A 72,089-nucleotide genomic window follows, 5' to 3' on the forward strand; every position below is an offset into this window, starting at 1 on the left:
AAGGAAAAGTAGATAGAGGAGAGAAAATGATGAAAAGGAGGAGTAGGAGAGATGAGGAAGTGGGAAAGGAGAATGAGAAGGAGATGGAGGAGAATATAAAAGAGGAGGAGGAGAGGGAGAGGAGGAGGAAGATGAGAAGGAGAGAGATAAGAAAGAGGAGGAGAAGGAGGAGGAGATGGAGAAAGAGGACAAAAGGGAGAAAGAGCAGGAGGAGGAGGAGAAAGAGAAGGAGGAGGAGGAGAAGGAGGAGTAAGAGATGAAGAAGGAGGAGAGAAAAGAGATGAGCAGGAGAAGAAGAAGGAGCAGAAGGAAAAGGAGGAGATGTAGGAGGAGAAGAAAGCAGGAGGAGGAGGAGAAGGGGAAGGAGGATGATGAGAAGGAGGAGGAGATGAAGAAAAGATGATAATGAGGAGGAGGAGGAAGAGGGATGAGGAGAAAGTGGAGGATATGGAGGAGATGGAGATGGAAGAGGAGGAGGAGAGATGTTGAGCAAGAGGAGAAAGAAGAGGAGAGATGAGAAGGAGGAAGAGGAGAGAGACAGAAGGAGAAGGAGAAAATGGAGAGGGAGAAGGAGGAGATGGAGGAGGAGGAGATGCAGGAGGAAAAAAGGAAGGGTGGAGGAGGAAAAGAAGGAGAGAAAGGAGATGGAAGAGGAGATGGAGGAGGAGAAAGAGGAGATGGATGAGGGGAGAAGAAGAGAAAGGAGAAGGAAGAAAAGAAGCAGGAGTAGAAAAAGACAGAACATGGAGAAAGAGGAAGAGATGAAGGAAAAGGAGGAGGATGAGATAGAGGAGGAGGAAGAGGAGAATAGGGAGTAGAAGAAGGAGGAGATGAAGGAGGAGGAGGAGATGGAGAAGGAGGAGAAGGAGAAGAGAAAGAAGGAGAAATTGGAGGAGGAGAAAGAAGAGGAGGAGGAGAAATAAGAGGAGAAATAGAAGAAAAAAGGAGGAGAAATGATGAGGAGGATGAAAAGGAGAGATGGGGAGGCGGAAAAAGAGAGGGAGAAGAAGGAGGAGATGGAGGATAAGGACAAGGAGGTGGAGGAGGAGGAGAAGAAGTGTGAATGAGAGGAGGAGGAAAAGAAAGGGGAGGAGTAGGAGGACGAGAAGGAGGGGAAGGAGTAAGAGTAGGAAGAGGAGTAGAGATGAGGTGGAGGAGGAGAGATGATGAGAAGGAGAATATAAAGGAGGAGGAGGAGGAGATGGAGGGTAGGATGAGGAGGTAATGAGGAGGAGATGGAGGAGGAGAAGGAGATGGAGATGGAGGAGAAGGAGAAGGAGATGGAGGAGGAAGAGATGGAAAAGGAGGAGGAGATGGAAGATGAGGAGAGGAGATGAAAGAGGAGGAGAGGAAATGAAAGAGGAGGAGGAAGAGGAGAGAGATGAGCAGAAGAAGGACAAAGAAAAGGAGATGGAGGAGAAGGAGGAGGAGATTCAGGAAAGATGATGATGTTGAGGAGGAGGAGGAGGAGAAAGAGAAATGAGGAGGAGAAGAGAGAGAAGAAGGAGGAAGAGATGGAGGAGGAGGTGATGGAGGAGGAGCAGGAGAAACGGGGGAGGAGGAGAAGGAGAAAAGATGAGGAGGAGGAGGAGAAGGAGGGGAGGAGAAAAAGAAATGATGATGATAAGAAGGAGGAGAGATGAGGGGAAGGAGGAGAGATGAGGAGAATAGAATAGGAGAAGGAGGATAGGAAGGAGAAAGAGAAGGATATGGAGGAGGAGGAGCAGGAGGAAGAGGAGGAGAAGAAGGAGAAGATGATGATGAGGAGGAGATGAAAAAGGAGGAGACTGAAGAAGAGGAGAGGAGATGAAGAAGGAGGAGAAAGAGGAGAGAGATGAGGAGGAGGAGGACAAGGAGTAGGAGGAGAAGGAGGAGGAGATGGAGGAGGAGGAGAAGGAGGAGATTTAGAAAAGATGATGATGTTGATAATGAGGAGAAGAATGAGTAATGAAGAGGAGGAGAGAGAAGAAGAAGGAAGAGATGGAGGAGGTGATGAAGGAGGAGGAGAAAAAGGGGGAAGTTGAGAAGGAGAATAGAGGAGAAAGAAGAGGAGAGAAAGGAAAAGAGAAAAAGATGGATGAAAGTAGGAGATGAAGGAGGAGGAGAAGGACTGTGAGGGGGAGAAGAAGGAGAAGGAAGAGAAGGAGAAGGAGGAGGAGGAGAAGGAAGAGAAGGAGAAGGAGGAGGAGGAGAAGGAAGAGAAGGAGAAGGAGGAGGAGGAAAAGAAAAAGGAGGAGAAGAAGGAGGGGAGGAGGAGGTGGACAAAAAGAGGAAGAAAAGGAGGAGATGAAGGAGCAGGAAGAGGAGAGGGAGGAGGAGGCGAAGTGGGAGGAAGAGGGGGAAGAGGAGGAGGAGAAGAAGAGGGAGATGGAGAAAGAGATGGAAGAGAAGGAGGAGGATCAGGAGGAGAAAGAGGATGAGGAAGAGAAGGAGGAGGAGGAGGAGGAGGAGGAGATGGAGGAGAGAAGATGATGTTTATTATGAGGAGCAGGAGGAGAGATGAGAAGGAGGAGAAAGAGAATAGAGAGGAGATGAATGAGGAGGAGATGGTGGAGGAGGACGGAAAGTATATGAAGGAGGATGAGGAGGAGAAGGAGTAAGAGAAAGAAAAGATGAAGGAGGAGGAAAACAAGGAGGAAAAGAGACATAAGGAGGAGGAGGAGAAGAAGGAGGAGGGGGAGGAGGAAAAGAAGGAGGAGGAGGAAGAGATGAAGAAGGAGAAGAGAGATGAGGAGGAGAAGGAGGAGGAGGAGGAGAAGGAACAGGAGGAAGAGGAAAAAAAGAAGGAGGCAGAAAAGGAGATTGACTAGAGATGATGTTTTTAAGGAGGAGGATGAGGACAGGGTGAATCAGGAGGAGGAGATGGAGGAGAAGGAGATGAAGGTGGAGAAGGAGAAGAAAGAGCAGAAGGAGGAGGAGATGGAGGAGGAGGAGGGAGGTAAACAAGAGGAAGAGAAGAAGGAGCAGGAGGAGGAGAAATAAGAGGAGAAGGAGAAGGAGGACGAGGAGGAGTAGGAGGAGAGAGATGAGTAAAATGAAAAGAAGGAGGATCAGGAAGAGGAGGAGGAGAAGGATGATAGAAATGAGGAGATAGAGGAGAAGGAGGAGGTGAGATGAGCAGGAGGAGAAGAAGAAGGAAAAGGAGGAGGAAGAGATGTAGGATGATAATGAGGAGGAGATGGAGGAGAGATGAAGACGATGAGGAGGAGGGATGAGTCGGAGGAGGAGGAGAGGGAGGTAGAGTAGAAGGGAAAGGAAGAGGAGAAGGAGGAGCGAAAAGAAAAGGAGGAGGAGGAGGAGGAGGAGAGATGGAAGAGAAGAGGGAGAAGAAGAAAGAGAAAAAGAAGGAGGAGATAGAAGAGAAGGATGAGAGGAAGAAGGAGGAGAAGAATAGGGAGGAGTAGGAGATTGAGGGGGAGGAGAAGGAAGAGAAGATAATAATGAGGAGAATAATAATAATAATGAGGAGAAAATGAAGGAGATGGAGAAGAGATGATGATGATGTGTAGGAGGAGGAGAGATGAAATGAAGTAGGAAGAGGAGAGGGAGAAGAAGCAGGATGAAGAGGAGGCGATAGAGAAGGTGCAAGAGGAGAAAGAGTAGGAGGTGGAGGAGAAGGCAGAGACAGAGGAGAGATGATGATGAGGAGGAGAAAGGAGAGTTGAAGAGGAACGGGAGGAGAAAAAAGAAGATAGAGGAGGAGGAGAAGGAGGGAGAGGAGAAGAAAAAGAAAAAGGAGAGAGACGAGGAAGTGGAGGAGGAGAAGAGTGAGGAGAAGGAGGAGGAGAAGGCGAAGAAGAATACAGAGGAGGAGGAAGAGATGGATAAGGAGAAGGAGATGGAAGAGGAGGAGGAGAAGGAGCAGGAAGAGGAGGGGGCGATGGAGGAGGAGGATGAAGATGAAAAGGAAGAGATGGAAGAGAGATGATGGTGAGAGACGATGTGATGATAATGAGGAGAAGTTGGAGGTATAAGGAGTAGAAGCAAAGATTAGGAGGAGCAGGAGGATGAGGAAGAGGAGGAGGAAAGAAGAGAAGGAGGAAGATATTGAGGAGGATGACAAGGAGATAGAGGAGGAGAAGGCGGAGGAGGAGGAGATAAAGGAAGAGCAGGATATTGAGGAGAAGGAGGTGGAGTAGGTGGAGAACTAAGAGGAGGAGTACAGATGATGAAGATGATGATGAAGGGGAGGAGGAGAATTGAGAAGGAAGAAAAGAGATGATGCTGATGAGGAGGAGGAAGAGAAGAAATGAGCAAAAGGAGTGATTAGGAGGACCAGGAGGAGGAGGAGAGGGAGGAGAAGAAGGAGCAGATGGAGGAGAACAATGAAGAGATAGAGGAGGTGGAGGAGATGGAGGAGGAGAAGGTGGAGAAGGAGGAGTTGGAAGAGGAGGAGAGGAGATGATGAAGGAGGAGAAGGAGGAGGAGAAGAAGCAACAGGAGGAGATGGAGGAGGAGAAAAAGGAGAAGTACAGGAGATGGAGAAAAAGAGGGAGGAGGAGAGAGATGAGCAGGAGGAGTAGAAGATGAAACAGGAGGTGGAGAAGGAAGAGATGGAGGAGTAGAAGTAAGGGAAGAGACGGAGGAGGAGATAGAAGAGGAGGAGGTGGAGGAGAAAGAGATGGAGGAGGAGGAGAGATGATAATGACGATGATGATGATGATAAAAAGGAGGAGGAGGAGAGATGAGGAACAGTAGGAGAGATGTTGATGAGGAGGAGGAGAAGAAACAAGAGAAGAGATAAGAGGAGGAAGGAGAGAGGAGGAGGAGAAGGAGATGGAGCAGAAGGAAGAGGAGATGGAAAAGGAAGAGGAGAGGGAGGAGGAGGAGGAGGAGAGAGATGAGAAGGAGTAGGAGAAGCCGCATAAGTAGGAAGAGGAAAACGAAGTAGGCGTGACACTAGGGTGTTGAAGAACGAGGGGAGAAGGAGGGGGAAGAGGAGAAGAAAGAGTAGTAGAATAGGGAGAAGAAGAGGAGGAGATGGAGGAGGAGGAAGAAAAGATGGAAGGAGGAGGAGGAATGAGAAGAAGGAAAGTAGAGAAGGAAAAGGAGGAGAAGATAGAGGAGGAGGAGAGATGATGATGTTGATGAGAAGGAAGAGAGGAATGCATGAGAAGAAGGAGATGGAGAAGATGGAGGATGAGGAAGAATTGGAAGAGGAGAAGAGGAGATGAAAAAGGAGAAGAGGGAGGGGTAGGAGGAGGAGGAGAGAGAGAAAGAAAAAGTAGATGAAGGAGAAGTAGGAGAAGGAGGAGGAGGGGAGCCGGAGGAGGAGAAGATGCAGGAGGGAGGAGAAGATGCCGAAATAGGAGAAATATGAGATGGAGGATAAGGAGAAGAGGGAGGAAGAGGAGGAGGTTAGGAGGAGAATGAGTAGAAGATTGAGGAGAAGGTGAAGAAGAAGGAGGATTTGGAGGAGGAGGAGAGAGAGATTAGGAAAAGAAGGAGAAAAAGCCGGAGAAGAAGGAGGAGGAGATGGAGGAGAGATGATGATGTTGAAGAGGAGAAGGAGGAGGACAAGGAGAACGAGGAGGAAGAGATGGAAAAAAAAGGAGGTGAAAAAGGAGAAGTAGGAGGAAAAGGAGGGGAGAAGGAGAGTGAGGAGAAGGAGTGAGGAGAGGTAGGAAGAAAAGGAAGGGAGGGAGGGGAGGAGAATGGGAGGAGGAGGGATGATGATGAGAGGAAAAGGAGAAGGTGGAGGAAGAAGAGACGGAGGAGGAGGAGAGAGAGGATAAGAGAAGAAGATAAAGGACAAAAAAGAGGAGATGGAGGAGAAAGAGGAGAAGTAGTGGGAGAAGGAGAGAAGGAAGAGGGACGAAGAGGAGAAGGAGGAGGAGGAGGAGGAGAAGGAGGAGGAGGAGGAGATGGAGTAGAGATGATGATGTTGAATATGATGAGGGAGAAGAAGAGAAAGAGGAATTGGAGGAGATAGGGAGAAGAAGGAGGAGGGGATGGACAAGGAAGAGGAGGAAGAGGAGAAGAAGGAGAAGGAGGATCAGAAAATGAGGAGGTGGAGGAATAGGAGAGAGATGAGGAGGAGGAGAAGATGGAGGAGGAGAAGGTTGAGGAGGAGGATAACAATGAAAAGGAAGAGGAGAATTAGAAGCAGGAGAAGTAGGAGGAGAAGGAGCAGGAGGAGATGGAGGAGTAGGAAGAGGTGAGATATTTGGAGGAGGAGGTGAATGAGCAGCAGGAGGAGAAGATGATGTAGGAGGAGGAGGAGGAGGAGAAGGAGGATCAGGAGATGGAGGAGGTGGAGGAAGAGGAAAGAGATGATAATGATAAGGAGATGGAGGAGGAGAATTTGAGGAGGAGGATAACAAGGAAAAGGAAGAGGAGAAGTAGAAGCAGGAGGAGTAGGAGGAGAAGGAGCAGGAGGAGATGGAGGAGGAGGAAGAGGTGAGATATTCGGAGAAGGAAGTGAAGGAGCAGCAGGAGGAGGAGATGATGTAGGAGGAGGAGGAGGAGGAGAAGATGGAGGAGGAGAAGGGTGAGATGGAGAAGGAGGAGGAGGAGAAAGGAGGAGGAGGAGAGATGAAGATGATGATGAGGAGAAGAATGAGGAGAGGGCAGAGGGGGGAGGAGAAGGAGGAGGAGGAGGCGGAGGTAGAGAAGGAAGAAAAAAAGATGGAGGAGGAGGAGGAGAACGAGGCATATTAGCATGGCATGTTTGTTACAATCAATGAAGCATTACTAAATTTTGTCCATGAGTCACTCAGATTTCCTGAGTTCCACTGGTGTAGGATTCTGCTTAAAGACCACCCACCTCCATGAAGGTAGCATGTCCCCTTTGGCTCTTCATCATGACAGTGCCTAGACTTCCTCATCTTTGATGACCTTGATAGCTTTTAGGAGCACTGGTCAGTTATGCTATAGGATCTCCCTCTACTGGAATTTGTCTAAAATTTTTCTAATTATCATCCTGGGGTCACTGGTTTCTGGTAGAAGATGACAAAAATTAAAGAGAAATTTGTATCACACCATGGCAAGGGCACATGTCAACATGACCTGTCACTATTGACCTTGACCTTGATCAGCTGGACAAAAAAGAGTTTGTAAATTTTCTCCACTTTAAAGTTACCAGCATCAAATTTTTTTTTGGGGGGGGTACTGAAGATTAAACTCAGTGCATTCAACCACTGAGCCCCATTCCCAGGCCTATTTTGTATTTTAAGACAGGACCTCACTGAGTTGCTTAGCACCTCACTTTTGCTTGTAATATCCAAGCCTCATCCTTCCAAGTCAGTGGGATTACAGCAGAGCACCAGCATGTGTTTTTTTTTTGTTTGTTTGTTTCTTTCTTTATTTTTATAATTTTATTTATCTATTTGTTTCTTTTTTGTGCTTAGTGATTTGAACCTTCATGCCAGGAGAGCTCTAAATCACATTCCCAGCCCCCCAGCAGATATTTGAACTAATATTTTTTTTTTCTTTACTCTAGTAAAATGGTCTTCATGTTCATTGAAAAATAAAATAAAATGAAACCAAAAGAAATAGAGCTTCTTCTTTTCTTCTTCCTCCTCCTCCTCCTCCTCCTCCTCCTCCTCCTCCTCCTCCTCCTCCTCCTCCTCTTCCTCCTTCTTTTTTGAGACAATGTCTTGCTGAATTGCTTATGGCCTTCCTAAGTTACTGAGACTGGCCTCAACTTTGCTATCCTCCAGCCTCAGTCTCCCCATCCACTGGGATAACAGGTGTGTGCCACTGTGCCGTGCTTAGTAGCAGAGCATTGGAAAGCTTTCCCTCTGAATATCTGAGAAGAAAGCACTCTCCCCCTGAGAAGCACATCCCTGCTGGCTTTCTGGACCAGATCATTTCTGAAGCAGTATATGAAGGGATTCAGCAGGCGTGACACTAGGGTGTTGAAGAAAGCCACTCTTTTGTTGAGGGTCAGGTGCCCTGTTTGAATGGGCTTCAGGTACATGATTATGAAGCTCCCATAGCTGAGCGACACCACCAGCGTGTGGGAGGAGCAGGTAGAGAAGACCTTGCTGTGGCCCCCAGATACGGGCAGGTGCAGAACAGTGTGAATGATGCAGCAGTATGACAAAACCATCACAAGCACAGAGCTGACCAGGGTGCATATAGCCATCAGGAAGCTGACCAGCTGCAGAATCCTGGTGTCATCACACACCAGCTCCAGCAAGAGGATGCTGTCATAAAAGAAGTGGTTGAGGATGCGGGGACAGCAGAAGTGCAGGAAGAACATTCAGGCACACAGCACCCCAAGGACCAAGACGCTGGTGACCCAACAGGCCAGAACCAGCCAGCTGCACACCCGGGGCTTCATGAGAGTGGGATACTGCAGCAGGAGGCAGATGGCCAGGTACCGGTCACCAGACATAACAGCCTGTAGCAAGGACTCCACTGTGCCCAAGATGAAGTAGAGCCTTGTTTGCATAAAGCACCTGGCACGGGCAATGGTCCTGTGACCAGAGAGGAGGTGGGCCAGCATCTGTGGGGTGACCCTGGACGTGAACCTCACCTCCAGCAGGGAGAAATGGTGAAGGAAATAGTACATAGGAGTGTGCAGGCGGCGGTCTGCCAAGGTCAGGGTGATAATGAGCAGGTTGCCCAGGAGTGTTAGCATGTAATGACTAGGAGCACCGTGAAAAAAAGGAGCTGGAGCCCTCGCACATCTGTGACCCCTAAAAGCTCCAAATCCAGCACAGCAGTGAGGATGGGTTCATGAGGTGCCATTGCCCAGGCACCAGGCTGGGAGTGGCTGCTCTCCTAGCCTGGTCCCTGTTCTTGCTCCTGGCCTATCTTTAGTCTCTTGGTCTATGTGACTTTTTGGAAATGCAGAGACAGTCAGTGCCTATCCTGCTGCTCTGTGGAGACGAGACAAGTGACATTTATTACATTGCTGGTCATGGTGTGGACACCACAGGAAAGCTGGCTTATGTAGCTCACAATGACATCACTTCAGGTAGTAATACTTACATTCATCATGAGACTTAGCACCTGCTTTTTCCAAGAAGACTGTTCTCTGATGAGTAAAAAGTGGGTGTGGTGCACACCTGTCGTGCCAGGGACTCAGGAGGCTGAGGCAGGAGGTTCACCAGTTCAAAGTCAGCCTCAGCAAAAGCAAGGCAGTAAGCAACTCAGTGAGACCCTGTTTCTAAATAAAATACATAATAGGGTTGGGGATGGGGTTCAGTCGTTGAGTGCTCCTGAATTCAATCCACAGCAACCCCCTGCAAAAAGCAAAAAACAACAACCACAAAAATAAGAGAGATATAATGTGGGATACAAACAGGAGACACATATATACTTGAGCACTGTGTAGTAGTAACATTAAAAAAAAAAAAAAAGGAAAGCCAGGGTCTAGAGCAAACCGCTGTCATCCCAGGAACTTGGGAGGCTGAGGCAGGAGGATCACAAGTTTAAGGCCAGTCTCAGCAACTTAGCGAGACCCTGTCTCATAATAAAAATAAATTCATAAATAAATAAATAAAAATATTTAGAGGTGTAGCTCTGAAGGGCCTGGCTGCCTGCTTCCCGGTCTTGTGGCTACACATGTGCCCGGGATGGCTCCTGGTGATCAGCCAGGAGGAGGTGCTGTGGCCAGTGAAGGAAGAGGCGGACCACCTCCAGGATAGGTCCAGGACTCTCCCGCCCTCGTGGACAGCTTGTGCTTCCCTTACAGACTCTGGGGTGGGTGTACAAGTGAACTCACTCCACCCTAAGACCTTTATCTTGATTGGCTCCTGTGCAGTATATAAGCTGTGTGTACTTCCTGAATGAATGAGATCCTGCTTCAACTCATCTCCCTGGAGCATCTGATTGTCCTCCAGCGAGGAAGGGCTGGGTTCAAGCCACCAGTCGACCTTTACCTTTCTTGGCTTGTCTTGGTTGGGGCGTTCTTTCCCACTTCTCCCGCCAGTCAGGAGGAGATAGGGGACTAAAAACCCCAACATCTAGTGCTCGAACAGGAACACCGAACCCGGACACCAAACCCGGATGCCAAGGAAGTATCGGCGATCCAAGCCAAGGGAGTTTCAAGGTAAGGGTATCCCTGGAAAAGATGGGGCAATCTTATACTAAGTACAACGACCCTGACTGGGAAGCCATTGTTAAGGAGCCTCTTGGGTCACAGCGACTCAGTCCTCTCACTGCCCAGGAGGAGAAAGATTTAAAAGCTTCCTCTGACAATGGCCTCCTAGATCTTTTTGATCCCTGGCCTGGTCCTCTTGGTTCCACATCAAGTTCTCCTGTCCCAGAACACATGATAGAGAGATGGGATGGGGAGTGGCCTCCGCCATAATATCACCTCTCCCGCCATGGAAATTCTCCACCCTCTTGTGGAAACCTGGAAAAGCCGGGGAAGCTGCCATCTTGTATGGCTCTCCTGGTAAATGCTTATCCTGGGGGCCATAGACCAGCCTTATGAGAGGCCCAAGACTTGAAAGAACTCAAAAAGGCCATCTCAAAGTATGGACCTAATTCATCCTGGGCCAAAACCCTCCTATCCTATGGGACACAATGAAAGCAGTTTTAAGAGGGAAATTCATCACCTGGAGGTCATTCCTCAAAAAAAGAAAAAAAAAAACAAATAAATGAACTCACACTTCATCTCAACACCCTAGAAAAGGAAAAGCAAAAAAACAGCAAATGTAGTAGAACTCAAGAATTAATTAAAATCAGAGCAGAAAGCAACGAAATTGAAACAAAAAATAATTGAAAAAATTGATACAACTAAAAGATGGTTCTTCAAAAAAATAAATAAGATCAACAGACCCTTAGCCATGCTAAAGAAGAGAAGAAGAGAAAGAATTCAAATTACTAACATACTGTACGAAAAAGGCAATATCACAACAGACACTACAGAAATACAGAACATAATTAGAAAGTATTTTGAAAAGCTATATTCTAATAAAATAGAATATAGTGAAGATATCAATAAACTTCTTAAGTCATATGATCTGCCCATACAGAGTCAGGAGGATACACGCAATTAAACAGACCAATTGCAAAGGAGGAAATAGAAGAAGCTATCAAAAGACTACCAACTAAAAAAAGCCCAGAAACGGATGGGTATACAGCCGAGTTTTACAAAACAGTCAAAGAAGAATTAATACCAATATTTTGAAGCTATTTCAAGAAATAGAAAAAGAAGGAGCTCTTCCAAATTCATTCTATGAGGCCAACATCACCCTGATACTGAAACCAGACAAAGGCATTTCAAAGAAAGAAAACTACAGACCAATATCTCTAATAAACTTAGATGCAAAAATCCTCAACAAAATCCTGGTGAACCAGATAAAAAGGCATCTCAAAAAAATTGTGCATCATGATCAAGTAGGATTCATCCCCATGATGCAAGGCTGGTTCAATAAATGGAAATCAATTAATGTTATTCACCACATCAATAGACTTAAAGATAAGAACCACATGATCATCTCGATAGATGCAGAAAAAGCATTCAAAAAGTACAGCATCCCTTTATGTTCAAAACACTAGAAAACAGGAACGTACCTCAACATTGTAAAAGCTATCTATGCTAAGCCTCAGGCTAGCATCATCCTGACTGGAGAAAAACAGAAGGCATTCCCTCTAAAATCTGGAACAAGACAGGGATGCCCTTTCTCACCACTTCTATTGAATTTAGTTCTTGAAATACTAGCCAGAGCAATTAGACTGACAAAAGAAATTAAAGGCATAAAAATAGGAAAAGAAGAACTTAAATTATCACTATTTGCGGATAATAAGATCCTATATCTAACAGACGCAAAAGGGTGTAGAAAGAAACAACTAGAGCTTATAAATTAATTCATCAAAGTGGTAGGATATAAAATCAACACGCATAAATCAAAGGCATTCCTGTATATCAGCAACAAATCTTCTGAAATGCAAATGAGGAAAACCACTCCATTCACAATATCCTCAAAAAAAAAAATACATGGGAATCAACCTAACAAAAGAGGTGAAAGATTTATACAATAAAAACTACAGAACCTTAAAGAGAGAAATAGAAGAAGGTCTTAGAAGATGAAAAATATACCCTGTTCATGGATAGGCAGAACTAACATCATCAAGATGGCGATATTACCAAAAGTTCTCAAAAGTTTAATGCAATGCCAATCAAAATTCATATGGCATTTCTTGTAGAAATAGATAAAGAAATCATGAAATTCATATGGAAAAATAAAAGACCCAGAATAGCAAAAGAATCTCTAAGCAGGAAGTGTGAATCAGGTGGTATAGCGATACCAGATTTCAAACTATACTCCAGAGCAATAGTAACAAAAACAGCATGGTACTGGTACGAAAACAGGCGGGTGGACCAATGGTACAGAATAGAGGACACAGAGACTAATCCACAAAGTTACAACTATCTTATATTTGATAAAGGGGCTAAAAGCTGCAATGGAGGAAGGATAACATCTTCAACAAATGGTGCTGGGAAAACTGGAAATCCATATGCAACAAAATGAAACTGAATCTCTTTCTCTCGCCAAGCACAAAAGTTAACTCAAAGTGGATCAAGGAGCTTGATATCAAATCAGAGACTCTGCGTCTGCTAGAAGAAAAACTTGGCTCCAATCTACATATTGTGCGGTCAGGCTCCAAATTCCTTAATAGGACACTCATAGCACAAGAGTTAATAACAAGAATAAACAAATGGGACTTACTTAAACTAAAAAGTTTTTTTTCTCAGCAAGAGAAACAATAAGAGAGGTAAATAGGGAGCCTACATCCTGGGAACAAATTTTTACTCCTCACACTTCAGATAGAGCCCTAATATCCAGAGTATACAAAGAACTCAAAAAACTAAACAATAAGATAACAAATAACCCAATCAACATATGGGCCAAGGACCTGAACAGACACTTCTCAGAGGAGGACATAAAATCAATCAACAAATACATGAAAAAATGCTCATCATCTTTAGCAGTCTGAGAAATGCAAATCAAAACCCCCCTAAGATACCATCTCACTCCAGAAAGATTGGCAGACATTATGAAGTCAAACAACAACAAGTGCTGGCGAGGATGTGGGGAAAAGTGTACACTTGTACATTGCTGGTGGGAATGCATATTGGTGTGGCCAATTTGGAAAGCAGTATAGAGATTCCTTGGAAAGCTGGGAATGGAACCACCATTTGACCCAGCTATTCCCCTTCTTGGACTATTCCCTAAAGACCTTAAAAGAGCGTATTATGGGGATACTGCTACAATGATGTCCATAGCAGCATAATTCACAATAGCTATACTGTGGAATCAACCCAGATGCCCTTCAATAGATGAATGGATAAAAAAAAGTGGCATTTATACACAATGGAGTATTACTCTGCATTAAAAAAATGACAAAATCATGGAATTTGCAGGGCAATGGATGGCACTAGAGCAGATTATGCTAAGTGAAGCTAGCCAATTCCTGAAAAAACAAATGCCAAATGTTATCTTTGATATAAAAAGAGCAACTAAGAAGAGAATAGGGAGGAAGAGCATGAGAAGATCACCATTAAACAGCAACAAGAACAGGGAGAGAAAGAGAGAGAGAAGAGAAATTGCATGGAAATGAAAGTAGACCCTCATGGTTATACGAAATTACATTCAAGAGAAAGTGAGGAAAAAGGAAAATAAACAAGGGGTAGAAATTAATTACAGTAGATGGGGTAGAGAGAGAAGATGGGAGGGGAAGGGGAGGGGAGGGGGTATAGTAGAGGATAGGACAGGCAGCAGAATACAACAGACACTAGTATGGCAATATGTAAATTAGTGGATGTGTAACTTATGTTATTCTGCAATCTGTATATGGAGTGAGTATAAAATTGGAGTTCATAACCTACTTAAATCAAAGTGTGACACATGATATGTCAAGAACTATGTAATGTTTTCAACAACCAACAATGTATTTTTAAAGGGAGGGAAGAACAAACTAATTCAAGTTAAAAGGCAAAAATAAACCCAAATGACTGAAAATGGAAATCATATCTGATTAACTATCATCTTTGAGTTCTCATAGGAATTAGCCAATTTTATGAGACTTTCAAATAAGAACTAACACCAACACCTCTCAAATCATTCCATGCAATAAAAGAGAAGGGAACTTTTTCAAACTCATTCCATAAAGCTGGTATCACCCTGATACCAAAACCAGACAAAGGCACACCAAGAAAAGCAACCTCAGACCAATAACCCTGATGAACTTAGATGCAAAAATTCTTAATAAAATTCTGGCAAAATGCCTACAAAATCATTTTAAAAATCTAGAGTCCTATGATCAAGAGGGGTTCATCTAAAAAATGCAAGTTTGGTTCAATGCAATAGAAATCAGTAAATGTAATACATCACATCAATAGACTTAGAGACAAGAATCATACTTTCTGAATAGATGCAGAAAAAACTTTGATAAAGCACAGCAAGTGTTGATGTTCAAAATTCTAGAAGAACCAGGGATATAAGGAACATGCATTGTAAAGGCTATATATGCTAAACCCAATGCCAACATCATCCTAAATAGAAAGATTGAAAACATATTCTCTTGAAATACTGGTACAAGATAAATGCCTGTTTCAGCACTTCTTATTCAACATCATCTTGAAACTCTAGCCAGAGCAAGGGACAGAAGAAAGAAATTAAAGGAACATGAAGAGAAAAAGAAGAACTCAAACTATCTTTATTTGCTGATCACATGATTCTATATTTAGAGAAACCAAAAATCTCCACTAGAAAACTTCTAGAACTCACAAATGAATTTAGCAAAGTAGCGGGATGTAAAATCAACACCTATAATTCAATTGAATTCCTATACATCAGTGATGAATTGACTGAAAAAGAAATTAGGAAAACTACCCCATTCACAGTAGCCTCAAAATATATATATATTTGGAAATCAATCAAAAGAGATAAAAGACTTTAACAAGAAAAACACAGAACTCTAAAGAATATAATTGAAGAATACCTAAGGAGATGGAAAGATCTTTCTTGATCTTAGAGAGGCAGAATTAACATTGTCAAAATGGCCATACTGCCACAAGTGCTACACAGATTGAATAGAGTTCCTATTTAAAATCCCAGTAACATTTTCCATAGAAATAGAAATAATCAGTCATAACATTCATTTGGAAAACACAAGAGGCCCAGCATAGCCAAACCAATCCTTAGCAAGAAAAATGAAGCAGGAAACATCACAATACCAGACCCTTAAGTTATACTACAGAGCTACAGTATCAAAAACGGCATGGTGTATGAGCACCAAGAAGAAAGGTAGACCAATGGTAAGAACAGAAGACACAGAGACGAATCCACAGAAATACAGTGACCTCATACTAGACAAAGGCGCTGAAAACACACATTGGAGAAATGATAACCTCTCACAAAAATGGAGTGGGAAAAACTGAAAATCCACATGTAGCCACATGCAATTAAACCCTTGTCACTCAACCTGCACAAAACCTAACTCTAAGTGGATCAAGAACTTAAGCATTAGACCAGAGACCCAGAGACCCCAATCTACCTCATGTTGGCTTAGGAATCAACTTCCTCAATAAAACTCCTAAAGCGCAAAAAGTTCAATCAAAATAAATAAATGGCATGAAACCAAACTCAAAAGTTTTTACAGCAAGGGAAATGATCAAGAATGTGGGGAAGAGGATTTACAGAATTGGGAGAACATATTTGCCACCCACATCTCAGACAGAGCACTAATCTCCAGGATATAACTCAAAAAACTGAACACCACAAAAACAAATAATCCATCAATGGGCAAAGAAAATGAGCAGACACTTCATAGAGAGAGAAATACCAATGGTCAACAAATATAGAAAAAAATGTTCAATATTTCTTGAGTTTTTTTTTTCTAGCAATTAGAGAAATGCAAACTAAAACTATACCGGGATTTCATCTCATGCAGGTCAGAATGGCAATTATAAAGAATATGAGTAACAAGAAGTGTTTGTGAGGATGTGGGGGAAAAGTTACACTCATGCATGACTGTGGGACTGCAAAGTAGTGCAACCACTCTGGAAATCACGGTGGAGATTGCTCAGGAAACTAGGAATGGAACCACCACGTGGATTTAAAATCAGCGTACTATAGTGATGCAGGCACATCAATGTTAACACCAGCTCAACTCACAATTGCTCACTGTGGAACCAACACAGGTGTCCTTCACCAGATGAATGGGTGAAAAATATGTGCTACATACACACCATGGAATATACCTGAACAAAGAGGAGTGATACACATTGCCAGTCAGTGGATGGAATGGGGGACTGTCATGCTAATGGGAGTTATTCAAACTCCTCAAACTAAAGAACCAATGCTTTCTCTAGTATGTTGATGCTATCTCACAATAAGTGGTAGGTAGGAAAGAATAGAAGTACATTGGATTTGTCAAAGGGGAATGATGAAAAGGGAGGGGCAATCTGAATATAGAAGACAGTAGAATGAAATGGACTTTACTTTTCTATGTGCACATAAATAAATGACCCCCACAAAAAATTTGTGAAATTCAAAAGATAACTCTTATTTGGTAGTGTTTGATGTCAGTTCTTGGTTTGGTGCCCTGTGTCACAGGATGACTCATGTACTCTCAAACTTTCTACATTCAAGTCCTAACTCTCAGACCTTGATACTGAGGTAACATTGGAAGGCAGAACCTTTACCAATATAGTTATGGTACATTCACACGAGTTCACATGGCTTTTTCCTAAAAAGGTGTTACTCACGTCCTTATAAGTTTTGGATTCAGACAATGCTCAGAAGGGAGACCAGAAAAGGATACAACCTCAGGTGGCTATCTGCAAGTCAAGAAGAAAGGACACAGGAGGAAGCAAATCTAAGAAACATTCATCATGGATTTCCAACCTTTTCAGCACTCAGTCTGTAGTATTCTGATCTGATAGCTGTAGCAATCCAGTACACACAGTAATGCTAAATTTGTAAAATGGAGGATGGATTTCTCCTTCCCAGGTGGAGGATATTTAGGAAATTCCTCTGTTGTTTTGGTAAATTTTATGTAAATATAAAAGTTTTCCTAAATAACCATTTTATATTAAATACCTGAATGAATCAAGGTTGGGTGGTGCATAACTGTTATTCCAGCAGCTTGGGAGACTGAGGCAGGAGGATCATAAGTTGGAGGCCAGCCTCAGCAACTTAGTGAGGCCCTAGGCAACTCAGTGAGGCCCTGTCTCTAAATAAAAATGCAAAGGGCTGCGACTGGGGCTCAGAGATTAAGCACCCCTGGGTTCCATACTAATGCCCCCCCCCCAAAAAAAAAAAACAGAAAACCAACCAACTAACAACTGGAATGAACACCCTGCAGCCAAAATCTCCCCTCCTCACTTTTTTTTTGATTTCAAGTTTCTTTTAATGGATCAAGGACCTGGGAATAAAACCAGAGACCCTGCATCTAATAAAAAAAAGTAGGCCCTAATCTCCAACATGTGGGATGAGGCTCCAACTTAGTTAATGCTATAGTATCCCTTGAAAATGGGATTTCCCCTTCCTCTACTGTTTTCTCTTTGCTTTCCACTGTACAAAGTCTAATCTGGGACAGAAAAGATCCATTCTTTATAGAACATATTAGGGCACATAGAGGATTGCCTGCAGCCCTCAGTTTGGGCAATGATTTAGCAGATAAAACTACACATGACATACATATTTTCTCTACACTAGAAGGAGCTACAAATTTGCTCCTCTGTGGTGATGCTCATTGGGGAACTTTTTTTGGCTCTGCCCACACGACCTAGCCAATTGGCCTCAAAAGCAGGAGGAGTGGGGGAGGTTTAGAGGCTTGTGGGAAGCCGGTGGTGGCAGTTGGGCTCTGAGAGTTTTTCCTGAGGAGCTGTGTGGTGTGGTGTGTGTGTTCTAAAAGTAAAGTTAGTTTCTGTTGACAAGTGGCTCCTGAATTATGCCCAGCCAGACTGCAGCATTGAGGCTTGACAGTTCACATCGTTCACATCTCCTAGCACATTACTGGGCACAGACCTAAGCCCACTGACCTGCCCATTGGTCTCCTGGCCCTGATTTACCTGGCAATTCTGCTCATCAATGGCTTTATAGCTTCGGACATTTTTATACCTCAGGGGGAAAGGTGGGATGACGTGACGTGTAAATTGCTCATCTGCCTGTACAGGTTGATGAGGGGCTTTTCCATCTGTGCCACCTGCCTGCTGAGTGTCCTCCAAGCCATCACCCTCAGCCCCAGGAGCTCCTGCTTGGCAAGGTTCAAACATAAATCCTCTCTTCACAACCTGTGTTTTTTTCTCTTCCTGTGGGTCATCTACTCGTCCTTCAGTAGTCATCTCTTCATCTCATTTGCTACTACCCCCAATTGGACCTCAGACAACTTTATGTACATCAAAGAATCCTGCTCCTTCATCCCCATGACCTTCTTCCTTTGGCACAGCTTGTCCATCCTGCTGACCTTCAGGGAAGTCTCCTTTATAGGAATCATGGCCTTCTCCAATGGATACATGGTGGCTCTCCTGTGCAGGCACAAGAGGCAGTCCCAACATCTCTACAGCAGCAGCCTGTCTCCAGTGTCATCCCCAGAACTGAGGGCCACCCAGACAATCCTGCTGCTCATGAGTTGCTTCATAGTCATGTCCATCTTGGACAGCATAATATCCTATGCAAGAATCACACTGAAAGATGATCCAATATTTTACTGTATCCAGATCCTTGTGACCCATAGCTATGCTTCGTTCAGCCCTTTGGTGTTTATTTGTACTGAAAAACGTCTAATTGTTATTTTCAGATACATGTGGGAGAATACTGTAAACATTTCAGTAGGCAGTGGTGAATAAGTTCTGTTAAGGCAAGAAATTGCACTGAATCTAGAGTGATTTATCATGACAGAGTGTTTAGAGTCTTTGGTTTAAATGCAATGCAAAGTCTCGCTCCCTCTGTTAAACCATCCACTTGGACATGCAGGGATTACAATTACATCAATGAAAGCCAAACCATGTGCCTCTCTGAGATATTATGGCAATGTCATATTTCTCACTGAATCCTTAATAGGGGCCTGTGAGTTGGATGTCACTTGTCATAACTTGGGTTATTCCAAACTCTTTTTAGATACATAACAGTTCCAATGGTTTTCAAATATTGCATCATCTCTATTATCTGTATTTTTCCTAACTACATTTGTAAACATATTCTACCACAAAATATCACATGATCCAGCACACAAACAATACACACTCAAAGGCACACACACACACATTTTACATGCAGGGAATCAAATAGTCATTTCCACATCACTGCTCCTAAAACCATGCTTTAAATATTTGAACTTAAAAACAACTCAACACCTACAACCATAAGAATATGTAAGCAATATGCAATGACCTTAAAATAGAAAATATTCTGGAACATGGGGCTGCATAGCTGACTCCTAAAGTTACTATACTCAGTGAAGCTGGTTTAGTCTCAAAAGAACAAACATTGTATAAATGTACTTAAAGATTGTGGGAGTTGGAGTGGGCAGAGTGACAGAGCAGGAACACAAGAGTGTCCCAGAGACCAAGAGAGGGGGCAGCGGGGCACTATCCCTTGGTATGTGGAGAACCTCTATTCAGTTAGGAAGTGAATGCTGTCATGAGTGGTGGTGACTGTTGTGCAATAATCTGAATAGATTCCAGGCCACTTTACTGAATGTTAAAAAGTGATCAGAATGTTTATGTTGTATACATTTTATCCTCATAAAAGTATTTTAATTATCAACTCAGTTGTGGAAAACATTCTTTCTGAAACTATAAAGTAAGGGATAAGAGTCTAAATGTGCCGCAGGGTCATTTGATGAGCTTTTAAACATCTGAGCTGATTTGTCCCAGGGATGTGAAGATTGGTTTTGAGAAGCTCACTTCTGATCTCAGCCTCTCCCAGGAGAGGTGTTCTCCATGCGGATGCTGTTACACGCCACTCTGGGACTCTCAGCCTTCCAAAGATGTTCAGCATCGCAGTGAATAGCTCCCATGTTGAGGCTTTCTGGGTGAGAGGTGCATGCAGTCAGAACACCAGGTTTAGACAGTAAGTCACATGTGAGAGTTTACCAATCATGACAGCAGTGCTGTGAAAATTATGCACTTGTCATATATTCTATTTAATTAGAAAAATTAGCCAAATATAAAATACTCTCAAATAGAATGTCTTTATAAAAAATGTAAGTAGTAAAGGAAGCAAAGAATATGAGACTAAACATTTTAAAAATCAGAAAAGGAACATAGAAAAGAGGAGAAAGGGGTTCAAAGGATTACAGGACAGAACAAAGAGGCTGTTTAAGTTATCATGAATAGGTGTTAAGTTTGAATCAATTAAACTCCTCAATAAATTGATATTGGGTGGCTGAGATCACAATGACTGCAACACAATCTTAAGACTGCACATCAAGGTGTAGCTGTAAACCAGGACAAAAGGATACAAGAGACATGTAGAACATCCCACCAAGGGCAGAAAACACTACTCTGATGTGCTGAGATCAGTGTTCACAAAATGTCACACACCAGGTCACAAACAAGCCTCCTCAATCTTAAGGACACTGATATCCCGTCAAGTATATCAACAAGCACTATAGAGTAAATATAAAGACTTAAAACTGTCCATCCCAAGTTTTATGTGGAGATAAAACAACACTTTTTAACCAGTCACACAAGGAGAACTCACAAGTGGAATAAGAAATTTTTTTGAGAAAAACGAAGATCAAAGTACCACCTACTAAAACTTGGGGGGTGCATCAGGAGGACGTCGCAGAGACTTGAAGCAACACATCTACATTCACAACAAGATTAAAAAAAGAGAACCCTAGACACACACAACTTCAGAACACTGAGCTTGGAAAGTGGAACAAAGCAACTTTTGATGGAGGAGAGTGAACCAGTAACCCAAGACACCCCACCCCTCCAAAAAGGAGCCCAGAGACACAGAAATAAATGATGGAGGGCTACACATTGAACAATTAGCACAAAACCATCTTGATCTTCTCCAAGTTGAAAGCATCATCCATGGTGAAGATCTGGGGTTTATCCGTGGGACACAGGTGGCTCAGTACATGCAGATCATCTATAGAGACACCCAATAGCATACAAATTCCAAGGAAGGAGAGACGTTGTCTCAGGAGTTACATGTTCATATATGTATAAACACTAAAGATCCCACAGAATTCCTTTCTGACAGGCATTCAGCAGGACACAAAGGCAACATTCCAAGAATTCTGCTTTGTTTCAGAGAACAATCCCCACAATAAACCATTATAAAGAGCAAAACACCGAGGCATGAACTTGGCCAGGGAAAGAAAACACTTGTACCCAGAAAGTATAATGATGCCATAAATTAAAGCAAACATAAATTAGAGGAAGCATTCATCATATTCATGATGCAAAGAGTCAATATCAAAATGTCCATACCATCAGAGTTATGTACAGATGCAATCTCTATCCAAATCTCAGGAGAATATTTTATAGAAATAGGAAACAAGGTAGCTAAAATCTACATGCGACCCTACCAGATCCTGAATAGGTAGATCAACCCTGATAAACAACAAAGCTGATGGAACCACACTCAATATTTAAATATATTATGAAGCTATAGAAATTAAAACAGTGTGTTAGGGCTGGGGATGGAACTTGGAGATGTAGCATTTGCCTAGCATGCACAGGCCCTGGGGTTCATCACCAACACTGGAAAACCACACATGCATACAAAAGAAATAGAAAAGGAAGAATGAAAAAACACATTATGGTATAGTTACATAATAGTAAACCTATAAACTAGTGGAACAGAATGGGGTGCCTTGATAAACATCCTCATACAACGTCATTAAGACATCTTTCAAAGCACTGCCATATATAGCCAATGTAGTATAAATAGTCTTGTCAACAGATATTTGTATGCAAAAGAAAAATGATGGACCCTTTTCCTACGGCACACACAAAGATCAAGTCGAGATGTTTTGAAAGTGTAGACGTGAGACCTGAATCTGTGCCAAAAGAAAACAGTTGGAAATCTTCATGACATTGGAAAAGAAAATGATTTTCTGGGATATCACACCCACAGTACAGGCAACAAAGTCAGCAATATGATGACATGAAACTACAATAGTTCTGTACAGGAAGGTGAACAATCAGCTGTCAACAGACAACACACAGGATCAAGATTACATTTTCAGATCATATATCAGGAAAGAGGTTGATTTTCAACGTTTGGAACTGGGGATATAGCTCAGTTGGTAGAGTGTTTGCATTGTAAGCACAAGGCCCTGGGTTCATTCCCCAGCACCCCAAAAAGTTAACCTTTATTATTACCTCAGAACTTAATAAAAATAATAACTTCATTAAAAATAGCCTGAGATATGAATAGATATCTCACCCAAGCAAAAACACGTATGTAGCCAACGAGCAAAGAAAAGACACTCAACATCCATCAGTTCTCAAGGAAGTGCAAATCAGAGCCACCACAAGGTGAGGTCCTGTCACAGCAGTCAGGAGGGTGATGATGTGAAAGGAAAGGTCACCATGACTGTGGAAGGTGCCCTGTGCCTGGTTGGATGCCTGTCACGGCCCTCGAGAAATTCTGATAAACATCACCATTGTACTTGTGTTTTGTAAGCAAAGTCCAATAAAGAACAGGATCTGAGCAGAAGGGATGGATGGACACATATCTGCTGCCATTCTTTGCCACTCAGATCAAACATAGTGTCTTGGGTTCTCCTGGGCATTTCTCATGCATTTGATGCTTCCCTTCGATCCACAGGTCTAGGTTCTCATCATTTATCAATTATCCGAATCCTGGAAAACTTCTGTTTTGATTTATCTGGATCCTGGACATATTCTATTTGTGTATGCCCTGTGAATGAATACATCCAGGTTTCTGTATCTGGAAAATGTCATTTTCAACTCTATTCTTGAAAAATATTTGGTCTTCATGTATAACATTTGGAGAAAAAGAGTTGTTTATTTTTTTTTACACTTTTAAGATATGGAGGGTATGTGGGGGTGGAAAGATAGTAGAATGAAATTGACATTATTACTGTATGTATATATGTGATTGCATGGCCAATACGATTTTGCAACATGTACACTCAGAAAAAATGAGAAAAAATATATCCCATTTATGTAGGATATACCAAAGTGCATAAATGTTTTCTACTGTCATGTGTAACTACTTAAAAAAAATTTGATTTTTTTAAAATATGGTCTCGTTGTCTTCTGGGTTCCAGGGTCTCTGAGAGCAACCTGCTTTCATTGTTATCCATGGCCTCTGATGAGCTGATTTTGGAGGGCATCATCTGCTGTTAAGACAACCTCCTGCTTTCTGGCAGTTTAAATGCAAAGTGCCATTGTCATTTGTGTTTTTTGACCATATCATAATTCAAATAGAAATACTATTGATATAAGTGACTCTGTACTCTGTGTAATTTTTCTAAGTTTCAAAGACCTTAGAAGGAAGTTGGGTTCTATATCAAAACCTCAGCTTACACAGGGTAACCCTGCATTACTGAAAAATATTTGCTAGGATTTTCTCACAAAGAATTTCTTGTCCAAAACTAATTTTACAAATTACAAGCTAATAGAGTCAGTCCTGTACTCAACCACTTAGGTGCATAACAGTGAGGTTGCAAGGATATTTAAAGAGAAAAGGTGGTGGTGGTTTCCCATTACTGGTGACAAAATATCCAGGAATACAAGTTCCTAAAACTTGGGAAAATAATATTTTATGCCCATTAAACTCAGATTTTTGGGATGTCAAGATTTTTTCTGGGGTTACGGGTGTGCACCACTATGAATGTCCCCCATTTCTTTACTTTAAAAAAAACATTCTCTTTTCGCCCAGAACTGCTGGAGACTTATTCTAATGTATCGGTAATGTCAATATTCTGAAACAGAAACTATACTTACAACTTTTTCAAGTTTACACGGAATTTTGTATAATTCTTAACGTGGTCTCAGCAAGAGGATTTCCATTCATTTTGACTATATTTTGATCTAGGATTTCTTCCATTTCTTTTTTTTTTTTTTTGGTCAATATTCTTTCATCAAGCTTGTAAAAAAAAAAAACTTAGTCCATTATTTTTCCACCTCTTACTCCCTTGTTTTTCTTTTAGTTTTGGATCTGTAATTATGCAAAGGTTTGAATGTTTATAGCTTATGCACACTTGTTATTAATTAATTATTTTGGGGGGGGTACCAGGATTGAACTCAGAAGCATTTGACCCAGCCCCACCCCCAGCTCTATTTTGTGTTTTATTTAGACACATGGTCTCAGTGAGTTGCTTAGGTCCTCATTCTTAGTGAGGCTGGCTTTGAACTCATGATCCTCCTGCCTCAGCCTCCTGAACTGCTGAGATACATGAGTATGCCACTGTGCCCAGCTCATATTTATTTTATTTTTTGTTCTTTTAAATTATACATGACAATAGCATCTACTTTGACATATTTATACAACCATGAAATAGGTCTTATTCTAATTAGGTTCCAGTCCTGTATTTGTACATGATGTGGAGATTTACTGTGGTGTATTCGTATATGTGCAGAGCAAAGTCAGGTCAGGTTCATGTGACTGTCTTTCTTTTTTTCTGACCCTCATCCCTAAATTGTAGAAGATGTCAGAAGAGGGCAAGACCTCCCACGTTCCTGGATAAGCAGAATTCATATTGTTAAAACACCATACTACTGAAAGCACTCTACAGATCCAATGCAAGGATCTTTAATTCCTATTAAAGTCCCCATGATGTTTTTTATATAAATGTCCCATTCAATTTCACTGCCACAGACTCTAAAAGGGCATGAGGGATTGATAGAACATGTTCTATGGGTTCAGCACCTAAGGGACCTTCTAAGGCAGCTGTCTCCTACCAACATCTGGCTGAATTCTCCTAACATAACGAAGCAGAGATCAAGAGCCACATATTACAAATGAAGAAACTGAAGCTGAGACATGAAAAAAGTCAAAACCCTGCAGGAGACACTCCTAGAAGAAACTCTCAGGCCCCACAGATTTTCTTTGGGCCCGAGGTTTGTAAAAAACCCAAGATTTATAGGCATTTGCCCTATGACATTCTTAAAGGCATCTTGCAAAACGAAGGCTTTATAGAAGCAAGTGATTTATTATGTATATGTACATTACATGCCACAAATGTATACTTTAAATGTATATTTTAAAATGCATTTTTTTAAAAGAGGTAAGCCAGGTGGGACCTTGCAAGTCTGTAATCCCAGCAGCTCAGAACGCTGAGGCAGGAGAATTGCAAGTTCAAACCAAGTTTCACCAACTTAGGAAGACCCGGTCTCAAAATAATATACAGACAAATGGCTGAATATTTGCGTCAGTGGTTAAGCATTTGTGGGAACAATCCCCAATGCTCCCCACATCCCAAAATCAAATACAGAAAAAAAAGTGTCATCCACTATTATGATTTTGGATGCAATTTTATTTTATTATATCTTCTCAGATAGCAAGAAATACACAGGCTCACACATTTGAATTGAAACTCTATTCTAGAAACCAGAACACATTACTTGATCTTTATGTAGTTTAGTTCAGTATAACACTAATGGAACTCATCGGGTGGGGATGCTTCTGATTGAATTCTATTTCATGGCTTATGAAAATTACAACCCCCAAAAAAGAGAAGAAAATGTCCCCAACATTGGCAGGCATTCTTCAATACAACTCTTAATACCCATATATATCTCAATTTTTCATATCTCTGGTTCTATATAAGGTATGTTGGCACCAATTTGGGTCTTCATACATGTACTTTGGATAATGGTGTCATCACATTCCACAATCACTGCTAATCTTCTGCCTTTTCCCCTCCTATCCATCCCCTCTGCCCTATGTAAAATTCATCTATTTCTCCCATGCTCCCCCTCCCTACCCCACTATAGTCAGCCTTCTTATATCAGAGAAACTATTCAACATTTATTTTTTGGTTTTGCCTAACTTCACTTCTCAATACCATCCATTTACCTGCAATTGCCATGATTTTATTATTGCTGAGTAAAATTGCATTGTGTATATATGCCCCATATTTTTATCCATTCATCCACTGAAGGGCATCTGGGTTGGCTCCAAAGTTTGCTGTTCTGCGTTGTGCTGCTATAAATATTGACATGGCTATGACCCTATAGTATATTGTTTTCAAGTCCTTTGAGAATAGTGCAAGAAGAGGGATAGCTGGGTGAAATGGTGTTTTCATTCCCAGATTTCGAAAAAATCTCTATACAGTTTTTCATGTTGTTTGCACCAATTTGCAGTCCCATCAGCAGTGTATGAGTGTGCCTTTTCCGCCACATCCTTGCCAACACTTGTTGTTTGTCTTTATGATAGCTGCCATTCTGACTGGAGTGAGACGATATCTTAGAGTGGTTTTGATTTGCATTTCTCTACTTGCAAGAGATGATGAACATTTTTTTAAATATTTGTTGATTGATTCTACATCCTTTTCTGAGAAGTGTCTGTTCAGGTCCTTGGCCAATTTGTTGGTTGGATTATTGGTTTTTTTTGTGTTTAGCATTTTGAGTTCTTTATATGCTAGATATTAGTTCTCTATCTGATGTGTGAGGGGTAAAAATCTACTCCCAGGATGTAGGCTCCCTGTTACCTCAGATTTTTTTTTCGAGAAGAAACTTTAATTTGAATCCATCCAATTTGTTGATTCTTGGTTTTAATTGTTGTGCTGTAGGCATCTTATTAAGGAAGTTGTGGCGGCCTAGCCCCATGTGATGAAGATTCTGGCCTACTTTTTCATCTATTAGATGCAGAGTCTCTGGTTTAAATTGTAGATCCTTGATCCCTTTTGAGTTCAGTTTTGTGCATTGTGAGAGATAAGGTTTTATTTTCCTTTTTTTGAAAATGGATTTCCAGTTTTCCCAGCACCGTTTGTTGAAGAGGCTATCTTTTCTCCAATGCATGTTCTTGGCACCTTTGTCTAATATAAGATAATTGTAATTTTGTGAGTTAGTCTATGTGTCCTCTGTTCTGTACCATTGGTCTACCAGCCTGTTTTAGTGCGAATACCATGCTGTTTTTGTTACTATTGCTCTGTAGTATAGTTTAAGGACTGGTATAGTGATACCACCTGCTTTGCTCTTCCTGCTTATAATTGCTTTAGCTATTCTGGGCTTCTTATTTTTCCAGATGAATTTCATGATTCCTTTTTTTATTTCTATGAGAAATGTCATTGGGATTTTGTTCATAATTGCATTCAATCATTATAGTGCTTTTGGTTGTATGGTTGTTTAGATAATATTTATTCTGCCTATGCAAGAATAAGGTAGATCTTTCCATCTTCTTAGGTCTTCTTTTCTTTCTTTAGGGTTCTGTAAGTTTCATTGTATAGATCTTTCACCTCTTTCGTTATGTTGATTCCCAAGTATTTTATGTTTTCTTTTTTTGAAGTTACTGTAAATGGGGTAGTTTTTCTTATTTTCTTCTTGAGGCTTTGTCAGTGATATACAGAAATGCCTTTTTTAATGTGTGTTAATTTTATATCCTGGTGTTTTGCTGAATTCATTTTTTAGTTCTAGAAATTTTCTGGTGGTGCTTTTTGGGTCTTCTAGGTATAGAATTGTATTTTCAGCAAATAGTGCTAATTTAAGTTCTTTTCCTGTAGTTATTCCTTTAATTTCTTTCATCTGTCCAATTGCTCTGGCCAGTGTTTCACGAAATATGTTGAATAAAAATGGTGAAAAAGAGCACCCCTGTCTTGTTCTAGTTTTTAGAGGGAATGCCTCTAGTTTTTTTCCCTTTAGAATGATGTTGGCCTTATGCTTAATGTAGAGAGCCAGTATGATGTTGAGGTATGTTTCTGTTATCTCAAGTTTTTCTAATTTTTTGAACATGAAAGGGTGCTGTATTTGTCGAAAGGTTTTTATGTGTCTCTTGAGATGATCATATGATTCTTATTTTTAAGTCTATTGATGTGATGAATTAACTATATTGATTTCTATATGTTGAACCAACCCTGTATCTCTGGAGAAACCCCTCTTGATCTTAGTGCACGACCTTTTTAATATGTTTTTATATTTAATTTGCCAGAATTTTATTCAGAATTTTTGCATCTATGTTCACTAAAGATATTGGCCTGAAGTTTTCTTTCTTTCATTTGTCCCTGCCTGGTTTGGGGATCAGGGTGATATTGGCCTCAAAGAATGAGTTTTAAGTGCTGATTCTTTCTGTATTTTCTGAAATAAATTGAAGAGTATTGGTATTTTTGAATTTCTTTTTTAAAGGTCTTGTTTAAATTGGCAGTGTATCCATCTGGGCCTGAGCTTTTCTTGGTTCGTAAGCTTCTGATGGCATCTTCTATTTCATCATTTAATATTGGTTTGTTTATATTGTGTATGTCTTTCTGATTCAATCTGGGCATATCATATGACTTAAGAAATTTGTTGATGCCTTCAATGTCTTCTATTTTATTGGGGTATACATTTTCAAGATAATTTCTAAATATCCTCTCTATTTCTGTAGTGTCTGTTTTGATATTGCCATTTTCATTATGTATGCTGGTAATTTGAATTTTCTCTCTCCTTCTTTTCATTAGCATAGCTAGGGGTCTGTCAGAGAACCAACTTTTTGTCAAGGTTTAATTGTTAATTTTAATTCAACTTCAGTTCTAATTTTAATTATTTGTTGCCTTCTACTACTTTTGCTGTTGATTTGGTCTTCTAGGGCTTTGAGATGAAGTATGAGATTAATGATTGACTTTTGCTTCTTTTAAGGAATGAACTCCATGCAATGAAGTTTCCTCCTAGTACTGCTTTCATTGTGTCCACGAGATTTTGATATGTTGTGTCTATGTCTATTTTGATAGGTTGTGTCTTGTTTACCCCTTAGAATTTTCTAATCCCCTCCTTGAAGTCTTCTGTAACCCATTGTTCATTCTATTGTACCAAATTGATTCACTCGTTGAACTGCTTATAGAACTTGAAATATTTCAAGTTTGTCTTTTCACAAGGTGGATGTGTCACTTTACATGTCTCCAAACATTAATATTTTATGAATATTTTACACATTTGGAATGTGTCATGGATGATACTTGAAACTAATTGTATTGGGGAGCTCAATCTATCTCATGGATATAAAGCAGAGAGAATAGGAACCAGACTGTTTTCAAAAGCTTTTTTACCAGTCTTTTTGTCTCCCTTGTGTACAATCACCTTATGAGAATATCTTTGACAAGTCTGATTTGCATCTGGAATGTCCGCCAAATTTCACATTCACTAATGGCAGAAAAGTTAGGAGTTGGGCTTTTATTCAGTGCTTGGGTTATGGTATATATCCTTCACTTCACTCTGATATGGAATATATATATACTGTTTTTAGACTTATGTATTTTCCTCTGAATTAGATAATGGAAAGTATCTTTTTTTGCCTCTTTCAATGCTTTATTCATTCACATTACTAAATACAGTTTCACTCTATGGGTTCTTTTTTTTATTGTTGGTGGTTCAAAACATTACATAGTTCTTAATACATCATATTTCACAGTTTGGTTCAAGTGGGTTATGAACTCCCAATTTTACCCCGTATACAGATTGCTGTATCACATCAGTTACCCTTTCATTGATTAACATATTGCCTTTCGAGTGTCTGATGTATTCTGTCTGTCCTATTCTCTACTATCCCCCCTCCCCTCCCCTCCCCTCCCCTCTTCTTTTCTCTCTCTACCCCCTCTACTGTAAATCATTTCTTCCACTTGTATTATCTTGTCTTACCCCTCCTTTCCTTTTATATGCAATTTTGTATAACCCTGAGGATCACCTTTCATTTCCCTTCTCACTCCCTTTCCCTCCCACCTCTCATTCCTGTTTAATGTTAATCTTCTTCTCAAGCTCTTCATCCCTACCCTGTCCTTGGTTACTCCCCTTATATCAAAGGAGTTATTTGGCATTTGTTTTATAAAGATTGACTAGCTTCACTTAGCATAATCTGCTTTAATGCCATCCATTTTCATCCAAATTCTATGATTTTGTCATTTTTTAATGCAGAGTAATACTCCATTGTGTATAAATGCCACATTTTTTTTTATCCATTCATCTATTGAAGGGCATCTACGTTGGTTCCACAATCTTGCTATTGTGAATTGTGCTGCTATGAACATCGATGTAGCAGTGTCCCTGTAGCATGCTCTTATTAGGTCTTTAGGGAATAGACCGAGAAGGGGAATAGCTAGGTCAAATGGTGGTTCAAATCTCAGCTTTCCAAGAAATCTTCATACTGCTTTCCAAATTGGCTGCACCAATTTGCAGTCCCACCAACAATGAACAAGTGTGCCCTTTTCCCCGCATCATCTCCAGCGCTTGTTGTTGTTTTACTTCCTAATGGCTGCCAATCTTACTGGAGTGAGATGGTATCTTAGGGTGGTTTTGATTTGCATTTCTCTGACTGCTAGCGATGGTGAGCATTTTTTCATGTACTTATTGATTGATTGTATGTCCTCCTCTGAGAATTGTCGGTTCAGGTCCTTGGCCCATTCATTGATTGGATTATTTGTTATCTTATTGTCTAATTTTTTGAGTTCTTTGTATACGCTGGACATTAGGGCGCTATCTGAAGTGTGGGGAGTAAAGATTTGTTCCCAGGATGTAGGCTCCCTGTTTATGTCTCTTATTGTTTCTTTTGCTGAGAAAAAACTTTTTAGTTTGAGTAAGTCTTATTTGTTGATTCTAGTTGTTAACTCTTGCGCTATAGGTGTCCTATTGAGGAATTTGGAGCCCTACCCCACAGTATGTAGATCATCACCAACTTTTTCTTCTATCAGATGCCATGTCTCTGATTTAATGTCAAGCTCCTTGATCCATTTTAAGTTAACTTTTGTGCATGGCGAGAGATATGGATTCAGATTCATTTTGATGCAAATGGATTTCAAGTTTTCCCAGCACCATTTGTTGAAGATGCTATCATTCTTCCATTGCATGCTTTTAGCCCCTTTATCAAATATAAGATAGTTGTAGTTTTGTGGATTGGTTACTGTGTCCTCTATTCTGTACCATTGGTCCACCCGCCTGTTTTGGTACCAGTTCCATGCTGTTTTTGTTACTATTGCTCTGTAGTATAGTTTGAAGTCTGTTATCGCTATACCGCCTAATTCACACTTCCTACTTAGCATTGTTTTTGCTATTCTGGGTCTTTTATTATTCCATATGAATTTCATGATTGTTTTATCTATTTCTACAAGAAATGCAGTTGGGATTTTGATTGGCATTGCATTGAACTTATAGAGAACTTTTTGTAATATCGTCATTTTGATGATGTTAGTTCTGCCTATCTATGAACAGGGTATATTTTACCATCTTCTAATGTCTTCTTCTATATCTCTCTTTAAGGTTCTGTAGTTTTCATTGTATAAGTCTTTCACCTATTTTGTTAGGTTGATTCCCAAGTATTTTATTTTTTGGGGGGATATTGTGAATGGAGAAGTTGTCCTCATTTCCATTTCAGAGGATTTGTCGCTGATATACAGGAATGCCTTTGATTTATGCGTGTTGATCTTATATCCTGCCACTTTGCCGAATTCATTTATTAGCTCTAATAGTTTCTTTGTAGACCCTTTTTGGTCTGCTAGGTATAGAATAATATCATCTGCAAATAGTGATAATTTAAGTTCTTCTTTTTTTATTTTTAGGCCTTCAATTTCTTTTGTCTGTCTAATTGCTCTGGCCAGTGTTTCGAGGACTATGTTGAACAGAAGTGGTGAGAGAGGGCATCCCTGTCTTGTACCAGATCTTAGAGAGAATGCCTTCAATTTTTCTCCATTCACAATGATGCTGGCCTGTGGCTTATCATAGATTGCTTTTACAATGTTGAGGTATAATCCAGTTATCCCTAATTTTTTTTAGAGTTTTGAACATAAAGGGATGCTGTACTTTGTCGAATGCTTTTTCTACTCTATCGAGATGATCATATCAATATATGGAAATCAATATATAGAGTGTATCTTATTACATAATTAAATTCACTCTCCTACATCACAGTCAGTTAACTAACTCTTAATTCAAATTAAAAACTGAATAATAGTTTGGTCCATGTTCTATTGATCTAACAATTTTTATTTCAGGAGCCATTGAAATTTGGGGATGTGGCTATTGATTTCTCTAAGGAGGAATGGGAATGCCTGAATCCGGCTCAGCAGAATTTATATAGAGAAGTGATGTTGGAGAACTACAGCAACCTAGTCTTTGTGGGTGAGCATAACTTTCCTTCAAAATTTTTAATTATCATTATTTAGCTCTCTTCCCTTTAAGTATATCTTTTGGGAACTTCTTCACAAGAATGTGTTGCAGATTTATGCTTTCAATAAAAAACATGGGGTCGTTTTTGGTGTCGAAAAGAAAATGTTAATGATGTTTCTTTTCATCCTTAATGTTTTCCTTTGGTGGCATGATATATATCTTTCACTTGACATATGGTTGACTTAGAGAAATGCAGTGATGTCAAATTCTGTGGCCCACATATAGTAGAGGACATAGTTTAGGTAGAGGAGGAAGTCTAAATTCAAAAAGGTTCATTGAGATATAATCCAACAGAAAACTTTTTTAGAAGCTTTGAATTTTTTCTCTTTTTCTAATAGAAAAACCTGTCCTGTGTTTTGTTCTTTAAAATTATGTAGTATCCTGCTTTTCCTCCAGTAATGTTTCCATACATTCAAATTAACAACAAAACACTCCTCTTGCCTTGTGAGTGTCAATATTATCTGACAAGTCTTCCATGATTTAAAAAATATTCTTAGTTGTTAATGAATTTCTTATGTATCCATATATGATACTGAGAATTGAACCCCGGGCCTCACACATGCTAGACAAGCTCTCTAACACTACAACTCCAGCCCTTTTCCCATTATTTGCAGGAAAGTTTTGCACGTTTCTGAAGACCTCTAGGTCCACCCATTGTAATACATTACTATCATAAGTAGTGTCTCTAATATTATTTGTACTTTTTTTCATAAAATTTTCTTTATCAGTGTTCTTTCTGATATGTGTAATGGATTTTCTGTGAAATTATCTGCCATTAAATGAATGTCAAGTTGGACAAAGACTGCTGTTTTGAGAGATGGTGTAAGTTTTATTTGAGTTAGAGGATTTGTAAAATAAAACATCTGTGGATATTTACAATTTGGTTGTTTTTTCCTCTTTTTAAAATTGTGTACAGTAGGTTCCATGTTATGGAATACACACACACACACACACACACACACACACACACACACACTGTTTTGGACTTATGTATTTTCCTCTGAATTAGATAATGGAATGTTAATGGAAAGTATATTTTTACATAATTAAAGTCACTGTCCTACATGACAGTTGGTTCTACATATAGCAGAGGACATAGTTAAGGTAGAGGAGTAAGCCTAAATTAAAAAGGTTCATTAAGACATTATCCAGCAGAAAATATTTTTGAGAAGCTTTGAATTCTTTCTCTTGTTATCATAGAAAAACCTGTCCTGTTTTTTGAGCTTTAAAATTATGTAGTATCCTGCTTTTCTTCCATACATTAAAATTAAAAACAAAACACTCCCCTTGCCTTGTGAGTGTCAATATTATCTGACAGCTCTTCCATAATTTAAAAAATATTTTTAGTTGTTAATGAATTTTCTATTTATCCATAAATGGTGCTGAGAATTGAACCCAGGGCATCACACATGCTAGACAAGCTCTCTAAAACTACTCTACAACTCCAGCCCTTCTTCCATTATTTGCAGAAAAATTTTGCACATTTCTGGAGACCTCCAGGTCCACTCATTGTTATACATTACTATCATAAGTAAGTGTCTCTAATCTTATTTGTACATTTTTTCATAAAATTTTTCTTATCAGTGTTCTTTCTGAGATGTGTAATGAATTTTCTGTGAAATTATCTGCCATGGAATGAATGTCAAGTTGGACAAAGACTGCTGTTTTGAGAGATGGTGTAAGTTTAATTTGAGTTAGAGGATTTGTAAAATAATACATCTGCAGATATTTACAGTTTGGTTGTTTTTTCTCTTTTTGTAAATTGTGCACAGTAGGTTCCATGTTATAGTCTGGGTTTCCTCATATCAGTTAATTGCTGCACAAACTAAGATATGTGTGATTCTTGTTTGTATTCCCAATAATATTATATGTGTTTTTGCGTGTATAAGTATTAAGCCTCTTTTGTACATGACATTATTATTTTATCTTGATTGGCTTTTCATTCGCCCATGTACTTAAAATTTAAAGTTTTCTATGTGTAATTGTATTGGGGATTTATGGCTATGATACTCTCATCCCGAACTACACCCCAAGCTTCTTTCCACGCATTTTTGGAGAGAGGTTATCACTAAGTTATTGAGGATGTCTGGAATTTGCAATTCGCCTGCCTCAGACTTCCTAGTAGCTGAGATTTCATGCATGCTTATCATTTGTATAATGATGAGCTTGTTCTTATTTCAAGGATAAAGACCACATTATTTTAAATGTAGCTTTGAGAAATGTTGCAATTCTCTTTCTTTTAATTTTCATTGTAATCAAAACCACAAAATAAAACTTACTGTTTCCAAAATTTTAAATATACCGTTTAGTAACAGTAATTCAAATAGTTATGCAATATATCTCTGCAAAGTTTACATCACAAAAAAAAAATGCCTAGGAAGCAAGGTCCCATTTCTGTCTCCTCATCACAAAACTATTCTCTTTTTTTCAGAAAGCTTCTTTTTTATTTTAGAGATGTCATGTTCGTAGAATTCTGCAGTATTCTTTCTGTGACATTTCAGTTAACCTAGTGTACATATATTTTTTAAAATATATAATTAGAATAAATTCTTTGACTTCAAAGGACTATAGTTTCTATATTCCAATATGGCTCATCGTTCTTTTCAAGTGATATTTGGTTTGTGTCCCCCATGAAAACAATGTTGAATAACAATGTAACAACAATGGTGTGCAATGTTTTTAATTTGCTATTGATTTGAGGTCTTATTGCCACACTCACTAAGAACTCTGTCTACCTGAGTCCATGTTTGTATTTACAATTGAATGCTGTAACTTTTTGTATATTTTTTTAGCAGGAAAATAGTCTTATTTGTATTTTGGGGGATATTCATTCAATTTAAAACAATAGATTTCTCTGCAAAAAAAAATTTTTAGCAATAGGAGGTTGATGAATACTACATGAAGCCTCTAGTTAACTTTAAGTAGTATAAACATCTTTAAATTTAATCTTTCAATTTTGAACAACAGCATGCCCAAGAGTGTTCAATCAACTGACACATATTTAGGGATTTTTGAAAATCCCTACCACTTTTGTTTTCAAATATTTATTCCATGTTGGTTACAAAATAACTATCACTTAAATATTTATTAACCTTTGTTTTAATATATAAAATTGATCTAACCAACATAATATCCCACTTGTGATTAAGAACAGGGATTCTATAAGTCTATAGTAGTTTCAAAATATTTTCAAATACTTATGCTTTGCAATTACCATTTTGCTTCAATGTATTTCCCTTTTCAGTAAGTGGGGATTTATGTCTCTTAGTATGACAGTGATTCTTTGTTTTCATTCAACCCTCTCAGTGTTTTCTTTGTGTGTTTTGGAAGTATGAAGTATGTAGTGAATGTATTTACTCTTAATTCAGAACCTAAGGGAAAGAGTACTTTTCTCTCTTTTGCCATTTTTCAAAGTTTTTTTTTTTAAATTTAAAACGCTTTCTATGTCCTAAAACTGTCTTAAACTATGTTTTGTGTACTATAATTTATACAGCCCAGGTTTTTTTCGATCACTTTTGTATGTGTCATTATTATATCCTTTTGCTTTCAGTATATGTGTGTTCTTAGATTTAGAGTATCCTGTGGAGTACCTACAGTTGCAATATTTAGAGTTAATTCAGATATCCAAGTTTTTGTTTTGATCAGAATTTTGTAATCTTGCAGTTGACACAAAAAGTCTAAAAATGAAGAATCTCCTACTCATACTTCATATGAGTATCAACTTGACTTCACTTTATTAAAAAACTGAATATATTTATGTGTCCTTTTAAAATTATATTATTATTACTGGTATATATGTCTATTAATAGTATTGTTGTTATGCTTTTTTCTTTCAAATTCTATTGCAAAATTACATGTTTGGAGACCCGTCATTACCATAAAATAGAATTGTTTTTGCCAAGAAATCTTTAAAATTTTATATGACTTATGATGCTGTGCACTTACATTTTATTATGAAGGATTACCTTTAGTACATTTTGGAGAACAGATCCAGTGTTGATGAATAGTATGTGTATTTTTATATGTTTAAAGTCTTCATTTTCCTTCTCTTTTGAAAGGTAGTAGCTGTAAATATAATGTCTTTGTTGATAATTTTATTCTTTTATCCCTTGAATATAGATAGACTCGAATTCCTTCCTGTGTTTGAAGTTTTGACTCAGGGTTTCACAATTATATAGTTACACATTTTAGGTGACCCATCTTTTTTTCTTGGATGCTCTCAGTATCCTGAGTTTTTAAACTTGGATTAAAATCTACTTTGAGTCTTTACAACTTGGAGAAAACTGAGCTGCTTGGATGTTTTATTTTTCCTATTTTCTGAGATGTGTTTATTACTACTGGAAAAAGAACTTAAGGGAAATTTAGCACTTTGCATTTTTTACTTTGTCTGGCCTTCAAATTTTGATAGTCTTCCTCAACCTCCTATGTTACTATGTACAACCACCCCTGACTCTTCAGACATTTTCTTTTTTTTTTTTTAAGAGAGAGTGAGAGGAGAGAGGGTGAGAGAGAGAGAGAGAGAGAATTTTTAATATTTATTTTTTAGTTCACGGCGGACACAACATCTTTGTTGGTATGTGGTGCTGGGGATCGAACCCGGGCCCCACGCATGCCAGGCGAGCGCGCTACCGCTTGAGCCACATCCCCAGCCCTCTTCAGACATTTTCTAAAGAAAGTCTTTAAACATACATTTTCTGATTATTACTATTAACAATTCTTGACTAATTTTTATTCTGTTTTTTGTGTGTTGGTTTAGTTCAGTAAACTTCTTTTAAATGATAATTGACTATTCCTTTTGAGTAATCCATAACTTTGATTACAGTTGATTTAGCCATGTTTTTTTTCTGTTGGTAAGCAGGAAGCACTTTTTGAACAGTCCCCAAATATTCAAATGTTTCATATTTTTATTTTTTAATGAAACAGAAGAGTTAGTAGAATTTGAAAATATATTCTGAAGGAAGAAAATCTTTGTGTAACAGAATGTATTTTTCTCTACTATATTACTCTCCATAGTAATGTACTCATCTTGAATACAGTGAACACAAAGATGATTAGGAAAATTTTCAAAGTACTTTTCTGTGTGTATTTTTATTTGATTTATATATTTCTACAGTAATGATAGACTAAATGTAATAATCCACTCCAATGCTGATGATATTTTTTGCTGTAATTTCTTAGGTCTGCAAAATATACTCAGCCCAGTAGAGTAAGTAAACATATTTGTTATTTTTATTTATTACAGCCATGACTTCTCATCAATCTCGAGAAATTTTACCAGAGCAGGGAATAAAAGAGAGAGAAGGAAGATATGGAAAGTGTGACTTTGACTATTTACAGCCAAGAAAACAATGGGAAAATATAGGTGAGAGTAAAGTTAAAAAATTGTATTATAATAGACAAAATCAATCAGTAGTTTCTATTTATGATAAAAATTTTATGGTGAAAAGACACCAGAGAAAATTAATATCTGAAACAAAAATTCAATGTATTTCAATTATTTTGAGAAGTTTATATGTCTTTAAGAATAAATCCACAGCCATTTTTGAATTGAAAGGCAATGTGGAAAATTTGAAATCTAGTCCATGCATCAGTTTTTAACTTGGCCAATTATAAAAGTAGCACTCATTTAAAATTCCAGTCAATCATTTTCACAGAAAAGATATTTATAAAAGTGATTCTTTGGGAAGTTTCTTTATAAAATGTCCATTTTTCTGAAGCAAAAGATTAATTTCTCCTTGTGCCCAAATGGACAATATTACGAATTGTAAAAAAGTTTCTACTTCCCCACTATTGCTCAATGACAATTCTGATACAGATTTCTGGAAAGTGCACTATATAAATAATGCTATAAGTAACACATTAAGCCATGTCTCTATCCTGAGTAATGACCAGTATATTTACCTTGGTGATAAAAATTATGAATATAGAGAAATCCTAGTCCTTTTTTAAAGGAAATTTACCAAGATGAAAAATGTAGGAAAGTCTTGATTCAGTGATCAAAAACTAGTATTCATTAAAATTTTCATAGCCAAGGCAAAACCTGCAAGTGTAAAATATGTGAAAGGGCTCTTAACCACAGTGCAGAGCTTGCTTAATACAAGAAAATTTATAGAGAAAGAAAGCCCTATAAGTACAGAAAATATTGAGCAAGCAAATGCTTTGATATATTTTTTAAACACAGCAGATACTATGACAGTGATAAAGTGTACAAATTTAAAGAAGGTGGAAAAACTTTTATTGAAAAGTTACAACTTGTTAAGTATCAGAGGATTTATACTGAAGGAAAGACCTGTAAATGTAAAAAGTGTGGGAAAGCCTTAAACAATTTTTCAACTCTTAAAAATATTTATTCTGCAGAGAATACCTACCAATGTGATGAATGCAATGCACTCAAGAACTTTACTCAACATCACAGTGTTCATTCAGGAGATGTGCCATGCAAATGCAAAGAATGTGACAAATCTTCTAATAAAAGCTCAAATCTTATTTGTCACCAGTGGACACACCCTGGAGTGATGCCCTACATATGTAAACAATTTTACAAAGGTTTCAGTCCAAAACCAATTCTTAAAAATTACCAGAGAATTCATACTGGAGAGAAGCCCTTCAAATGTAAAGTATGTGGCAAAAGTTTTAATACAAATTCACATCTTGATTGCCACAACAGGATTCATACTGGAGAGAAGCCCTACAAATGTGAAGTGTGTGGCAAGAGTTTTAATACAAACTCAAATCTTGATTGCCACAACAGGATTCATACTGGAGAAAAGCCCTACAAATGTAAAATGTGTGGCATGAGTTTTAAGCAAATATCATCACTTACTCAGCACCAGCGAATTCACACTAGAGAGAAGCCCTACAACTGTAAAGAATGTGGCAAAGCTTTTAATAGCATCTCAGAGCATAATTGGCACAAAAGTATCCATAATGGAGAGAATCCCTACAAATGTAAATTGTGTGGCAAAAGTTTTAATACAAACTCACATCTCTATTACCACAACAGAATTCATAGTGGAGAGAAGCCCTACAAATGTAAATTGTGTGGCAAGAGTTTCAGTCAAAAATCATCACTTACTCGGCACCAGCGAATCCACACTGGAGAGAAGCCCTACAAATGCACAGTGTGTGGCAAGAGTTTTAATTACGTATCATCAATTACTTATCACCAGCGAATCCACACTAGAGAGAAGCCCTACAAGTGTAAAGAGTGTGGCAAGAGTTTCGGTCAAAAATCATCACTTACTCAGCACCAGCGAATCCACACTGGAGAGAAGCCCTACGAATGTAAAGAATGTGGCAAAAGTTTTAATCAAAAAATATTACTTACTCATCACCTGAGAATCCACACTGGAGAGAAGCCCTACAAATGTACAGTGTGTGGCAAGAGTTTTAATCACATATCATCAATTACTTATCACCAGCGAATCCACAATGGAGAGAAGCCCTACAACTGTAAAGAGTGTGGCAAGAGTTTCCGTCAAAAATCATCACTTACTAAGCACCAGGGCATCCACACTGGAGAGAAGCCCTACAAATGTAAAGAATGTGGCAAAAGTTTTAATCAAAAAATATTACTTACTCGACACCAGAGAACCCATATTAGAGAGAAGTCCTATAAATGTTAAGAATGGCAAAGCTTTTAACATTGAAGATCACATCTTACTAAACATTATAGATTTTATACTTGAGAGAGGTTTTACAATGAAAACATTGCATCAGTGTCTTTAAGGATGAATCAACCCTATTTTACAGTAGTTCAACACTATTTCATTCCAGAGATATGATAGCACAGAAATTATATAAATGTAAAATAGGTAACAGAGTCTCCAATAGTTGTTCACACCCTACTCAGCACCACAAAATTCATAGGAGTGAGAGGACATGCAGAAAAATTTTTGCAAAGCTTTTGGCAATGGATCAAACATTTTTAAAACACTGCAGGATTTATAGCATAGAATGTGTCCAAGACTCTATTCAAATTTCAGACATTTTCTATTTCTGACCTCATATCTGTAGCAAATGTGGAGTAGCATTTGTCCCAAGTGTGTACCTTAGATAACAGCAAAATATTTAGAAAAACACCTTGACAAATATAAAGATTGTAGTAAGTTTCTTATCTATAACCCATCCCTTGAAGTATTTGGGATTTAGGAGGGAAAAAATCATTTAAATGTAGAAAATGGATAATCGCTTTGGACATTTGCTGAAATTTTACTTAACATCTTTAGCTGATATTATAGAAATAAGAAAATACAAGTATAGAATTGTGCATCCCTAAAAGGATATAATTTTAGTATAAATCAACAATTACTAAACATTCTCATTTTTCACAACTGGAGAAATAATAATACTCAGAGTTAATCATTTCAGAAGTCTCTTAAGATGTATATGAAATTTAAAATTTTCAGAACCCCTTGAACTTAGGGACACTTAATCAGTAAACCACATCCTCAGATTTTTTTCTATTTTATTTAGAGATTGGGTTTGGTAAGTTGCATAGGTCCTCACTAAGTTATGGAGCTTGACTTTGAACTTGCAAAGCTTCTCACATCCCTAGGGTCAAAGCATGGTCCACCATGCAAGTTTTACAAGGCTTTTTACTTATATTTCATTACAGATGCAATTTGTTGCTAAATAAAGTGTGAATTTTTTAATATTAACCTTTTCATGCATTTAATGATGTTATTAGGTCACACATCTCCCACTGTTCATTTTGCTAATGGATCGATGCAATTGTAAAACATTCTGTTAGGTAAATAATGCTATAACCTCTCCATTAATTATTTTATATATTTAATCAAGTATTATTTGGATAATATTATTTATGTAAATTATATATTCTCTTGTTTGTAATTATGGGAAAATTAAGAGAGTTATAGGAAGGACCTAGGGATACTAAAATAATGCCCAGATATCCCTAGTTTGAATTATGAGTTTAATATTTCACCTTAGAGAGTACCAGCACTCCCTAATAAATCTATAACTCCAGAGAGTTACACAAGTTCCCAATCAGGGAGAGGAGAAAGACCCAAGACACTAGGAGCCAACGTGCATATTCAGGCAATAAAGGAGGATTGCTGAAGGGGGAAATAGTCTTAATGTTTCCTGGGGAATACACATGGTCCATAAGCCCATCCTGACTCTTAAACTGAAGAAACCATGCAGTTCCTCATGAATTCTATGACGTTCATCACTGAGGTTACTATACTCACCTCTAGTGTAAGAAAAACATCACAAATTGCGACCACCTTTTTAGTTTTGGATACTCAGTAGAAAATTTAACTAGAATCATGTAAAATGATGACTGTAAAAAAAGGTAAAGACATACTGTAGGAGCATTTATGCCCCCAAATTTTTTATTTCATTATTTATTTTGATTTTGTAGACCCTTTGGTTTTACTTAATAATTTACTATATAATGTTTGTTATACTTATTGGATTATATGATAGACAGCATGTGTCATGGTCTAGCAGAACCCTCTGCAACCCAGTAATCATAAGATACTATTAACTAACCATGTCCCTCCTCAGATCTTATAGCTTCAAGAGCCCATGACACCACAGAGAGAGAAACACAATTTTGATTGAAATAAACCTTTGACTCTCATTTACAAGTCCTGTTCAAAAAGTAAAAACACAATATTCTCTTCATATGTTAACCTTTTGGGTCAACAAAACACCACCTACCAACGTTTCATTTAACTTTATTTGGGAAAATAAATATTGAAATATAATGATAAGTTCTAGGAGAATAATATTCACACCATTCTTTATTCCAAAGGGTAAATATCTAGGTTTCATGCTTATCTCTACATTATTTTATGCAGAAAACTGGCTTCATTTTACATATGAGAGTTTAAACTGTTTTTAAGGCCAGGAGGGAAGATTCAGTCCTAGAGGTCTAAGGAAAATACTAAAGATCTTCCCTTTTCGTGATTGAATGATGTCTGCAATCCTTGATGAAACAGATAAAGAGTGCTGATTTCTCAATGCATCTGGCTCGGTGGCTCACTCATTAAAATCCCAATTTATTTAGTCCTCTTAAGGCTATCACTCTCTCCTCTAGGATCTGACCTCTTCTTGGGAGGACTTGGTGTTCTTCAGGAGATCACCAGGTCATGCACGATGTTAGAATGAAGTTTTCTTTGTTCTAACTTGTATTTATTCGGCCTCACTTTCAATACAAGTTAGAACAAGACTTCACACTCTCACCTGTGGAAAGGATGCTCCGCCCAGCACTTCCCAGTCAGGACCCTGAAAAGCTCTTTGGGACTCCCCAGTGCATAGGTTCAGTGGTTGGGTTTTCCTAGTCTGGCAATACAGTTGCCTGTGTCTTTCTCTTTTGCTTTCTCTCTTGCTTTCATAGTATTACTCAAGGAAACACTGTCCTGTGTGAAGAGAGTGTCTTTCTTATCTATTGGATCTGACTTGCGAAGTTGAGCAGCTGCCCACATACTGAATGTCACAAACACGTGTATGTGTTACCTAATCAGTAACTAATGTGTCTTTCAACTGCATTATTTTTTATTGCATGGGGGAGGAAACTGAGAATGCTTTCTTTGAGTGCCCACAGCACTATTCATAGTATTCATAACTCTGCTATGTAATGCTTTCTCTCTGCTCAACTTGTAAGTATTATTCTTGTGCTGCTTTGTAAAACAAATAGAAAAGAGTTGTAAACCTAAAATTTTGTGATTATACCTAGTTGTGCAGACTGACTTGGGCAACTCTATTTACCATTGTTGTTCTGTATGGGCTCAAGGTACTCTTTTATACTTTTATTTAACCTTAATGACATTACCATTCATTGAAGAGTTTTTAACTCACAAACCTTTTCGGTATACAAATTTTCCCTTGTCATTTTTAAAATTTCTTACTCTTTTTATGTATTCATGATAGTAGAGCAAATTTTGACATATTATACATGAAGTAAAACTCATTTTAGTTAACATTCCATTCTTGAGGTGTTCATGGTGTGGACCTTATCTGGTGGTGTATTTATATATAACCATTGAAAAGTTGTGTCTGATTCATTCTACTGTCATTTGTACTCCTATTTCCCTTTTCTTCCCTTCAATCCAACTTTGTCTAATCCACTGAATTTCTATTCTCTCCCCCTCCCTTGTTGAGTGCTTTAGCATCTCTATATATTATGTATTATATGTAATGTCTGTTTCATCCTACTATCATTTCTATCCCTATATTCCCTTTCCTTACTGAACTCCTCTCTACTTAATCTAAATCAGTATTCATCCCCACCCTTATTTTGAATTAGCATACACTTATGGGAGAGAATATTTGGTCTTTGTGTTTGTGTGTGTGTGGGGGGAGGAGGGGGGTTTATTTCACTTAGCATGGTATTGTTCAGCTCTATCCTTTTATCACCAGATGGCACAGTTTCATTCATCTTTAAAGCTAAGTAATACTCCATTGGTGGGGGAAATTTTATATATATATATATACATATTACATTTTATTTATCCATTCATCTGTTGAAGGAAACATAGGTTGGTTCTCTTTATTATCTATTGTGAATTGTGCTGCTATAGACATTGGTGCAGCTGTTTCCCTGTAGTATGCTGTTTTAAGTCCTTTGGGTATAGTCCAAAGAGAGGGATAGCTGGGTCAAATGATGTTTCCATTGTGGTTTTTCAAGGCGTCTCCATACTGCTTTCCATGATGCTTGCACAAATTTGGAGTCAATCTCATGAGCAATGTGTGAGTGTTCCTTTTCCCCGACATTCTCACCAACATTTATTGTTGCCTGTATTACTCATGATTGCCATTCTGACTGAAGTTAGATAAAATCTTAAAGTAATTTTGATTTACATTTCTCTAATTGCTAGATGGGTGGAATGTTTCTTCATATATTTGTTAATGGTTTATATTTCATCTGTGAAGTGTCTGTTCAGTTATAGAGTTCATTTGTTAATTGGTTTTTGTTACCGTTGTTTGTGGTAATTTTTAGTTCTTTATATACCCTAGACATTAGTGCTTTCTCTGAATTACGTGTGGTAAAGATTTGTATAAAATCTGTAGGTTCTTTATTCACATTATTGTTTCTTTTGCTGAGAAGCATATTTTTACTTTGAATTTATCCCCCTTATTTATTCTTGATTTTTAATTTTTGTGCTGTAGGGGTCTTGTTATGGAAGTCAGATTGTGGACCAACATTCACCTCAGATTTTTAAATGGCATCCAAGTTCATGAATGTTTCAGTTTTATTGTTTCTCTTACTATCTTGCCTTATAGATCTACATGTTCTGAAGAGGCATGAAATGATCTAGTTTCACATACATGATTTTCTGATGACTGTTATTTTTCTATATGTATCTGCAGATTATTAAATTATATATCTACTATTTCAGACTTTAACTAAAGTACGTACTTGCCTTGGGTAGAAAATATTACATCAGTAGATCAACATCAAATCAATAATATATATATAAATGCCTGGATTCAAATGCATGCACATCCACCCCAGAGCTTGGCCCATAACACTTATTCTATACTAGTTCTACACTTTAGAACCTTCAAGAAAGCTGTTATTAATCCAAAGCCTGAGACTCACTTCTCAGAAATTCTTCTTTTTTTGGGGGGGGTACGATGATGAAGATTGAACTCAGGGGCACTCAACACCTGATCCACATCCCTACCCTTATTTTATGTACAGACAGGATCTCACTGATCTGCTTAGTAGATGTTTTTCAATTAGGCTGGCTCTTAACTAATTACCCTCCTTCCTCATCCTTTTAAGCTGCTGAGATTACAGGCAAATACCACCATGCCCAGCTCCCCACAGAGCCTTCTTGAACTGGTTAAAACTCACTTGTTCAGTATGTTTTGTCCTAATTCTCACAATTAGAAATGAAATTATTTTCCTCTCTATGAAAAATCATGGCTACAAAGAGATTGGACTCAACAACACCTAATTACGCAGCATGTCCACATTACAACAAAGGTGTGGTCTGCAATTCTCCACCTTTCCAAAGATCTTCTCTTGGCTCCACAAAGTTGGGAGTACTGGCCAACCCTCTGCCATGGCTATTTCCGGAAGCCTCCCAGGAGGTGAGTGTGTATGAGGGACAGTATTCCAGGTGGCACGTTGGTGATTAATGGGCTATGCCAGGGAGTAAGGCAGAGTCCAATTCACAAAAAGGCACAAAACTTTCATGTGGATGGTCTAGGATGGGGGCTGCATAAGGGGATACTTTTCCTCCTCCCTTGAAGTGTCTTTCCTAACTGTTAATATGCTGAAATACTTGTTCAATGACTTGCACCCTTTTCCTGTTTTATGTTTCCCTCTCATGTGGCTTTGGAGGTCTCATGCTTTGACAATTATTGTGACTTTCTTCTTCAGTTTTCCAACCTCCCCATCCCATCCATGTGGAATTTGTGTCTGCGCATATTAGTTTTCATTTTATATATTTCCATTTAGTCCAAGTTTGCAATTACCTCTAGAAAAAACGAATGTTTCATTCATTATCATGCCTGTACTAACCCTTCACATTTTAAAAATGGCAGTGTTCAAGAACTATCTTCTGATTTCTACAACTGGAACATAAGTGGGTCTGCTTGAAATGACTGTCCTTTCTTTTGACTCCAGATAACAAGGATTCTTTTTTAATATAGCACTTTAATGCTTTTATGTATATTTATATACAGTACCCAGGAGACTGAACCTACTTTTTACATGGTTTTCTCTCAGAGAAGGTGGAGTTGATCCTGTAGGTTTCTTAGAGTGGACTCCAGCTCAGACTCTGCCTCGACTCTGACTAGATTTTATCTGCCTGTGATTTCTACAACATGTGACCTACAGCTCTTTCTCTCTTTTTTTTTAAATTTTAATATTTCACTTAGAGCTTGAGCCACAAGACTCTCACTTTGGAAAGGATGACTTACCAAACCATCACTAACCACAAAAAGGTGTGCTCAATGTGCAAACTAGGAAAGAGGAGCCCATCACACACTTCAGGGCTTCAGGGAAATTATGGGGATGCCAGGAGTCTCCCACATCAAAGTAGAGGCATTATGAGTTGTGGGACAGGGTTTGGAATAATTTGATTTTAGGACCAGAATTAGAGTAATTTAAGTTTCCTTATCAACATGAGAAAATGATCTCAATCAAGATCTTTTTCCAGATGTGTCCAGGAAACTTTAAGTGTTTGAAGCCCAGATCTTTTGGATTGCTGTTATCCATCAGAGAAGACAATAAAATTGAGAGAGATGACAAGTCCCACTGGGGGAGCCACAGTTCCTTGTTCTCCTGTGGGAACTTTTTGCTTTTCTACAGACATTAAAATTACAAATCTGCAGAGACAGAACTTTAACACATCCTTTCCATAAAACTTACAAGTGTTTGTGCTCTGCTCAGCTTTTTCAGGTAACAAAGTACCTCTTGTTGTCAGAAGCAGAGTTAGTATGGATTCTAAAAAGGGCAATGGAGGAGGAGATTCAATCTACTAGTGAGATTTTCCAGTAGCTTCTTTGCTTTTTAAAGAAGCAAACATTTTTAGAAGACAATATCCTCATTGCACCATACCAAACTTGGTCCTCTGGGCTTATTAGAACTATTGGAGCCCAGAGGACCATGTTCTGCATGGTGTAATGGGGATATTGTCTTCTAAAGGTGTTTGTTTCTTTGAGATCCTGCTAAAATGAGTCAGTTTTTCTTATAGGGATTGTCAGTTTTACTTCTTCCTTTTTTCAATTTAATAACTTCATGGGAGATAACTTACATATGGTATGTCATGTAGAGATTTTAAACACTACTAATTTGTATACTTAATATAAGGAAATTAATAAGTTTTAATATTGTGATTGATAATCTTGCTTTGGTCATCTTCATAACTAATAGAACAATTATGGTTTGAGTAATTGTACGTTTTGAAATCTTTAGAGGGAAATGAGGTTCTATGTTCAAAACCTCATTTTATAGAATGGAATCTCACATGGTTAAGAATTCTCAGTTGGTAAGTGTCAAACAAGGGACTGTGATCAGAAAGAAATACATTAAATATTTTAGAAAATCAAATAAATGTGCTGGTAAGTTCCAATTCATGGTGCCAAACTATAGGCTTGTGAATATAATTCACAAGAATTTGGGAAAATATTTTTATGTATTATTCCATTCTGTTTTAATCACTAAAAACCTTTTGTAATATCTAATAATGGAAATATGTAAATTCAATTTTGCTTAGAGGAACATTCAGGACACTTGAAATCCATCCTGCCCTGGTCACTTTCAGATTTTTTTTCCACAATTCAATTTTTCATGTTATTAGCATGCACAGATAAATGTGACCCTAAGACACACAGAATAAGATAAAGAAGGAAAACTGAAAGCAGAACTTGACTCTTCTATCACAATATCAGTCAGGGAAAATGGACCCTCCTGCAGGATCGTGTGGGTTTCCCAGTAATTAGAGCTTAGGGTCTGCAGAGAAGTGAATGGGCTTTCTTATCTCTGAGGAGGTCCACAGAACAAAGTAGAGAAGAGTGTGGCTGTGGGGTCTCTAATCGAGTCCTCCAGAGACCAAGCAGGAAGCAGGCCTGATTTTATTTTGCAGTTACCATGTATATGTACTCAGGCAGTGCCTAAGCAAAATATAGACAGCCACCAATGTAATGTCTGCTAACTGTCCTTGTGGTGAACAATCAAGGAATGGGACTGCAACACATTGCCTCGTGCCCAGAGCTGTGCCAATGGGGTAAGCAGTTTGCCACTCACACGCCTACCATAGAGGGTGGCCTGCCACTCAGACGCCCTTAACCTCTGCCCTGTATGCTGTACTCCATGCACTTGTCCCCACAGAGAAGCACCTCTGGGGCTTCTTTTTTCTTGACTTTAAAGAACAATTTCTCTTCTAGATGCTTTTTTCAGGAGAAATTTAAAATAATAGTAAGATAAATATATAGATGTAAGTGTTAACCCTGAGCTGTATTTTCAAACCTGACAATTTACAAAAGCTACCCATGGTTCTTATATCTACTTCTCACAAAGAGCTGCTATTCAGTCAAGTATTGCCCAGGGTTTGCTCATCATGTTACTGGAGTGTGTGTTTTGCAGGAGAGGTGCTGTGTAATGGTGTTGCCCTCTATTAGGTGTAAGAAATTTTTCCCTACTGCTATTTATAGATTCCCAGCACACAAAGAGTCACAAGTAAGAGGTTTCTGCCAAAGCTGTCATCAGTCTAAAGCTCACTTGCTTGAAGCAAGACCAGTCTCAATTTTCCATCTCCCTTTTGTCTGTTAGTGAATACTAAGAGGACATGGGGAGGGTTTAGAGTAGAGGTGAAGCTGAGCTGGGTAATGAGGACAACCCCAAGCTGTAAGTTCGCACATGTGTTGTTAGGCGTGACAGATCCTATTTCCTCTCCTGTTATGAACAGGATGGTGCTCAGATTGCATATGGGAGAAGAGATGTTTCTTACTCTCACTTTCACCCTGGAATGTGCCCACCAGAGGGTCCAGATAACCCTAACTTACAGTGGGGTGTTCTTCTCCTTTAATTCTCTCTACTTCTGTCCTGACCACCAGCTCGTGTCCACTGCCTGATCAGTCCTCACTAGATGGTTGCAACACAGATGATGGTGCATGTGTCATACAGCCTCCCCTGACTTTTGTGAGAGCACCATATCTAACACGACTCCTTTCTGGATCCAGATACTAGAGGGAGTTTTTACTATCAGCTCTAACAAACAAAACTTCTGATGTTTTTTTGAAAATTTCTTTTTCATGAGTGATCTGTTTTTTCTCATCTCCTCACTTGGCCTTTCCTTCTTCTTACCATATGTGAATTCTTCAAATGTAACCTATTTCAGAAATCTGTGTTAGATTCCCTGTGATTTACATATCCTTCCACACAGAATGCACACTCCAGGAAGAAGCTTGATTTCTCAAGTGCATAAAGGACATGAGTTCCCAGTAAAATAGGGCATCTGTGGACCAAGCTGGAAGTATCACTCCATAGACCCTTGTTTGAGGGGTGTCTCTGATTACCTCCTTGATGTCAGAGAGCTTGTGTTATTTCTCATGATCTCCTGGACTATGTTGTGCCAGGCATAATGTGCACAGCTGGGAAAGTACATAGCTCAGGATTTCAGTCATCTATGAATCATTCCCATTCTCCAGGATGCTTCCTAACAACAATGGAACCTCAGCAGAGAAATTACTATAAATATTTCTTCACAACACTACCATGGTACATTTACACAATTTTAATCATGTATACTTGATGCACATCACTTAGTGATGATTGTGGTTCAAAACTGGAGCTAGCATAATGACCATACTGTGCTTTCTCTTGGCCACTAACTGTATGAAGATTAATTCTCATTATTGCATGAAATTGTGTCCCTTTCTTTGAAGCATACTATCAGGAAAGGGTTTAAGTTCTTTCCAATACTGTACAGAAATTTACCCTCAGTAAACAATTTTCCAACAGGTTCAAGGCAATAAACAACCCATCCATGAGTTCTTGACTATTACTGCAAATTCATGGCACCTGCACACTCCAGTTTGTATGACTGCATTTTCCTAAGCTACACTGATCTTAAATTCATCTAATGGCCTGGAGACACACGTGATTAAAATATGTCATTTATTGAGTGTTAGAAAACTTAGATTGTGTAAGATTCAAATGTTTAAAATGAATTGAAGCAGATTTTGTGTGTCACAAAAGAGTGATAGAATGCAGTTTTTGGTTTTAAATTTCACATGTCTTTTTGTTGTTGAGATAAGGCAATTTTACAACCCTTCTCCTTTCCTTTGTACTTCAGATTGAGCCCAGGGCATTTAGTCATTAAACTATCTCACCAGACATTTTTTATATTGGGAGAAAATCTTGCTAAGTTACTGAGCTTTGGCCTTGTAATCCTCTGACTACTGAGCCGATGGAATTGCAGGCATTCAGCCTCACCTAAAGGCATTTTTAAGTTATTCTTTACATGCTAATATAGATCAATTTAAGCTTATACTATAAAAATATTTATATTTGACTTACATAAAATAAATTCATAAGTATTGTCATATGCAATTTATATATAGATCTCACCAAAAAATAACTAAGGCCTAGTGATTAAACGTGAACCCTAATATATTTTGGGGGGGATGCCAGGGATTAAACTCATGGGAAATCAACCAGTAAGCCACATCTCCACTACTATTTTGTGTTTTATTTAGAGACAGCATCTCACCAAGTTGCTCAGGGTCTTGCTGTTGCTGGATTTGAACTCAATATCTTTCTGTCTTACCCTCCCAAGGCACTGGGATTATAGTCTAAAATTTTTAAATTTATATTCTTTTTTTCTGGATTTACCATGGGAGACTGTCTTTTTCTAGTGATTTTTCATATTTCACAAATTCTGTATGTTTGCACACATATATTGAAGCTGAAAAAGTTGATCACAAAGAACCACAAATGAGAAAAGCTTTTTATATCTGTTTTAAGAGACAGATGGCAAGGAGTGCCAAAAAGCCGTTAAGAGGGAAAAGTAACTCTTAGGTTTTATAGCCCACAGTTTGAATCGGACAAGTAATTATTAGAGTGTAGACATTCTAAAAAGAGTTCACAGGTTTCAAACATCAAAATGATATTTTAGAAGGTAGAAATCGCACAGATTTGATGACTACACATATTCAATTAAAATGCTGGGTCCTATATGTAGATACCAATTAAAAATTAAAGAATAATTAACACATCAAGTCAAGTAGCAAAAATAAACAAGAATGGCTAAAAATACAAACCATGCATCAATAGTAACCTTAAATGTTACTGGCTTAAACACACCAATCAAAAGACATAGGCTATTAGCCTGGGTTTTAAAAAAATCCATCCATATTCTGTCTCCAGGAGACTCTGGAAAAGTCAGACTGAAGGTGAAAGATTAGAAAAAAACACACCCCTAACATGAACCTTGAAAGCAAGCAGGGGTCTCCATACTTATATTAAATAAAGTAGACTTCAAGCCAAAGTTAATTAAAATAGATAAAGAAGAACATCTCATACTGCTCAAGAGAACCATACACCAACAAGACATAACAATCATAAATGTATATTCCCCAAACAATGGGGCACCTATGTTCAAACAAACTCTTCTCAAGTTCAAGAGTCAAATTGACCACAATGTCATCTGGGGTGACTTTAACACCCCTCTCTCACCACTGGATAGATCTTCCAAACAAAAGTTAAATAAAGAAACTATAGAGCTCAATAACACAATTAATAACTTAACTCACATATATAGAATACATATCAGATCAGAGAAAGAAGCCCGGCACCGCACCAGGCCAGACCAGAGGAGAAAGCCTGGCCCCACCCCATGCGCTAATCTGGAGAAAGCCTATCAACCCTTAAAACCCAAATCAAACTTTTAATCATTGAATATTAATAGTTTTCCCATTTTGTTTTCATGATCTTTTTTTCATTGTACTTTCACCTTAATTTTTTATGTTGCAGTGAACCGTTATTTTGTTAATACTTTCATTTAGATAATTTTCCCTATATTTTTGAATGGATTGTGCCTCGATTTTAACATTGCTCATTGCTACTGTGTATAATTTAAATGATTTAATATTTACCATTTAACCCATGACATTATTAAACTAATTCTTATGTTTCATTAGTTCATGGATATTGCTTAGATACATTATAGAAATAATAGTATCATCTGCATATGCTATTTGATTTTTGATGTATAAAATCCCATTTAATATTCTCATACAATATTTAGAAGTTAGAAAATCATACATTTTTTCTTTTTCTAAAAATAAATTGATAAATCCTTCAGTTCGCACCATTAAGTATGAAAACATGTCATAGCTTCCCTTAAGTGGATTTAAAAATAATTCTTCCTGGTTGTAATTGGCCATAGGTTTTACAATAATTTTGTAAGTGATTTGCCAAAAGCTTTTCTCTATCAAAATGATTTTTTGGAAACTTACCATATGACAATGTCCCTCTTGGTCATGAAGTCCAATAATACTTTTTGTTGTTTTTCTTAGTTAGCTAGGGGTTTTTTAATATCTGCGTCAACATCTATAGAAAAATGGTCTGCAATTTCTATTCTTATGCTTTGTTATCTGGTAATTCTGGTATTACAGAATTAGTCAGTTTTCTTCTTCTACATTTAGACGTGATCATGAATTATGGTTACTGATTCCTTATTACATGTTTCATAGAAATCACCCGTGAAGGCTCCTTTTTAAAAATGTGATTACGGTTTGATTTTTTTTGGTTGATAAATTTCTAGAGCTAGGTTTTTGCCACTTTTACCTCAAATTCCTTAGCCTAAATCCTCCTCCTGCTGTGGCCTCAAGATATTGAAGACTAGTGGCATGTGCTCCCATATCAGCATAACTGCAAGTATTATTATGAGCAGTTGTAAAGTTAAATGTTGATTTGTAGGTCTATTTTATATTTCTTCACATCTGAGTCTACTAATGTATTTACTGATTTCTGAAGTAATTTTCAAAGTTGATGATTATCTAGCAATTTATTTATATTTTGTTGTTTTCCAGACTCGAGATTTTCTTAGCAATTAAGATGGAATAATGAGGAAGCATAATGTGGGAAAATGAGAACCTGACATTTTTCTAATTGATCTCAAGATGCCTCATGAAGGATGGAGAGTTTGCACCCATAATCCTGTGAGACAAATAAGGCAGAAAAGCTAAATTATCATTTTATGTAGCCTAATACGTGATCTTGAGTAACTTTAATATGTCTTTACCCACTTGTTTAATATTTAGGACAGAATCTAAGTATTTTACCATATTTAAATTAGGTTATGAGGGGTTTATATTAAATTTTGGTGAGTTGTGTAAGTTTATTATATTTTGGATGTTGAGCTTTTTCAGACATGGGGCTAGAAACGTTTTTCTTTAACCCAGTCTACTTTTACATTTCATTGATTGATTCCTTTGCTGTATAGTAGCATTTTTATCTTTATATAGTCTCAGCTTTGTTTCTTGCCCAGTCTCTGTATATTTTATCTAAAACCATTGCCAGAACCAATGACAAAAAAATTCTCATTTTCTTCTGGAATTTTTATGCTTTCAGGTTATATCACAATGAGATATAACCACAGACTTGTGGGCTCAATCCTCAAAATGTTGGTAGAAAACACATACTGCAGAGGATATGCAGAAAAGGAAACATTTGGACATCCTTGCCAGGAGTATAAAATTGAATAGACATTTAAAAAACTATAAGAGGTTTTTTTCAAAAAATTATAACTAGAGATTCAATATGACCTAGACCTTGAGAATATTCCTGTATATTTAAGATTCTTCAGAAAAATAGAATACACACAAAATGTACATGTGTATACAGAAGGGAGCCTATTATGTTTACTCACATAATCATGAGAGGAATATTCACCAAATGTTTGCCTGCAGGATAGAAACACTGGGAAACTGGTAACAGCTCGGTCCAAGAAGTTGGAAGCTTCACAATATGAGGAAGCAAATGAAGCAGCTGTGGTCAGAGATAGAGGACTAAAATGATCCTGGTAGATGAAAAAACAAATAACCTGGTCAACAAGTGGGCTAAGGACCTGAACATATACTTCTCAGGAGAGGATATACAATCAATAAATATATGAAAAAAATGCTTATCTCTAGGAATCAGAGAAATGCAAATCAAAACTACTCGAAGATATCATCTCACTCTAGTCAGAAGGGCAGCAAATATGAATAGAAACAACAATAAGTGTTGGTGAGGATGTGGGGAAAAGGTACACTCATACACTTCTGGTGGGACTGCAAATTGATGCAGCCAATTTAAGAAGTAGTATGGAGATTCTTTAGAAATATGGGAATGGAACCTCCATTTGACCAACCTATCCCTCTCCTCAGTCTAAGCACAAAGATTTAAAAACATCATACTACAGGGACACAGCCACATCAATGTTTATGACACCAGAATTCACAATAGCTAAACTATGGAGCCAACATAGATGCCCTTCAGTGGATGAATGGATGAAAGAATATGGCATATATACACAAAGAAATTTTACTCAGCAATACAAGAATAAAATTGTGGCATTTGAATGTAAATGGATGGAGTTCGAGAAGATAATGATTAGTGAAATTAGCAAATGCCCCCCCTCTAAAATAAAAAAAATGCCGAATATTTCCTTGAAATAAGGAGGCTGACTCATAATGGAGTAGGAAGGGAGAGGATAGAAAGAATAGAAGAATTCTAGTTAGAGCAGAGGGGTGGGAGGAAAAAGAAGGGGGACGGGAATTGGCAAAGATTATGAAATGTGTCATACATCCAAAATACATGTATGAAGAATCAATTGGGTGTCAACATATGTTACATAAAAAAGATACAAAAATTGTGGTATATATGTGTATTAAGAATTGTAATGCAAAAGAAAAAAGAATCGCATTAACTTACATTAGGTAGAGGAAAGTGAAAAGAGGGGAAGGCAGGGGATGTGGGAATAAGAAAAAGAATGAAACAGACATTATTGATTTATGTATGTATGTACGTGACTGTGTGACCCATGTGATTATACAATATGTATACTCAGAAAAATGAGAAATTATGTCCCATCTATGTATGATATATCAAAGTATATAAATGCATTCTACTGTCATGGATAACTGAAACAAATAAAATTTTTTAAAAAGACCCAGGTAGAGCCAATGGTGCAAGTCCTTAAAGAGGACTTCAAGAAGCTTGGAGCATAAGTGAGTGACTGTTTCTCTTGCTTTTTTTCCAAATCAAACCTATTGAACACCAATATATATGTTTATTACAGGTATTCCCCAGGCTTTCTGATTCAGCCTTCTGGAAGCACACTCACAGACACCTGCAGAGATCGTCCACACCAATTCTCTTGGTACCACAATACACTCAAATGGACATCTGACATTAACCACTTTAACAAATGAAGGAAATAAAATTCATCTTTAGAAATATCTACCCTCCCATGTTAACCACTATACTATCCACAACCTAAATTTCCAAAGAGTAACTCAGGAAGAAGAACCTATTGTATATTACAGATAATAGCGAAAGAGATTTATCATTGTGTTTACAATGATAACATATATAACATACATATATAACCTTTTCATTTTTTCTACCATTATTTTGAGACAAGGTCTTTTAAGGTGCAGTGGGTGTCATCAAGATGCGAGGCTGGCTCCAAGATAGTGATTCTCATCCCTAGCCTATCGAGTCCCAAGCATGACAAAATAAATGTGTCTCCACACCTCACTTTTTACTCAACTTTAAACTAAGGATGATATATATGGCAGTGTTGCCAAAATGTGAAGCCTAGCCTTAGTAGTTTGATAACATTCTTTCTTAAAACTGAATAAGAAAATGATGGTGCATCTCTCTAACTGGTAAGGCAACCCTGGGTCCAAACTCCAGAAACAAAAGAATATTCTCCAATAACACAGACAAGCTGGAGGACTTTAGGCTAAGTGAGATGATTCAGATGCAGAAATACATTGTATACTCTATGTTCAGAGCCTGGTAGAAAATAGAATGGATGTGTAGGGAGAGCTGGGTTGTAATAAGGGAGCATCATCAATAAAATCGCATCATATACTGGTAATTCCAAAATACAGCAGGATTGTGTTCTTAGTGCAGAATTTGATAATTATGAGAGACGATGGGTTTTATCATCACATAGCAATTGCACATATTATGGGATTCTGTCTGATGTTTATATATATGCAGATACATGTATTCATAATATCCAAACACCCTCTTCTGCCCTTGATGCCCCCCACACACTTCTCAGCCATATAAATCACTATTGTACTTGCACATTATATTAGTTAACATATGAGATGTGACACCATTGTGTATTTCTTCACTTAGCATGACATCATCCAATTTCATCTATTTTGCTGACCATTAGAGGAGTTTGTATTGATGGCTGAGTAATACACCATGGTGACTATATAATATACTTTCTGGTGGATATGTTCAATTGCTTATCTACACCACTGGCTTTTCTCTATATCTGTATTGTTAAACATACTGTTATTTAACTTGAATTTATGTAACAAAAGAAAGCAACAACTACAAAAGAATGAAGAAACTGGGAGTGGGGGCACATACCTGCAATCCCAATGGCTTGGGAGGCTGAGGCAGGAAATTCACGAGTTCAAAGACAGACTCAGCAAATTAATAGGGACCTATACAACTCAGTGAGATCCTGTTTCTAAAAAAAAAAAATTAAACATGACTGGGGCAGTGGCTTTGTGGTTGAGTGATACTGGGACCTATTCCTAGTATACCCCCCTAAAAAAAAGAGAATAAAGAAACTAGAAAACTATGTCCGAACCTGATTTTATCAAGTGAAAAGAAGCCAAGGCATAATAAAAGCATATTCTTTAAGTTTGTTAATATAAAGGTAATCAGTTATCTTTTTGAATTTTTCACAAAGTGCAATAATTTGAGAGCATTCAGTAAGTTATGTTACATTATAAACTGCTCTTGTGCAAATAATGAAATAACACATTAGCCAGGTATGGTGGTGCATGACTGTAATTCCAGTGTTTCTGGAGGCTGATACAAAGCCAGCCTCAACAATTAAGAAAAGACTCAACAATTCAGTGAAACCCTGTATCTAACTAAATTACAAAAAAAGATCAAGAATATTGCTGAGAGGTTGAATGCCCCTAGGCTCAATCCATGGCATTAAAAGTAAAAACAAAGATAAAAAATAAGACATTAAGGCTGCTGATCATTTACATTTTCAGTGTTCCAAATAATTGACCTAATACTCCCAATTTCACTTCATCCATCAATTTATAATTGAAATCTCTAGTTATTTGTAAGAGAAAGGAGACAGAGATGTTCCTGAACTCTGCCATTCATTTGCTAGTTTCTGCCATAAGCTAGGCAAAGATGTGCCCTATGTGATCCCCAGAGTACTGTGGCTCAGTCCTTTCTCTTCATGCAAGGATGCACCTTGAGGAGTGGATGTTGACTTGACTGCTAAAGAGAGGAAGAGGTAAAAGGGAAGTAATGTGTGTGGGTGTGTGGGTGGGGTGTGATAATTATGACTTCTGACCAAGTCCTACCCATGATCATCTTTTTTAAATGTACACAGTAAATGGTTTGTTTTCTTATATATCTTTCGTGATCCTGATCCTACAGTTAAATGTGAGGGACCCTATTCTCCATACAAAGCTACCTTTGCATTGTATTTCTCAATCTGATGCCTCACAATTTGAAATACTTAGTCCCCCTTTCTCAGAGCCTTTAGGTCATGTCTCTTTTGCTTATATTTGTAATATCGGGGAAATCCTCAAATACTAAGTTGCAGGTGAATCCACAGTTGATGTTCCTCTTCCAAGGATAAGGATAGACATTTTCTGTCATTGTGCCCTCTACCTTCGACTCACAAAATGGGGACATTATACACGTTTGCAAACTGAGATATTATCCTGAGCCAATTTGAAATATGAACGTCAAGAATTTAATTTCTGGGTCTGGCGTCAGGGTTAGAGCACCTGCCTAGCACATGTGAGGCACTGGGTTCAATCCTCAGCACTACATAAAAATAAATATATAAAATAAGTTACTCTGTCCACTACAACTAAAGAAAAAAAAGGTGAATTACTACCAGGGTTGTGATGGCACATGCATGTAACCTCAGCTGCCCTGGAAGTTGAGCCTTGAGCCTTAGTAAAATTCACAAACACAGACACACACACACACACAAACACACACACACACACACACACACACACACACTCGGGTTTTCCTTTGGTGTCTCTGGACAAGACCATGTGGAGTAGGAACCTACAAATACGATGTCATCCTACTGCCAGTTAAGAGTAGGAAATGGTCCATGGGCAGAATTCTGGAATCACCTACAGCATCTACCATAAACTTCAGAATCAAAGGGGTGTGAGGCCTAGAGATTTCAGAGAAGCCTCACTGTTTTCCTCTCTATTTCTTGAGAGTGATTGCTGGGCCAATGAGCATTGCTGTACTTTGATTACATTTTGTGTATTATCTAAAATCCTCTCCTGCAAGAACACAAGAGCCAGGAAACACAACCTAACCTCAATATCCCTGGGATCACAACCAGCTACAGTGTAAGATCTTTTATTGCTTTACTTATTTACTCACTTCATTTGATCTATTTATTAATACAGGTGGACACCAACAACAGCTCTAGGTCCTGTTAGAAGGTAAGAGTCACACACCTACACACAGCATCCTAAAAGGAGACTGTTGAAACAGGAACTCTGACCCTTCATTGTTCATGAAGACTCACCCAATATCAGAACTTTGAATATTTTATTCTGAGTCAGGGTCTTGCTAAGAGGCCAATTGTGGCCTTAGACTTGAGATCCTCCTGCAGCAGCCTCCCAAATGCCTGGCCTTAACAACATGTGCTACCAAACCTTGTCCTTTGCTTATTAAAAAAATTGCATAGCTGCTGGTTACCTCCCTCCAGTGATGTATGTGATATCAAAGCTCAAACAATAAAAATCCCACACAATTCCAGAGCTCAAGTCTGACTCTGGCTGTGAGAGGTTATGTGATGGGAAGAGATTCCAGGGAGAGAGAGAGAGACATCAGCTAAGAAAAAGTAGGTTCTTTAGTTTTTATGGCAGAAAAGAACTTCATTTGTCAGGCACATGGACAGACCTATTTAGAAAATAGATCCACATTCAGGAAAGAACGTGAGGATCCCGGGGATGCAGCGAGGTCAGTAGCGTTTTTGCCCTGCATGCAGGAGGTCCCAGGTTCAATCCCCAGCACCAAAATAAGAAAGAAAGGAAAAAATGTGAGAAAGCCCTAAAGAGAGAGACAACGAATACGTGGTCTGAGGGGTTGCTATTTAGAGAGGAACATTTAAGTTGAGCTGGACTGGAGATGGGGCCAGATCAGACTTCTGTAATTTCTCACCCATTTTTCTAAGCTTGCTCACATCATGCTAGTATTTTGGGGTACAGGAAGCTGGTCTAGGAGAAATGCTGCATTGAAGGGAGTTGCTTTTTCATAAATCTCATCTTTATTTTCAAAAATAGTTTTTAGTTGGACAGGATACCTTTATTTTATATATTTCTATTTAATGTGGTGCTGAGTATCAAACCCAGTGCCTCACAGGTGCTAGGCAGGTGCTCTGTCACTGAGCCCCAACCCCAGTCCCTTGTTTTTAATTTCAAATATTTTGTGGGCATTCCTGCATTCTGGTGATTTATGAATCTTTTCCTTTGAGGTTCAGAGTAACTTTCTTTTTTGTATCTCAACATTTCTGCCCCAACCAGACGTGTTCCACAGTTCTTTATGGACCTCAAGTGTTGCTAGAGAAATGATTAAATGATAATTTAGTTATAAAACCACATAGGGCAGTGTTTTCAGGATAGAAGTTTTAAGAAAATGTTCATTATTAGATTTCTATTTTTACTTATGTATTTAGCCATGGGCTCATATGGATTTGCAGTTATCCACAAACCAGCAGATTTCAGAAACTTTTCATGTTGACAACTCTTTTTAAATAGTTTTATTCGGATTGAGGCACATTTGACTGAGGGTAAACATTAAGATGCTTTTAAAGTGCTTATGAATTTTCCTGGCTAGAATATTGCAGAGGGTTTTGCCAGTGTTCTCACCACTTTGTTTATCTCATTGGTGTTGAAAAACCTCCCAGATGCAAGGAATTCACCCAGAGGCAAGCCCCTGCAGTTTGCCACCCACAGACCCCACACCCACTGATCCATTCTCCGTCCCTCATTAATTGGGTGTCAGGTGCTGTTGGATTGTTAATTATTGGGTAAAACCCAGTGTTTTGTCTCCAAGCAGCCCAAGGTCTAGCTTGTTGGTTATTGAAACCACTGGGTTGGTTATTCACTTTTCCTTGCCTCTCAAGACAAATCTGAGCTCCATCCAGGGACCTAAATTTAGTGGAACTGGTAGTTTAGGAAATTTTCACATTTTGGTGAAGAAAAGTAACAGCAATAATAATTAATCATTTCCTTCATGGGCGAAGAAAGGGTACTGGCCCCAGGGGTTTTCTGGCTCTTTCCCTTTTCTCAGCCACATAATCTTCTCCTAATCTTGGGCAAGACAACTGTGTACTGCTCATTCCTGGAATCCTGGGCATGTGCCTTGATCTTCTCAGTCTTCTTTCAAGAGAAATATTCCCATTTCATAAATGCAGCAAAACTGGTCCCCCAAATACCTGGGCTGCTGTTACTGAGAAGCAAATGTAAAAAATACTGTAAATGAGAGCTGTTGCTGAGGCTCGGCTGTAGAGTGCTTGCCTAGCATGTGCGAGTCCCTGGGTTTCATCTTCCACACCACAGAAAAAGAAATGGATAGAATAAAGGTATTGGGTCCGACTCAAATAGAAAAAGTATTTTGAAAAATAAATACTGAAAAGGTGACATATCTAGCAATTAGGGAAATGCAAATTAAAACTGCACTGAGCTTCTCTTTCACTCTAGTTACAATAGCAATTATCAAGAATACAGTAACAATAAATAACTGAGGATGTCGGGGACAGGGAATGCTCACACCTTGTTGGAGGCACTGCACATTGGTGCAACCCCTCTGGAAAGCAAGATGGAGAATCCTCAAGAAACTAGGACTGGAACCACCATTTGACTCAGTTATCTCACTCCTCAGAATATATCCAGAGGACTTAAAATCAGCATACTACAGGGACACAGCCACATCAATGTTCATGATAGCACAACTCACAATAGCTAAGCTACAGAACCAGCCTAAGTGCCCATGAACAGATGAATAGATAAAGAAATTGTGGTATGTATACATGGTGGAATATTACTCAGCTTTAAAAAAGAATGACTTCATAACACTGGCCAGTAAATGAATGGAACTGGAGATTATCATGCTAAAGTAAAATAAGTCAATCCCCCCAAACCAAAAGTCACATGTTTTTCCTGACATGTGTTATCTACATCACAAGGAATGTGGGCGGCCGGCACAAAGAGAAGCTCAGTAAATTAGACAAAGTTGCACAACAGGAATGGAGGGGAGATAAAAACAGGAAAGACAGTAGCATGAGTCCACCATAATATTTTTATTTAAATATATGAAAATACCTAAGTGAATTGGTCCATCATGCCACCCACACAAATGGGGTCCTAAAGAGAATAAGGTATATTTTATGTTTGGATAATTTTACCAAAATGGACTCTATGGTCATGTATAACTAAAAAATGAATAAAATAGAAAAAGATAAAAAGTACTTAAAAGGATCATGGGTCCAACTTGATAGAATCATAGCCGGATAAGGAAATATCTTTAGGTATATTCCAGAATTTTCTAAACCACTCCCCCATTGGATGCTGCCAAAGGTGTTGGAGCCTGTGGGAAGGTGGAGGTTCAGGGCACTGCATGGAGAAGATAGGACCCCCCCTATTCATCTGCAGGTGCAGGGGTTCCAGGGGGCAGGTAATCTCCAGGCCTCTACAGTTAACAAAGGCAGAGAGGAGCAGGGTGCTTTGGAGTTTATGGAGTTATTTACCAAATTGGAAAACCTGGAATTGGATTTCCTGGAATCCCAATAAAATGCAAATTGTTATTTCTTAAAGAGAGAGACCCTTGAGACCCCCTTAATGAGAAGTGTTCTATGTATTATGTGACTTTTTGCACCACTGAATTGGGGGGACAAGACCAGAACTCTCTTTGGAAACACATTGACTTTGTTTGCATCAAGACAAGAAGGTAGGGTCTGTCTTTTGTTGTTGTTGTTGTTATTGTTGTTGTTGTTGTTTCTTTTTTCTTGTCAAGTGCATAGTATTCAGCTGATACTAAGGATGCACACCTGGGCTGGGAGTCTTTGGTTATAGGAGGAGGCAGGATCCCGTTGCCTGGGATCCAGGGGACTGTCAGGAACCAGGGTGGCCTTGATCTGTGTAAGGCTGTTATCCTGTGGCCACCGCAGCCTCAGCAAAATCAAGGTTTTAAGCAACTCAGGGAGACCCTGTCTCTAAATAAAATTCAAACTAGGGCTGGGGAAGGGGCTCAGAGGTCGAGGCCTCTGAATTCAACCCCCAGTGCGCCAGAGAGCGAGGGAGCCCTGGTGCAGCTGCGGTTTACTCAGTTCTGCACTCCCGGGGTCTCTTCTGTGCTGATCTCCTTACTCTGCCTCCAGCCTCAATGTGGGCTCCAATAGATTCAACTCAGCTGGAGGAACATCAGCTCTCAGGCTGCCAACTGGGTGGTAAACTCCTCCAGGGCAGTTCCTATGGGGAGAAAGGCTAGTTCTGCTTTGAGAATTTTGCACAGATAAACAGAGGACAAGTCAGCCTTTCCAAGATGCTTTGGGTGGTCTTATTATAGGAGGAAGTCCAGGTGATGAAACTTTCAAGAATTGACTTCAATTTCCTAACATCAAACCCAACAGAACTTAGAATTCTGGTCACCCTGACCGTAACCCAATGCTGAGACCTCAAAAGGAAAAGAAAAACAAAAAAAAGCTGCACGCAAACCCTGCCATTCTTGTTTCCTCTGCCTGGAACGGATTTCACCCCCCTGTCACTCAAAAAGAAAGCTCACTGGGCTCAGACTGGGGAGAGCGGAGACTGACTGATTCTCTGTTCAATCAGAAGTTCTCATGCTGAGCGCTGTCCAATCCTGAGCGTAGCCAGCAGAAGGGGGCGGGCCTCCAAGCTCGAAATGGGATTTATTTCTCCGCGGTCCGCGGTTCCTCTCAGATTCCTGCAGTTGGACTCCAGTCTTCGCTTGTGCCCCGCATCCCGGGTGGCTCTGCCATGCAGAGGCCCATCTCCTCAGGGCAGGCTTGGCTGCTGGGCACCAGGAGATGGTGAGTGTGCAGTGGCACATGGTGCCTGGACAGGGAGGCTCAGGAGGGAGGCAGGGCAGGTAGTCCATCTGGCGGGACCGGCTGTGTGGGCAACCCGAGTTGGCCGACCCTGACTCCGGGGGCTCTCTGCAACCACAGGCCTGAGCCCATTGGGGAGAGTGCCCCTCTGTCCCCGTGGCCAGCCGGGTGGAGAGCGTGACAGTGGCGGAGACTCCTGGCAGCCTCCCCATGCCCTGGGGCAGCCTCAGCCCCTGCTCAAGTCCTATCTCTCTGGCAGGTGAGGGAGGCAGCCTGGCATCTTCCCGGGCTGTGGTGATTGACAGGTGGCAGCACTAGAAGAATCCAATTCCAAGCCAGGCAATGGCGCACACCTGTCATTCCCAGCGGCTGGGGGTGGGGGCTGATGCAGGAGGATTGGGAGGTCAAGGCCAGCCTCCACAAGTGGATGAGGCACTTAGAGACTCAGTAAGACCCTGCCTCCAAATCAAATGCAAAATAGGGCTGGGGATGGGGCTCAGTGGTCTAGTGCCCCTGAGTTCAATGCCCAGCACCCCCCCTCCCCCCAAAAAAATCAAATTTCCAAACACCATTTTCCTGCAGGAGGGAAGTTGCGGTGAACAGGGACCTTGCCTATTCCTAAGCTAGTTTTGTGGAGTTTATTTATTATTTATTTATTTGGTGGTTGTTGTGTTTTGGTAGTTAACAGAAGGGTGCTTTACCACTGAGCTCTCTCCCTGGTAGTTTTTAGTTTTTATTCTGCCCGCTGGTCTAGCTAAGTTGCTGAGATTGGCCTGGTTAGGGTTTGATTTATAATGACTTTTCCGTTGCAATTAAGTGTATAATTTTTAAAACCACGTGGTTTCCTGGGTGGACTCTGTTGACGGTGATGATTCCTTGATGGCAATTGTAACAGAACAGCTTCACAATGCACGTGTTAGGTAATAACTTCTTCTTATTATTATTTTTTCTCTTATAATTTTTCTCTTATAATTCAAAAGTTTCTTGGTTAAGTTTACATATATTTAACTTTGTGGATGAATTTTAGGATTGAGTGCTTCCATTAAGAGTAAAGCATGCTGGATTGTTTATTAGTGCATCAGAGTTATACATAATGCCACCTACATATGGCACGCGTGTAAATCTTACCCATGGTATTTTACACTATTTTTAATCTGAATATCCCATGACTATTAATGTATTATCCTGGTCCTATGAACTGATTTCAGCAAGCCCCTGTGGATTGCATTTCCTAGGGGTTTCATGCTCTCTGCGATATTTTTCTGGTCTTGGTTTGGCTCTGCCGGACACAGGGATCCCAAACCTGGCACATCTGAGGTCTCCTGAGCATCTGGTACGTATCAGCCACCTGTGGACCTATGAGAAGGTGCATTTAGGGGAAGTAGTTTCTCAGGGGAGCAGGTTACTGCCCTGAGGCTGGGAGGAGTCTCCTTATCCAGAAGCCACTTCAGAAGTTCCCTGTCCTGACTCTTGTGGATCCTGGAACAGCGATGGGCATGCAGCCATTTATTAAAACACTGGTTCAAGTTTTTTTGGAAATGCATCCAGAGTGGTTGTTAGCTTTTAAAGAACTCCATTCTATTTTTTAAAATGGCTGCACTAAACTGATATTCTAGCCCCATGTGAGCAGGTCTCTTTCTCCATACCCACGTCGTTGGAGGACTAGTTCCTTCACCTATTTGATAGGAGCCTTTCCCACAGCTGGAGTCGGGCTGCAGAAGGTCTCCCACTTCGCTGGTGACTGAATTCCTGATGCAATTTGTAAGAAGCCAGGCTTCCTGTGCTAACTGCAGGAAGGTGGTGTGAGCCTATTCTAGAAAGAAACAGGGTTTTGACCCCTTTTGCTGCACTCCTGGTGTGGATTGTAGCACAGGGAAATACTCAGACATCAATGTGACGCTCCTCCTTTGTGATCCAGAGAGATATGTACATGCACAGTTGCCATTGCTCCCAAAGCTTGGTGGGTGAGAATGGAGTCCATGAGATGGGAAAAAATGTTGGGACCCTGAGTGCCTGGACATACTCCTTCCAGAAAGAACAGGTTAGACCTGGAGTTATTACTGAGGTGGGGGGGAGAGGGCTCAGGCAGGGCTGCTGGGTGGACTGCATTTGTCCTGTCTACTCTTAGGGACTGGCTAGAGAGGAGCTCAACTGTTAGCAACCACAGTTTGCAGATCATGCTGGAAAATCCCTTGTAGGGATAAACTGGGACCCTTGATACCTCACTCCCCTTCTGCCCTGGTCCAATGGATAAAGCTCATGACCCTCCACAGCCGTAGAAAAGCACTCCTTTTTCTCTTGTCCTGATACTTGTATATATCTAGCTCTTTCTTCTATGAGCACCATACAAATTGCTTTTCCAGCTACAAGTAATTTAGTGTTCAATGTGCTCCATTTGTGACCCCAATTCTGTCTGCCTCCACTCTGGGTGCCACTGGATGGGGGTATTCTGTCCCAATTATGTGGCACATTGCTCAAGGCAGGACTAATGCCCACATGACCCCCAACTTTGCCTGCCCTTTGGATGGTAGAGATTTTCTGAGTGGTCCAATGCATAGGTCTCTCCGTCCATTATAACTTTATTTAAGAGGGACTCAAAACAGAAGTAGGTGTTTATTTGCTGTATCCATGTGTGAAGAGAATCCAGGAGCCTCCTATTCTGGTATAATTTTGAAATATAATCCTACTCAATATGTGGTTCTTTGGGATGCTGGAGTGTAATCCATTACCATGCACATCCTGCACCCAAGCCCTACCAGTGCTCTGCGCCTCCAGTTCCCACACCTTCCTTCACGTTGGGTTGTCCTGTTCATTCACTTCAAATCCTCTGCTAGAGATGGTGGCATTTAGCTAGACCTTTTCAATGCACTTCATAATAAAAATGACATTTACATACATATGGAGTCATCTATGAAATTTGTGCTTTGTGAATTTTTGGTCCTCAAATTACTGCAATATGATAATTTTATAATATGCATTAGTGCCTGGTAATGATAGCTTCTGCTTTTGCTCTTACAGTTCAGAATTCCTGGCTAATTTGATATCAATTCAACCTTCCAGGAGAATTTTTAAACTGTTTGCTTTGGTCCCGTCTTCAATGAAACGTAACCATGGTGAAATTTTGATGGGTGTTGTCATAGATGAACCTGAGGAACGCGGCCATCTTTATAATGAGGAGTCCTACCATCTATACCCAGGATGTGTAATTCAGTCTGTTATGTGATGATCTGTATTTGTATTTTTTCAAATTTTGCAGATGTACTATTTAAGTATGCTTATATGTGAAATGTGACATTTATGTGACAGCTATATAAAACTGACATGGCGTTTCATAGTGTTTGTCAAACTGTATGCAATATGGCAAACAAAATGTGGCTGATTGCCAGAAATGGTTATTTTCCATAGTTTATTATTTATCTATTACCAAATGGACATCCTCTGTCACCAGGCCCTGGGTCTCAGCTCTGGAAGAGCATGCTGTGTCCCCATATGGACAGGTGCTGTAGGGTCCACATCTGTTTCTGTGGACCTTCATGATAACCCCACATGTTCTTCAACACTGTCTCAATTTTTGTTCAGTATGACTTTATGGTGCAGTCCCTCCTTTCTTAAGACGTTGATTGTTTTGTGATGAAGGGACATTTAGATACCTGCCATTTGAAGGGGCTGTTCACGGCTCTTGCCTGTGTTTGTCTTGTAGTCTCTGTTCTCCTTTCTTAGTAGAGTTTGGTTAAAGGTGAGGCAATTGGTTTCTTTCATCTGTCACTTCTCCTTGTTCTCTTTAATGGAGTCATTTGAGGAATAGAATTTTTGTTTTCATATATACAATGTATAAATTTAAAAATATTTTTTCTGTAACTTTGAAAAGGACTTTTTTCATTGTTTTTTTCCTTTTGTGAAACTGGGGATTTGAACCAGGGTGCCCTATTACTGAACACTATCCTCAGTCCTTTTAAAATTTTTATTTAAAAAATTAATTTTTCTTAATTTTTAAAAATTACTACTGCCTATTTATTTTTAAATTTACGCAAGGTTTCCCTCAGTTGCTACGGTAAGCTTCACAAATGTCATCCCCCTGCCTCAGCCTCCAAACCACTGGATATATCAGGTATGTAGCACCAAATGCATCCTATCTCAGTTAGTTTCTTTCTTCCTATCCTCCTTTCTTTCTTCCTTCCTTCCTTTCTTTCTTTCTTTCTTTTTTCTAGATGTTTTTTAGATCATGATTTTTTATGGTTTTTATTATTTTTTAAATACATGACAACGGTGGAATGCATTACAAATCTTATTTCACATAGAGCACAATTTTTCATAGTTTAAATTTTCATGAACTTTGTATAAAGATGTCCATCACATTCCATCATCCTTGCTAATCCCCTGTGCCTTCCCTTTCCCTTCCACCCCTCTTCCCTATTTAGAATTCATCTATTTTTCCGATGCTCCCCCTCCCTAACCCACTATGATTCAGCCTCCTTATATCAGAGAAAAGGTTTGGCATTTTTTGTGGTGGGATTGGCTGACTTCACTTAGCATTATCTTCTCCAACTCCATCCATTTACATGCAAGTGCCATGATTTTGTTCTTTTTTAATGATGAGTAATATTCCATTGTGTATATAAGCCACATTTTATTTTATCCAGTCATTCACTTAAGGGCATCTAGGTTGACTCCATAGTTTTGCTATTGTGAATTGTGCTGCTATAAACATTGACCTGGCTGTGTCCCTGTAGTGTGCTCTTTTTGTTTCTTGGTATAGTCTGAGAAGAGAAATTGTTGGTTTCTCAAATGGTGGTTTTATTCCCAGATTTCCAAGGAATCTCCATACTGATTTCCAAATTGGCTGCACCAATTTGCAGTCCCACCAGCAGTGTATGAGTGTACCTTTCCCCCACATCCTCACCAACACTTATTGTTGTTACTCTTCATAATATATGCCCTTCTGACTGGAGTGAGATGGTATCTTAGAGTGGATTTAATTTGAATTTTTCTGATTGCTAGAGATGATGAACATTTTTTTATATAATCGTTGATTGATTGTATATCCTCTTCTCAGAAGTGTTTTTTCAAGTTCTTGGCCCATTTATTGATTGGATTATTTTTTGGTGTTAAGACGTTTGAGTTCTTTATATACCCTAGATATTAGTGCTCTATCTGATGTATGAGGGGTAAAAATTGCTCGCAGAAAGTAGGCTCTCTATTCTATTGGGGTTTTTTTGATAAAAATCTTTAGTTTCAATCCATCACATGTGTTGATTCTTGGTTTTAATTCCTGTGCTATAGGAGTGTTATTAAGGAAGCTGTAGCCTAATCCCACATGATGGAGATAAGGCCTACTTTATCTTCTATTTGGAGACTCTCTGGTTTAATTTCTAGATCCTTGATCCATTTTGAGTTAACTTTTATGCATGGTGAGAGAGAGGGATTCAATTTTATTTTGCTGCATATAGATTTCCAGTTTTCCCAGCACCATTTGTTGAAGATGCTCTCTTTTTTCCAGTGCATATTTTTAGCACCTTTGTCTAATATAAGATAATTGTTGTTTTGTGGGTTGGTCTGTGTGTCCTCTATTCGGGGCTATTGGTCTACCAGCCTGTTTTGATGCCGGAACCATGCTGTTTTTGTTACTGTGGCTCTGTAGTATAGTTTAAGTTCTGGTTTAGCAATGCCACCTGCCTCCCTTTTCCTGCTAAGGATTGCTGTAGCTATTCTGGGTCTCTTATTTTCCAGATAAATTTCATGATTGCTTTTCTATTTCTATGAGGAATGCCATTGGGATTTTGATCAGAATTGCATTAAATCTATAGAGTGCTTTTGGTAGTAGGGCCATTTTGATAATATTGATTCTGCCTATTCAAGATCAAGGTAAATCTTTCCATCTTCTAAGATCTTTGATTTCTCTTTAGTGTTTCATAGTTTTCATAGTATAGATCCTTCACCTCTTGTTGATTTCCAAGTATCATTTTTATTGAGGATATTGTGAATGGGGTAGTTTTTCTCATTTCTCTCTCAGAGGATTTGTCACTGATATAGAGAAATGCCTTTGATTTATGGGTGTTGATTTCATATCCTGCTCCTTTGCTGAATTCTAGTTCTAGAAGTTTTCTAGTGGAGTTATTGAGTCTTCTAGGTACAGAATCATATCATCAGCAAATAGTGCTAGGTTAGGTTCATCTTTTCCTATACTTATTCTTTAATTTATTTCATCTAATTGCTCTGGCCAGTGTTTCAAGAACTATGTTGAATAGAAGGGGTGAGAGAGGGCATCCCTGACTTGTTTCTGATGTTAGAGGAAATGCCTTCAGTTTTTCTCCATTTAGAATGATGTTGGCCTAAGGCGTGGCATAGATAGCCTTTAAAATGTTGAGGGAAGATCCTGTTATCCCTGGTTTTTCTAGTGTTTTGAACATGAAAGCGTGCTGTATTTTGTCAAATGCTTTTTTGGCATTTGTTGAGATGATCATAAGGTTCTTATCTTTAAATCTGCTGATGATATGAATTGCATTTATTCATTTCTGTATGTTGAACCAAACTTGCATCCCTGTGATGAATTGCACTTCATCATGATGAACCATCTTCTTTGATATGTTTTTGTATTTGATTTGCCAGAATTTTACTCAAAATTTTTGCTTCTGCATTTTAGAGGTATTGGTCTGAAGCACGCTTTCTTTTTTGTGTTTGTCTGATTTTAGAATGCAGGAGATATTGGCCTTATAGAGTGAGTTCAGAAGTGCTTTCTCTTTTTATATTTCATAGAATAATTTGAGCAGTGTTGGTGTTAGTTCTTCTTTGAAGGTCTTGTATACAAACTGGGGTTTGTTTGTTTTTTTTTTCTGGTTGGTAGGCTGTTGATGGTGTATTCTATTTCATTGCTTGAAAATGATCTGTTTAACTTACTCAGTTTGGGTAAGTCACATGATTCTAGACATTTGATGACTTTAATATATAATTTTTTTTGCAGTACAAATTTTCAAAATAATTTCTAATTATCTTCTGTATTTCTCTAATGTTCATGGTGATATTTCCTTTTTCATCATGATTTTCATAATTAGAGTATTTCTCTCTTTCTCTACAGTAGCATGGATAAGGTTTTATCAAATGTATTTGTTTTTCAAAGAGCCAACTTTTTATTTTGAACATTTTTTAAAAAATGAAAAATATATGGCAGTGGAATATATTACAATTCTTATTACACATATACAGCACAATTTTTCATATCTCAGTTTATAAAGTAAGTTGACAACAATTCATGTGTTCATACGTGTACTTTGGATAATGATGTCTATTATATTCCACCATCCTGACTAATCCCTTTCCCCTCCCTATTTCTTTCACCACTCTGCCCAAAATAGAATTCATCTATTCCTTTCATGCTCTTCCTCCCTACCCCACTATGAGTCAGCCTCCTTATATCAGAGAAAACATTCAGCATTTGTTATTTTGGGTTTGGCTAACTTACCATTATCTTCCCCAATGCCATCAATTTACCTGCAAATGTCATAATTTTATTTTCTTTTATTGCTGAGTAATATTCCATTGTGTACAAATGCCACATTTTCTTTATCCATTCATCCACTGAAGGGCATCTATGTTGGTCCACAGTTTAACTCTTGTGAATTGTGCTGCTAAAACATTGTGACTGTGTCCCTGTAGTATGCTGTTTTGAAGTTCCTTAGGTATAGACCAGGGAGTGGGATAGCTGAGTCAAATGTTGGTACCATTCCCAGTCACTTTGTCTGTTTTTATTTGCTTCTTTTGTTCCAGTTTCATTGATCTCAGATCTAATTTTAATTATTTTCTGTCCTTTACTGCTTTGGGTGTTGATTAATTGTTTTCCCAAGGGCTTTGAGATGTAATTTTAGGTCACTTATTTGACTTTTTCTTTTTTTAAGGAATGAACTCCATGCAATGAAGTTTCCTCTTAGTAATGCCTTCATAGTGTCCCAGATATTTTGATATGTTGTATCTGTGTCCTCATTCACCTCTAAGAATTTTTAAATCTCCTCTTTGATGTTTTCTGCAACCCATTGTTCTTTTACTAGCATATTATTTAGTCTCCAGGTATAGGAGTAGCTTCTATTTTTGTCATTGATTTCTAATTTTGTTCCATTATGATCTGATAGAATGCAGGGTAGTATCTTTAGTTTTATGTATTTGCTTAGAGTTCTTTTTTGGCATGACATATGGTCTATTTTAGAGAAGGATCCATTTGCTGTTGAGAAGAAAGTGTCTTCGCCTCTTGAAGGATGAATTAGTCTATGTATGTCAGTTAAATCTAAGTTGTTGATTGTATTATTGAGTTCTATAGTTTCTGTCTGGATATTGTTTGGAAGATCAATCCAGTGGTAAAAGAGGTGTGTTAAAGTCACCCAGAATTATTGTCTTGTGGTCTACTTGGCCCTTAAACTTGAGAAGCGTCTGTTTGAACATAGATGCTTCATTGTTTTGGGGGTGTGTATATTTATAATTGTTCTGTCTTGTTGGTGTAAGGTTCCTTTAAGAAGGAACCTTATCCCTTTTGATTAACTTTCACTTGAAGTCCACATTATCTGATATAAGAATGGAAACCCCTGCTTCCCTCCACAGTCCATGTGAGTGGTATGTGTTTTAATATTTATTTTTTTTGTATATGAACACAATACCTTTATTATTTAGTTTTATGTGGTGCTGAGGATCAAATACAGGGCCTCACATGTGCTAGGCGAGTGCTCTACCACTGAGCCCCAGTACCAGCCCCAGCCTGAGTGATATATTTTTTTCCAACCTGTCACCTTCAGTATGTAAGTGTCTTTTCCTATGAGATGAGTTTTTTAGAGGCAGCATATTGTTGGTCTTTTTATTATCCATTCTGCCTGTCTTTTGATTGCTGAGTTGGAACTAAACTTTCAGGGTTATTATTGAGACAAGATTTTTATTCCCAGTTATTTTTGTTTATTTTTGGTATTTAACTAGTTTGTCTTTGACAGGTTTTTCCTTTAGAGTGATACTACCCTTTTCTGATTTTTTATTGTTGTTCATTTCCTCCTCATGGAATATTTTGCCAAAAATGTTCTGTAGTGCAGTTTCTCATTGTAAATTTTTTAAATCTTGTGTAT

At 38.7% G+C, this 72,089-nt stretch overlaps 1 protein-coding gene and 1 pseudogene across 1 annotated transcript; one reads left to right on the plus strand and one right to left on the minus strand.

The window, feature by feature from the left end:
* Nucleotides 1-7,661: 7,661 nt before the first annotated feature.
* LOC144374353 (olfactory receptor 6E1-like) lies at nt 7,662-8,697 on the minus strand (annotated as a pseudogene).
* Nucleotides 8,698-9,516: 819 nt separating this feature from the next.
* Nucleotides 9,517-18,760, plus strand: LOC144374352 (vomeronasal type-1 receptor 97-like). Its single transcript, XM_078037205.1, has 3 exons — nt 9,517-9,654; nt 9,884-10,003; nt 17,921-18,760. The coding sequence occupies exons 1-3, from the start codon at nt 9,517-9,519 to the stop codon at nt 18,758-18,760; spliced, it is 1,098 nt and encodes a 365-aa protein (XP_077893331.1).
* Nucleotides 18,761-72,089: the final 53,329 nt, after the last annotated feature.

Source organism: Ictidomys tridecemlineatus, unplaced genomic scaffold, assembly GCF_052094955.1.
Source record: "Ictidomys tridecemlineatus isolate mIctTri1 unplaced genomic scaffold, mIctTri1.hap1 Scaffold_645, whole genome shotgun sequence".
NCBI lineage: Eukaryota > Metazoa > Chordata > Mammalia > Rodentia > Sciuridae > Ictidomys > Ictidomys tridecemlineatus.

Coding starts and splice junctions, on each gene's coding strand:
- LOC144374352 (XM_078037205.1), top strand. CDS start 9,517: ATGTGCCCGGGATGGCTCCTGGTGATCAGCCAGGAGGAGGTGCTGTGG. Junction 9,655..9,883: donor CTTCCCTTACAGACTCTGGG/GTGGGTGTACAA, acceptor TTCTCCCGCCAG/TCAGGAGGAGATAGGGGACT. Junction 10,004..17,920: donor CAAGCCAAGGGAGTTTCAAG/GTAAGGGTATCC, acceptor CACATCTCCTAG/CACATTACTGGGCACAGACC.